Here is a 53,150-nt window from a genome sequence, read left to right as displayed (position 1 = left end):
ACATCCGGTAGTGGATGATAACGTGTGATGAAAAAAACAAAAAAAAAAAAAAAAAACAAAGAGAAAACTCTTCATATTGCGACGGAATTTGGGGCCTTAGCAAAAAGTGTACAAAATAAAAAGCGTTCACAAGTGTCTAATGACGTAAAGCAGTCATTTAGATTTACAAAAACACATTTCCGCGACCTTAATTTCAAATTGCGCGACGCCAAAACGATTGCCAGGGCCTCAGCGTTATAATTGTATCTTTTCTGTGCAATCCTTCAGCTCAGGCGCCGAAATACGATCACCATTGGGCATTTGGACTTTCATTGTGTTTTCTTTCAAGATTTAAATTAATTTATATCGCGCGACGCCAAACGATTTGTTGTAAAATGTGACTTTGAACGAAACAAAATTAAATCCCCCCCCCCCCCCCCCCCCACAAAAAAAAAAAAAAAATACGTGCACGAGGATGTTTAAGTAACATCAGCAGGCTCCTGACGGACTGAGCTTCGCCCGCGGCCTCACGTAATATTTACACCAAATCGGGCGAACTTTATCACAGAGTGTAAAGGTCAAGGTGGGTGAGGAGGAGTTGCAAATCCTGTGCGCCGACATCTGGAGTCCAGAGTGAAAGATCGTGAAAGAGCGTGACAGAACACGAGAGAAAGAAACCAATGTTGCCAGCTGAAGGACGACAGTCGCAATGGTAACCGCGAAGACTGAAAACTCTCAGCACAATAAAGAGTGATATTTTAACGTTGTAAACAAAATTCAGAGCTATTCTAACGCTTATAAAAAGCAGTATACTCATTACGCTGAATTAAATTCTCTTCTGCCGAAATCTCGGAAATCTGGTGGTTACGCGGTTTCGTATTCCCGGGGCGCGCCTATCATAACCCTAGCGCGAAGCCACTCATTTGGTTTAGTTTTGCGTTGACGCGATGCCGTACAGTACACCTGCTTTCTATGCAAAACGAAAGCTTCGAAAGGAAAGAGAATATCTTTCCACCGGTCAGTACGTGAATTTGTCCCTAGGAAGACCGTGAAATCTAGCGAAGACGTAAAGCTAGTTGGTAACCATGCGCGGGACTCCAGAGGCCTGCCTCAATGTTCCGCCGCTTGCAGCAGCCAGAATGCATAAGAAAATGGCGGACCTTTTCCTCTAGACTTGAGCAAGAGTATATGGCTGCTACCGTTCATCACAAGATACATCTGGGGGTGCGAAAAGAAGATCGGAAACAAAACAAAATCTGAAACGTCGGCGGAAGGAGGAGAAGGAAAATGATCACGGAACGGGGTTGACGGGGTCTCCGAGACTGATCGACAAAGGAGCGCAACGATGACAGACACAAAATTAACTCTCTCCGTTTAAAAGTGAAATTGAGTGACAAAAGCAACGTTGTGATTAAATTCCTGAACAATTTGGTAACCCTTGAGAAGAAACTGCAAGAGAAGACGGGTACAGCGCAAACAGCCTTTACCGACGGAGCAAAGCGAAAGCGGACTGTGGTGCTATCAGCGCCAACCAAGCTTATCAACGAAGCCGCCGCCATAGCGGATCCAACGACTGTCGGTGAGCTGGAAACCAAATTTGACCTTCTCGTTCTGAAAGAGGACTCGCTCAATGAACTCGATAGCGATATTGAGCAAGGAATTGAAGACGAGGCCTTAGAAGAGGAGATTACATGCAGCGAAGGCTACAAGGAGAGGATCAGCGCAGCAGACTAAACTGAAGGTCATGCTCAGAGATAAGGCCTGCCTGAGTGACAGAGCCTTGACAAGTTCACCAACCAACACTGACGCCAGAACGAGCATGACAGTCGAACAGACCCACCCAGCAGTAAAGCTCCCCAAATGGGAGATATCGAAATTTGAAGGTGAACACGGGAACCGTGGAGCGGCGGGGGTTTCTGGAGTCAGTTCGACTTAACTATCAACGCGAACCTGACAGTGTCGAGGGTCGATAAATTCAAGTACCCGAGCAGCTACCTCAGAGAAAAGACAGCCGTGGCTGTGGCAGGGCTTGACCTGACAGAGGCAAATTACGAGCAGGCTTTCAAAATTCTTCGGGAAAGGTTTGGCCGAAAACACCGCATTATCGCCGATCATCTGTCGAGGCTGCTCAGCATATACAACCGGTACGAAAATTCCAAGGCGTCCACAAACTCCGTTCCCTCATTGACGAGGCGCTGACGGGTGTGAGGAGCCTTAAAGCTCTCGGGGTCAGTGTTAGCACATACGGAGTATTGCTGCTAACCGTGTTAAAGAAAGCCGTGCCCGTGGAGACTATCGGAGACAAGACGAAAAAATAGCGGAGGACGATTAATTAGAGACTTTTTGGTGCGTCCTAAAGAAAGAGACCGAATCTCGCGAGAAAATGCAATCGGTAGAGGCGCAGAGACACCAGCCGACCGAGGAGCCTGGGCATTACAAAAAGAAAGGCAACAAGACAGGCCCTATTGCTTCAGCAGCAGCCTTGCATACCATGACCGTCTAACCCCTACACTGATGGCAGTAGACACGACCTCCGGATGGACCCTGCAAGGCCAGGCGGGAACAACCAGATCGACGGCGATTTGTACCTCCCCTAGAAGCATAATGAGGGTAATCGTGTCAGAGGAAATTGACAACGAAATATCCACGCAGCTCAAGTCGTTCTGGGAGCTCAAGCACCTTGGAATAAAAAAACTCCAACCCACAACAAGCCACCAAGACGCCGTACTTCAGAATCACCAAGAAACCATCGAATTCCAAGACGATCGCTACCAGCTGTCGCTTTCATGGAAGTCAATAGCCAAAAAGTTTACGAACAACTTGGAAAAAGCTGAGAGCCGTCTCAGATTACAAACCGCCCGTCTCTTAAGGAACGAACAGTTTTTGATAAAGCGTGACCACTGCGTCCGAGACTACGTCACAAAAGGCCACGCCGAACGAGTCGAGAAAAAAGGCAACCTTGCCGAAGGGCCCGGTCTATTACATGCCACACCAGGCGGTTGTGCGTCACGGAAGTCAAACAACTAAGCTGAGAGTGACCTTCGACGTATCGTCGAGTATGGGAGGTAAACTTTCTCTAAATGACGTTTTAGAAAGTGGTCCAAAATTGAACCAACAGCTGATCGACCTGCTAATCAGGCTCCGCACCCACAAAATCGCTGTCATCGCCGACATCGAGAAGGCCTAACTGCAGGTGTCACTCTCGGAAAGAGATCGGAGCGCAGTACGGTTCCTTTGGTACGAAAGAATGCCAAGGGACTGCGAAGAACTTACAGCAGTATTGACTTAATCAAATGACACGTGTGCCTTTCGGCGCGACGTCAAGCCCTTTTCTGCTAGCTGCTACACTAGAGCATCATCTCAGAAGCTTGCAGGGCGACGGCAAATGTTCTGCGGGACCACTTCTATGTGGACGACCTTGTCACGGGAGTGGGCAACCAGCAGGAGGCGAGAATATTTTGTGAGGAGACGGCCGAAATCATGAATCGCGCCGGAATGCGACTCCAGAAGTTAATGTGTAACGATTTAGGACTGATAGGAACGTTGGAAGACGGGGAGACCAAACTTACCTATGCTAACTTTGAACACGCGGGTGCAGCAAAGGTCCTAGGAGGGGGCTAGAGCCTGCGGACAGATAAGTTCGAGTACAGAATCACCTCCCTCATCGATTTTCTCTTGTCGAGATTGAACAGCAAGAGATTAGTACTTCAGGTGACGACGAGTTTAGATCCATTTGGATTTCTAGCTCTCATAATAACAAGCGTCAAGATTATGTTCCCGGAGGCTGTGGGAGCTCGTAGTCGATTGGAATTAATCCCTGCCAGAGGAACTGAGTGTCGAGTGGGATTAGTGGTGCAGGGAGCTGGCCCTGAATTCAACACGTGTCCGTAGCGAGATGTGGGAGCTCGGAGTCGATTGAAATGAGCTCTTGCCTGAGGAACGGAGGGTCGAGTGGGTTCAGTGGTGCAGGGAGCTGCCTTGAATTTAACACGTGTCCGTAGCGAGAATGCTCGTACAAGACTTTCGGAGCGATAGCGATGAGTCGAAGAAAGTGTTACACATCTCTGTGAAGCAAGTTCAAAAGCATACGGCGCAGTGGCGTATATCCCCACAGAGAAAAGATGTGGAAAAGTGAGCTTAAACTTAGTCACGGTCAAACCCAGGGTAGCTCCTCTCAAGCGCCTCTCGCTCCCACGCCTCGAGCTGATGGGAGCTCTGATCGGTGCTCGACTGTTGCACTACATGACCAAGGTGTTACGCTTGGAGAACACTTATACACTCCTTTGAACCGACTCAACCGTGGCCGTCTATTTGACAAGGGGATCGGCTAACCGGTGGAGGCACTTCGTAGCAACCGGGTGACTCAGGTACAGCAGCTGACGGATTCGAAGAATCGGGGACACTGCTCTGGAACTGAAAATCCCGCAGACCTCTTGACACGCACAATCCTGCCATCAGCCTTACTGGAAAGCGCACTCTGGTGGAACGGATTTAGCTGGTTGAATGGACCTGAGTCATGCTGGCCGACTATGAAGAATCAACTACATTAATATCAGAGTGCTACCTGGAGAAGAGGAAAGTGTCGGTAATTCCAGTATTCAACAGCGCCCCCTGCAATCATGAATGTAGAGGAGTACAGCTCTTACACCAGGGTTGTCCGGGGAACCGCGTGGATTTAACGCGTTGCATATAATTGCACAAACAAAGAAGGAAAACGGAATTGACCACTTACTACCGAACAAACTATTAACACCTGAGGCGTATTGGTTCGCCACTGTCCAAAAAACAACTTTTGGAGAGGACATCAAGAGCTTCACCCGGCGAATGCCCCTCGCAAGGGAGTTGTCTATAACGTCGTTCAACCCGTATATCGACGAGGAGGGCCTCGTACGAATTGACGGACGTTTACAATTCATTAGTAACCGGGAAAGTGCCAAACATCCCATTATGCTACCAGGTGACCCTCCGCTCATCTTCTTGCTCGTACGAAAAGAACATGTTCGCCTGCTGCACGCTCGAGTCCGGGACAATCTGGCTCAACTAGGGGAATCATGCTGGATCATCAGAGGATGGCAGATCGTAAACAAATCCTGAAGCAACGCGCCACAAACGAAGCTGTCCCTCCACCTTGGTGCCCGCAGCCGACCGAGTGACCAGAGGCGATCCCTTCAACGTTGTGTGTGTGGACATTGCGGGCCCCTTGAGGTACGGATATCAGGAGGAGGCTCGCAAGTACTACATGGCTCTCTTCACCCGTGCGGTGTCCCGTGGGGTTCACCTCGAGCTCGTCAGTGACCTGTCGGCCACCGCTTTCCTGTTGGCCTTCAGACGCTTCATGGCCCGACGAGGGATCTGCACGACGGCGTACTCGGACAATGCACTCACGTTCAGGCGAGCATCAAGGGATCTCTATATGTTCCTTGCAGTGCAAAACGAGGAAATGCAGTGCTACTTTACTAGGCATTAGATCCGATGAAATATATTGTAGGAAGAGCGGCTTGGTGGGGTGTATTTTGCGAATGCTTGGTCAGAACTGTGACAGGGTCACTCCAAAAAGTGTTGGGGAGAAGCGGTTTAAACTTCGAAGAACTTGCAACAGATCTCTGTGAGGTGAAGGCACGTGGTTATTTGGCGCCCCCTGACGTTTTCCCATCACGACGCTCATTAGCCGGAGACGTTGTCGCCGACTCATTTTCTCGTTGGGTGTAAGCTGACGACTCTTCCACCCCACCGCCTGCCGGTGGAAACGTCTAACAGCGGGACAGAAATGTCGCGCCGCTGGAAGTACCATAGCAAAACCGTGGATACCTTTTCGGCGAAGGTGGCGCCGGGAATACTTATTAGAATTGAGATCGGCCCACCTCGGCACACCGGCATCGTCACGGAGCCTTCATAAGGGTGACTTGGTCATCCTGAAGGAAGATCGTCAGACATTTAATGGAAGAGGCGGCAGGGTGCGGTCCTGCACACATAAGCCACCCAGTGGACGCGACCTCAAGCGACCCATTCAGTCAGTTTTTGTATCCTAGAAGTTTAGTAACTCTGAGATACCGCAATACCTCACCCGGGGGAGGTTGTTGTAAAATATGACTTTGAACAAAACAGAACTAAGTACGCAAAAAAAAAGGACGAGCAAGTGGACGTTCAATTAGCATCAACGGGCTCCTGATGGACTGAGCTTTGTTCGTGGCTTACACCATAAAGATCGGGCGAACTTGAGCAAGAGTAGCTGGCCGCCGCAGCCATCACAAGAGCCATCTGGGGGTGTGAAAGATAGACCGGAAATGAAACGGACTCTAAAACTCCGGCAGTAGGAAGGGAAGGAAAATGATCACGCGACTGAGTCTCCTAGACAGATCGATAAAAGAGCGCAACGATAACAGACGAAAAATTAACCCTCTAGTGGTGTTTATTTAATACAAGTTTCGAAAAAGAGCCTCTAGACTCGTAAAACACAAACTTGGGACAGAAGTTGACGAAGCGCACTGATGGCCTATCAAAATGATGACTTCACGCTTCTTTCACCAACGTTCAATGATCGGCACTCTCTACGAACTTTGAGCTCCAGCTTTGTGTTTGACGAATTTAGGACCCCTGAAGATTATTTTTCAACTTTCCCCTACCACCTTCATCAACCTCCGTACTTTGTTTTCAAATCTTACAAGTGAGTGTAATAATGTGCTTAAACTTACCCAGTGCCCAAGACGACGACGACTCCTCAAATAACCGGGGAAGAGCTCGACCCCACCAGTCCTCAGTGTCCGACGCAAACTAAAACTAAAGGGCTAGGATACACGTATCAAGAGGGCACCGGTATATCCGTGCCAAGGATTTCAAGATAACGGTCCGTCGATTGTTTGTAGTGTCCAGTAATAGCTTGGCTTTGAAGCTGAGTTCCTGGGATGCGTTGTCTTCTTCTTTTGTATCCGCTGACAATGAAACGTACGAGTACCTCATCGTTCGCTGCTCGGTCATTTTGTTTTCTGATATAGCGCTGCGCAGCAGCAGTAGGCGGGCCTGGCTGACGATTCCGGAGTAAGTCCTCTTCACTGACTACTGGATGAAAACCAATTACGAGACAAACCGGACGTGACGTACGCACGTCAACTTCCGGAAGAGAACGAACGGAGCAGCAGACGCAAAGTGGCCAGACGTGAGGAAAGCGGTAGAGGAAAATAGGTGCGGCGGAGGAAAATGTTACGACAGGCAAGTGTGTATTTTTCTCGCCGCTACTTGCACATGCTAAGACGAACGAGTGAATTACACGAATTAATTTATTCTCTGTCAAACCTTAATTACTTAGAATTTAAAGCAGTGTTCGTTGTATCATTGCCATTAATATTTCTAGACCAGACTACCCAACATATATTAATTTCTCTTTAATATGAGCCCCGCTGTATAGACAAACTTTTCGGGAATGAACTGGGTAAATATGTCTTTAGTCAACCATTTCGTCGTTTACTCTGAGACTGGTTTTTTTTTTAGAAGAGCAGAAGTAACAGAAAAAACAGACAGGTCTCAAACTCAGCTACAAGTTTATTTCAACAACCTCCTCTTATATAGTTCGTTCTCGTCGTCATCAACCTTTAGTCTCGTTGTTTTGGACGACTGACATTATGGAAAATGTTTGGGAGGAACGGAGGTGTCCATAGTAACACTAACGAAACACGGCTCTTCTTGATAGTTGAAATAAGTGCGTTGACAGAGCTAACAACTCACGAGCAAAATAAATAATTAGGGTATACCAATAGACCCTTTCCGAAATTCAGTGCCATCTGGTGGCTGAAATGGCGGTTTAACTTTTGCCATATGGCGGCAATTAACCCGTAGCCTGCAGTATTTTATCGGGCACCGTCACTTTTGCATGTCAACGGCAGACTAGAATAAACTTTTCGCTATACAGGTTTTTTTAGATCATCTCATCCAGTCTCGATTCCCACAACGATGCAACCAGTCAGAGCGAAGCGCCAACCCATACAGACGCCTTGATAAAGTTCTATAAGTCAAGGGGCTTCGAAGTCGATTTTGTGCCACTAACAGGTTTACTGGGCTCGAATTAGAGAAATGAACACTTACGCAGCGCTTGCATTCAATTCCTGTTTCGCAACGTGCTAACGTCTAGAATGTATAGGCCTAGAATCCTCAGCTTAGGAGTATCTTCAACATGTTCCTTCATCAGTAAATAGAAAGCCGCCATTGGTATGGCGCATATGCCATTTTTCAGATGATGATGATAGTGATCAAAGTGGCCAGACTGAATTTCGGAAAGGGTCTATAGCGCAAGTGATGAAAATATTGTACTGGACTGTCGCAAAATTGTAGGCGTTTTAGCCCTTCTTCGAGAGCGCAATTGCATTTTTTGCAATCGAGGCGGGGCCAGCGATGTACCACGCGGGCACCGCGGACGGCAGCCATGTTGGATAATACGCTATTGGCTGACCGTAATCATTACCAGAGGATTCATATTGGTTCTTTCTTACGGACGGCGGGGTACAGTGTGAACGCGCAGATCATAAGCGGCTGTAACGAAAGTTGTCGTAAGAGTTCGTAACGTAACTTAACGTAAGAAATGGCACAGTGTGAACGGGCCTTTACTTGTTCCATTGTGCGAAAAAGCGGCGGCGTTGTGCGCCGGAAAGATGGTCCCACCGATACGTCATCAAGCACGCGTCTCACACAAATAAAAAACAAAGAAAAGCGTAGCAACGCAGATGCTTCGTCTCGGAAGCCGCCTGGGGCGCTCAAGGTCAAAGCGGATGCGCCTCAGAAATAAAACGCAAAGAAAAACACAGCAACGCGGATGCTTCGTCACAGAAGCCGTCGTGAAGCCGTCGGGGTTCGCCGCGCATGCGCATTGGGGGAGCGTGATGTCACCGCCGGAGTGCCGTGTGAAAAAGGAAGACGTGGCGCACTGCTTATAGGAATGCGCTGCGTGTAGAAATACTTTTACATTCCTACACGTAAGCAGTCTTAAGTGTCTCTGCCAAATTCGTTTTTTTTTTGTAGGGCTGTGCGAATAATAGTTTGAATCGAATAGTGTAACTTCATCCCTAGCTTCACTTTCTACGATAGTCTATTTAGGGACATAATTTAAAGCACACTAAATAAAAAAATTATGAGAGGCCGAGGTTTTTTTTTTTTTTTTTATTAAGGTCGGTCTCAAAATAATTACCTCGGAGCTATTGCAGACACCAGAAGGCGCAATCGAACAAGAATAACGGCTTCTCCTCGTCCAAAGGCGCATTGTGATGTCTGCGATAGTTCCAATGTAATCGATCTTTGATACCGATTCTAACGGAGAAATCGGCCACGCACGAATGTAATGCTTGGTTCATTAGGGTTCTTACAGCCCCAAAGACTGAGTTATGACTATAAACAGACTATCGCAGAAAGTGGTTCAGTGCCTCCTTTAGTGAACCGGTTCATCGTGACTTTCCCTTGCACAGCGAAGGCTAGGAAAGACGCAGCGCTTTCCTATTCGAACCGCTATTTACATATTCATGCTTCTTTGCATTTTCTGTCAGTAGTGTTAAGGTGGAGCGTGTTGATGTCTAAATTACGAAAACGAAAGAGGGACAGGGAAGACAAGACAGACAGCACAGGCTGTGTCACCTTTTATTGTCGTTCTTATCTCCCGTTTGTTTTCGTTAATGTGGTTGCGCGATTTCTCTTCTTTTTTTTTATAAATGCAATCAAATCATCAACTGACTCATAAATAAGGCATCTTAATGTTTCTTTTGAAGATTGCTGAGAATCGTCGTGAGAATGTATGGACCCGAGCAAGTAGCTTTAGAAAACGTTTTCCTTGCACGAGTGCTCACGGAAACAAAGTATTTCGCTGTGAGGCTTGCCCTGGCGCTCGTGCTTTTAATGTCCCCGAAAAGAGATCGCAAGATGAAATATGACATCGGCGATGCTTCCATTGGGACCGTCACGCGTACGTGATAATCGGGTGTATTGTGTTTCCAGTTGTCTTGTGTGTCTCTGAATAGACTTAAACCTTTTAAACCTCTAGATGCATGCCCGTACAACAAAAAAGCTCATCAAGATAGAACAACAATAACGGTCATACATTTCGGCAAAAACCCCGAGACTGGGACAAAAAGGGACGGAAAAACACAAAGTCTCGAACACAGCTGAATTTTATTTGACAACGAAGGGTGCTTATATAGGCGTCAAATCCTACACAAATCAAAAGAGACGAAGGAAAGAGAGGGAGAAACCTTCACAAAACAAAAGAGATGAAAGAAAAAAGAGGGAGAATTGAGAAAACCCGTGCCACAAGCGGTACTGCTTGTGGCACGGGTTTTCATAAAAATAAAGAGCTGGCGTTCGCGTGAACCGTAGGATACAATATTACTTTCCGAAACGACGTATAATATTTTCCATTCATGTTTAATTTTTCAGCTTGACATGTACGTGAAACGTTAAAACAAAGTGTTCTATGAAATAGGAATATGTGACACTTTATATGTTTTTGCCTGTGACATTTTCTTGCCTGTACTCTTAAACGAGGACGTATCTACGTAAACACAAAATAAAATTCAGAAAAAAAGATTTGTTATGTTTATCCTCAATTTGGCCACGGTCCCGGTGATTGCCATAGTCAAGGTAATTAAAAACCACGTGTTTTGATCCCGGTCATTGACAAAGCATACCGTCAAATTTTTAAATCGTTTCTTCAAATTTTAAACGCAAGTAGTACTGCGTTCCACATTTGGCGCGCCAAACCTAAATCCGGCTTACAATAAAAATTCTCAGTTCTGAAAAAGAAAAGTTGTTAAATAAAACAACTTTTTTAAAGAACTGAAAAATCTTTTTAAGAGCAAGATAGGAAAAGACTGTTGAAGGCATGGGCATGAGCATGGGCATGGGCATGGGCATGGGCGTGGGCGTGGGCATGGGCATGGGCATGGGCATGGGCATTGGCATGGGCATGGGCATGGACGTTGAAGGCATGGGACAGTCGGCACTACGAGCGATTAGCACAAACGAGCGGTCGCCGCGATGACAAAAGGGTGACACGGGGTACTGTGCAACGGGCGCGTGCATCTGAGCGCGAATGCGAACACACAACAAAATAAAGAAGTCGTGGTAAACAATTTATTCACAATAAAAAAAAAATATCAGTCGCATTGAGTTGACTGTGAATGTCTCCTAAGGTCGTCAGTTGCCTGATTTTGACGTCACGTTCGGGATGTCAAAATAGCGGAGGATGCGGGAAACAGCGCTAACGTGCAGGACCAGAATCCCGTGGCGTCACCTGCATTGAACTCCAGAGTGACGACAGCCTGACGTACCCAAGTGCTTTTCGTGAGTTTCGTGTGTATGGAGCGAAACGTTCGCATAGATAAATTTGACCAAGTTATGCTCGCCTCAAGAGTGTTTTGAAAGCTCGTGACGTTCGAAAAAAGGTACTCTTTTCGCTACCTCCCCATTCCGTGGGAAGCGATTTTGTGGAAGATAACGTGTAACGTGATAATCGGTCAAACATTTGAAGGCGTCCATTGCCTTCAAGTAGTGGTATTAGCAGTGAAGGTCGCCGGAGGGTCCACTACTACAGATGAGCCCGGTGTCGCTGAATTCGTAATCGATGCCGACCTGTGAGGTAAGAATAATAGCGAAGTAGGGTTAGTGATAAAGCATTATTTGTGAGAGGTATCAGATATTTAGACTGTCAATTTATATAATTTTTGCGCTGTAGCTTGCTCTTAACACGTAATGTAAAACCCTAAATGTTCGCAGGTACCTAATGTTCCAAAATTTCGCGAGTCGGAAAATTAATGAACTTTAAGGGCGGGCGAATTTTTTTATTTATTTATTTTTTTTTATAAAGAGGCAACGAGAGCCTTTAACATTCGCAAAATTTGATGGTCTAGAATGCCACTCGTCTGTTCAACTCGCAAGAAATTGAGACCGCGAAGGAAATGTTTTTAAGTCTATTACTACCGTATTTTCTCAACTCTCCATTATATTTTGATAATTACTCAATCTTTTTATATAACTATGTGTCGCAATTTAATGTCCTATAATACGCTTTATCTTCGCATTTGTTTTTAGTTGCGTACGGTAATACACGTCTAGCTAAACTCACCTGACACGTTGCATGGCTTAGATCAGCCTCACCGATTGTTATCATCATGTACCACCAACCGAATGAATGCTTTAGAATCAAATACCTCTGTAGCCACCTTGATACAACTCCAAATGGAGCTGGTAGTAATATAAATAAATAAATAAATAAATAAATAAATTAATTAATTATTATTTAAATAAATTAGTTAATTTTAAATTAGCCAAAATTAGCGCTTATCTTCTTTACCCTCGCAGAAATCTAACGGACTGCGGAGCGGCAATCAGATGCTCAGGCATCAGCACGCCCCGCGTTTAATAAAGCTGTGGGCCACTTTTACGGCGAGCAAGGTCGTCCGCTTCTCGAGCACCTCGTGCGTTTGTTTAGGAGCCGAATCCGGCCGCGTGTTTTTGTTAAACCCCCGACCTCGACGAAACGACGACGCGCGCTTGGTTACCTCGTCACCCCGCGCGTTCTCTACTTTGTCCTTCGGCTGGCGTCCCCCCTAACGCCGTTCCGATGCGCCGCAAAACGTATTTTCGTAACACTTGCTCGCCATATAGTAATCAACAGTTAGTCATCATCATCACCAGCGACGTCAGTCTTTTGCTAAAATGGTTCTTCTCACCTCTGACGTCCACAGTGGTTCGTTTTCTCCGAGAACAGGGGGCAGAAACAGAGGCTCTGATTCGGGGCGAGGTTTTCGCCGTCTTCGAGTGTCTGTGGTAGAGGCTGGTTGATGGAGTCCGGCAGCAGGAAGAGAAGGACGGCTGCCACGAGGGAGAGCGCTCCGTTCACGAGGGCCGGGAGGAACTTGTCGTATTCCACCTGGGAAACGTCGAGAATGGCGATCACATTTATCCGAGGTGACTAGATCGAGTTTGACAGAACATTTGATTGAATAGCGGTCTATCGATAGGACTCCATCATGAAGGATCGGCGAGCCGCTCAAAAATTGCCAACATGTAAAACTGCGGAGGCCTTATTCTCGTAAATTCGTAACGAGTGTGTAAAAAAATTAAAGACGCTTACGATTCCTTGTAATGCCGAATTAGCGCGCAGCTCTTGAGGACGAAGAGGGGAGGGTACGGAGAGGAGGGTATTCCCCTCCTCCTCCTTTGTAGCCTCTCCTCCTCCCCCTCCTCCTCCTATCCTCTTCCCCTCTTTCCCCCTCCCTCCCTCCCCCTCGTGACGTCATTCGTTAAGGCCTCGTGAGGGTCGTAACCTTCACTATAAACATCACGACCTTCGTCGTGTCCTTCACGAGTGACTTTCGTGACGTCGCTCGTGACCCTTGTGACGTCACGCGTGACATCACGTGTGACGTCATTGTGAGAAACGTTTCATAATGCAACGCGCGGTTACGCCGACGGCGACGGCGACGCCGCTCATGCCGGAAACGGGCGCCTAAGAGCTGCGCTCTAGAAAATCAGTTATCGCGAGCAAAAAAAAAATAAGATAAAGAAGCAACAGATAGAACGCAGTCGAAAGCATCCGTCCTCGTTGGTGTTTGTTCCGTTGCTTGTTTAGTTTTCTTTTATGGTGGCATTATTGGCGTGTCCAGAATGTTTTTGCGCATTTTAATGGCCGCAAAACCAAAACGGCAATCATGTTTTGTTAATTAATGTTTTAATAGTTTTTGTATCGGTTTATAGGATTTACTACTGGCTATTTATACCGTCTGCAACTGTTATGGACTCTAATATTCTTCCATACCCCGTTGATGATTTAATGAAAAACTACAGATTCCGTTTGGGGCTCTTTTATTTTATCGCATAGGTTCATTGATGTTATTGCAGATAGGTGACGAAGGGCGGATTTACGACGCCCAGTCAATATAACGACGCATTCCTCGCCGTATATCAATCATCGAGATGTCCCCTGTAATTGAGGATTTATAAAGCGATTTTTCTACACCAACGCGCCACTTTGACGTCACGCCACTAAGGGGGCGCTGCTATCTGCGTCGAGCGTTCGGAGATGCGTCAGTCGACGCTAATCTGGTTTCTGTGCATGAGCAATGAGCGGACCTGCCTTGAGCAAGCGCGGACTTGTTCGTCAACAGCGTTTTTGTTTATTCACCAACAGGTTGCCGGTTATCGTATTTGGCGGGCGCTCACCAGGGACGCCACCTGGGCTCCCAGGAGGCCTCCGAAATCGGCCACCAGTCTCTGGAGCAGCACCGCCCTTCCCCGGATGACGGTGGGGAAGATCTCCGACGTCAGTTGGTAGGTGATGTTGTAGCCTCCGGCGAACGACATGGAGCACAGGGCCGACATAATCATGGTTCCCAGCACCGAATCTTGGGGTGGGACGGAGAAACATTGTAGCGCATTAAGGCATTATCTGGAATTGCTCTTGAATGTTTGCAGGTTAAATATTTTTTTTTTATAATGGCCGCTACTATTTTGGTCATTCGTTAGGATATACTACTAGCTAGGCCACACATTTCTGGAGCTAGCAATGGCAATAATCATCGACAGCTTAAGGGAGTCGGGCACTGCGAGTGCCCCAGCAGTTTTAATATCTCTAGGTATCATTAATGATCGCAGGATCAACAAATGATAATTTGGGATGAACGTCGGCATTATTGTTTGTAGCACGTACTTTTATCTTCGTTAGTTCTGCTAGTCATGTTGCTATGCGAGCCGTTATTAGGTGAGCTATGCCTGAAACTCACTGTCATATCCCCAAGCCAAATTTGAGAGCCAAGACCGTATTTACCTTAAATGCAAATCCAGTATTCTAAGGAAGCCATATTTGCCAATGACTGTACGACGACTGTGGAGATATTCATAGCAAAAAACTAACACATTATATGCCACAACTCCACATATGTTTGAAAAAACATCGCTAATAAAAAATGAAAAAAAAAAAAAAAAAAAAAACAGCCCCACAAAATTCGGAGTTTGTTTAGGGCCCTTACACTTTCAGAACTTTGTAACACCTAACCTTTCGTTTTTAGATCGCAGTAACTGGCGCCTCGCATGATGTGCGACGAAGTGCTCGCTCATGTGTGCAGGGGTGTAAAGACAACTTTGCTGTAAATTCACCCTGATTTCTCTTGGTTTGGACAGCGTTTTGTGAAGGCTCAGTATAGGCCAAAGTCACTGACAGCTAAAAAAACGAAGGGTCTGGCTGATTATGCTTATGTTTTTACCCCTTTATTTGTTCTTTGATATTATTTACAGTCTAATGAAGCAATCTCATTGACTACGAAGCGGTAATAAGATGCCCGCGGGCTGTCCACACCCTGTGCATCTTAGGCTGCCAGTGCCTACTTAGACATCCACTTTCTATATAAACAAACAAAAAAAAACAGGAATTGGCCATGCGCGTGCTTTACAATGAAGGACTCACCCTTTTAAAGGAAACTTGGCGAAAAAAATCGCGTCCTATTTCCTTTGGGTTTGACAGCCTCCAGAGAAGACTCAGTATATGTATACATATATGTTGGCTCTACACCCATGCGACAGCGGTTTTCTTGCATTACCGGTCCGCAAAAATCCCACGACGAAGGAGATGATCGCTCCCATGAGCATGAAGAGTGAGTTGGGCCATCGGCGGCCGATGGTGTCCAGGGCCATGATGCAGATGAAGTTCACGGGGAGCTCGAAGGACATGGCCAGGGAGTAGGAAGCGTACAGGTTCACGCTTAACCGCCCTATGTTCAGGGCGTTGGCGTTGTAGCAAAGGCTGATGATGAAGCTGTAAAGGACAGATGGCGGTGTTGCAGAAGTCAGGGTGGTGTGCCAGGGTAGCAAGTCGCGTGCCGATGCTTCGGCTAAGGTGGTAAAGCATTATGTTGAAACTCGTTTTAAGGGTCCAACTGCTTACGGTACCGAAGAAAATCTTAACTCGTAATTTGAAACGGTAGCGCCAATACCAGGAGAAATAATGTTCCAGCGATTTTTGTCAATTTTTGTACGCGAAAGATACAAATGTTTTGGTTTACATATATACAGGGTGTTCAGAGAACGCAGGCAAAATCGCTCCTGCGAAAACTACTCATCGCAACAAAAAAACGCTTGTGGCGTTTTGGTCCTGGGTCAGAGGCCTATTTAGGAAAATTATTACAGTCCAGGATAATTAAGTTGTTAATTATTTTTGCGTAATTAACTTTTTTTAATATTGTGTTTAAGCTATTGGTTTAAAATAGGAAATTGCTCAGCATCATCGAAAAACACTAAATCAACGAATTGCAGAAGGATAGAAGGCACGCGAAGCATTTTTGGGCTTTCTGAAAAACCGCACAAAATCGACAGATTTTTAAGTTTCGGTTTGCTATCGGAGCGCATCTCAGCCCCGGCGGTACCGAGCCCCGTGGAGAGATAGTAGGGAGTTTTCGTAGATCGTTTTCGCCGTCCCGCAAGGCCCTCCGCTACCCGCTACAATAGCGGGAACTCCACAGTCAAGGCTATCGGCGCGCAGGCGCAGTAGCAACTTCTTCGTTGCGGAACGCTTAGCGGAGGAGGCAGCGCGGTCTACGAAAACTCCCTAGTGCAACCAACCTCTGCTGCGCTGTCATCGCGCGACGCAGCAAAGGCTGGTTGCACGCAGCAGAGGCTGGTTACAGAACGCCGTAAAATCCTGCCCCGGCGTTATATCCTTCTAAAAAAAAAAATGAAAGCCGTTTACAAATCCGTGTAACACCGAATTGGAGCGCAGCTCTTGAGGAGGAGTAGGGAAGGGTACTGAGGGGGTCACGTCACCTGCGGGTAGTCACGTGACCTCGGGGGGGGGGGGGGGGGGAAGAGTCACGTGATATTGGGGGGGGGGGGGGTTCACGTGATCTCGAGGGGGTCACCTGACCTCGGGGGCGGTCACGTGATCTCGGGGGGGGGGGGGGGGTCACGTGACCTCGGGGGGGTCACGGGACCCCCCCGAGGTCCCGTGACCAGAGGTTTTCTAAGATGGCTTATTCAAGATATGCGCGATTCAAGAATTGCAAAGAAGATGCTTAACTTAATGTATCCTTTGTACGCCCGTGCCTAAAACACAATAAAATAATGCACACCTTCAAAAAGGGACACTGAACTCACCCCTCCCCCCTAAAAAAAGACAAGTTTTTTTTTTTTTTTAAATGGGTGTGCAGAACTCGTATGTCACGAAATAAACATTCCCCAGAAAGCACAAACAGAAAAATAGCCGGATATTTACGTCGCAAGATTTATTAAGGCATTCAAAAACATGATTTTATTGTGAGGTCGATGTCTCGAGATAGAGGCATCGTAATTGTTCCTAACTAAAAATGAGTGTTATTTCCGACGTAAACATTGCTTTAGAAATGTTTTTCTAAGAAAGTTTATGGGTATCCTATCCGAACTCGTAAAACAATGACTTTTGGGAGTTCTGTGTTCATGCAAGTGTAAGGATTGCGGTAACCATGGGGTTCCCTATATCCCTATCTAAATCTAGCTTCAAGCAGGCGTGGGAGTCGTCGTCAGCAATGGCGGCGGCTAACCGGATACGAGGAACCGAGGCTGTATTCCCCGAAGGGGACGGCTCTCCCTCGCCCACGTAGGGGGAATGTAGCGCCTGCGCACCCTTGAGGAGGGTGACAGTGGACGCCACTATACCAGAGGCCTCCCCGGGCGCGTCCATATCTCTGAGGCTACAAAAGCCGGCCCCGAAGGAGGGCCGTGGGGCTCTCGCCGCCGGAGGCCCTGGCCCCCGACTGCCCGACAATCTGTCTGTTGCCGTAGCGCGGGAAGCCGACCGGGTGATACTGGCAAATCGAGCCAGCGCTTGGACTTTTTATATTCAAGAGCAAAGCGCGTTGGGATTTGAGTCAATAAGCACGTCGGAAACGGACTCAATGGGCTTGTGTTGTCTGTCGTCCACCGGTGCCCCAAAAGGCAGTCAATAGACGGACCCGCCAGTAGCCGCACAAAGAGTGGAGTATGGAGTGGGCATTTATTTCAATGAGGACTTTGGGGTAAAGTTAGCCAACTCACAGGTGAAGGTAATTATAAAGAGACAAACAAAACATCGTCACGTACCAGCTGATGTAGATGAGAAAGACTCTTTTTCGCATGCGAGGAAACTTGAGTACGGCTCGACTGCTTTCCCAGAAAGTTGGGATGACCTTCACAGCAGATGAACCGGCTTCACTAGCAGGACCCTGTCGTGAAAATAAAAAGAAGGGTAGTCAGTTTGCCACTAGATGACAAGCGGCAGTTTTTACGTCGTGAGTGCACTAGAGTAACACATAAGGTAAGCTTTCGATTCGTAACACCTTGATTCGTTAGAGCAGTGAAAGTGCGGGAGGGATAGTGTCTGAAAATTGTAGCTGACCTTTCATTACTCTTATTGCCTGGTCTGAACAGCGACGTCATTTTTTGCAGAATATTTAGAGTGCCTGCACTCGTAAAATACCTGCTGCAATACGAAACTTCGAAAATCTCCTGGAGCGTGACTGAAACGTATCCCGGTAACGTAGACTGACCGGCTCACTTGATTGTGGCCGTTGTACCGTCAAACAAGGTCAGGATTCATCCTCGCTTACTGTAGATTGTAGTTGTTAGGGTTGCTTTGAAATCAGAGTAACATTTCGCTGTATAAAGTGCGTTTCCATCGGTGTACTGAGGAGAATCATCGCTAATAGCTTTAAAATAGCATATGGCATATACGTAAAATCCACAATAAACGCCTACCAACCCAAAGATTGCCCAATCGCTATTTGTCACCATGTATCTCTCCACCATGAGTAGGTGTTCATTCGAGATTTTAAGTGTATGCTCCTCTAGGCAAGACATTGAAACAATAAGGAGGGCTTTCTCGATGCTTTATAAATGTGTTGAGAACGTACGGTTCTGCGCTATCTTAATATTTCGAGAGAAACTATCACTTTGATATCAACGTTTATTATGTACTGTTTTATCGGTTGAAGACATCTGGACCAGTGGAATCAACGTGTATTTCTTGATTGAACCACTTATTGACAATTCAAAGTTGTGCAGCTTCATCTGAGTAGATGGACTATTTTTCAAACCTCTTTTCTGGGGTGCCATTCACTGCGATCAGTTGAAATATATCAGAAAATAAACAAAGAGTATAGTGTTCAGCACGTGTTATAGAACATTTTGCTACTTTTCCGTAGCTCAGTCGAACGGACTTTGAAATAGTTGTTCTTCGATATTCAGAAGAGCCTTGATGGGTTTTCTTAGGAATATTTGACACACACTTATACAGGTTGAAATGGTTCATTACCTCGAGTTGTTTACTGAGGTCGTCCGGTGAAACAACCTTGCCATTGAAGCGAGCAATCTTTTCGAAGTGAGCGAGCGCTTCCTTCTTGCGCCCGACGGATAGCAGCCACCCTGAAGATTCCGGCACCCAACTGTAAAAAAAAAGAAAAAAAAAAGAAAAGAAAAGAGATTGCAATGTTTAGGGGGCAAAAATTCCTAATTTAATTATCAAAATAGTCACTGACACTGTAAGAAACTTGGTAAATGGCTTATTGTTTTCCCACTCCTCGCTTGACGATTCCTTCTGCGGCGTCCTTATCGAGCCCAATATAATTAAAGGGAATGTCCGGTCAAATTTTGTATTCGAGAAAACTATTGAATATCATTGTTAATGCCTCGAGACGCGTCGTAAGTGCAAAATCTGAATTTTTTTGCTCTCTGCGTGAGTAATTGACTTTATACTGCTCCAATCGCATTCCAGCGTAAATGCTGCTTCCGTTGGCAACATTGAAGCTCTGACGTCACAAAACACAAAGCGAGCAATTCTGCCTCATCACTCGCCTGCGAGTGAACGCCTCAGCGTGCTTCGTTTTTGTTGTTGTGCTCGACTTGTTTCGTGGTTGGGTGAGATTTTTGTTGCGCGGTTATGGGTGCCACAACCACCGGGCAGCACATGCGTGCCAAGGCATGACGTTCCACACTTTTCCGCGAGACGTGCAGTGACGAGCAAAAGGGATCGTCGCCGTGCGTAGGGACTGGGTTCCCGTCCCGCTTATGCAGCAATCATTTCACAGAAGAGATCTACGAGCTGAGCTCTAAGCGGACAGAAGGCTCGTAAGCTGAGGTGTGATGCTGTGCCAACGATATTAAACTACGTCCATTCACTCCTCGCCAAAATCGAATCAGTCAATTTGATTATGCAGCGAAACCGAAACCAACAGCTAGATTACTTTGAAACGATACCAAAAGGTTATTTAGCACGCGTGCAGCCAAGTTCTGTTTGACCCGCATGTGAAAATAGAGTGTGGCTACGATTTACCAAGCTCGTCCAAGTCAAGTGACGACATGCATTTGAACGATTCGCCGTTTGCCTTCGAACCGCGGAGATCGCCTCCCAGGGAACGACCCTCAGCCTCATCACCGATTCAGTGGATCCGCCGAAATGTGTACCCAGATGCCGCTTCGTGTACCTATAGTTCGTTTTACCTTATGTGCGAGCGAAGCTGACGCTACAAGCGCGAGCATGCAGCTTGTGACAGCGCCAGTAGTGCACGAGCGCACGTGCGAAGCAGGAACGCTCAGAGCGTTCGGCTCGCGCCTCTAGCTTTGACTTCGCTCGCACATATCGTGAAACAAAGTATAGTTGCCGCTTCAGAGGCGATATCTGCATCCTTTGCTTTGCACGCGCTTGTAGTGCTCCTGGTTCGATCGGTGGCCGTCGCCGTTGTGTTTGCGTGAAACGGCATACGTTTACTCGAAGCTTATGGCTGTTTTCGAATAATATCCTGCTAAAGGGCGTGACTTTTTTTGCACACGCTTGGGAACTGCAATAAAAGAACCGTATTTCAGTAGGGTACAGCCTCGGAGACTATATAATTCGAAACAACATACTAAGACATTCGTCGACCAACGAGTGTTATCCCGACCATCCGACAAACTTTTGTGTTTTGTGACGTCACGCAGCAGCTGCGGATGTCAGCCATTGACACTGGCGAAATTCGGGGTGCAGTTTCGTACATGCGCTCATTAAAGATTTAATTAATAACGGGATATCATATATCAAAATAAAAATGACGTTTGTCTACATAAAGGCTCCCTCCACGTAACGAGCGCAAGAACTTAAGTACTTTCGGTTTCGAACGGACAATCCCTTTAAGTGCGGAGAGATAGCGAGATGCTCGTAACTTGTCACGCCTCGCCTTTCTCAGGTTGTTAGTTTTTATAGTATCGAATAATCTGGTATGATGGCATGGGTTGTCTCTTCTGTAATGCTGGCTGCCCCTTCGCACATAGAAGTACCGAAGCTCCCGAGAAAAGAGCACAGTGTTTCTCGGCCCGGGAACATAAACTATACATTGCAGAAAGATCAAACTCCGTGAAAATGAGACGCTAGCGGCTGGGATAGAAGGCTGAAGTTTAAGAGCATGAAGTTGCCTGGATCATAAGATAACTGACAGAGCCGTGTATAGAGAGGGTGTGGTCAATGGGAGGAGCCGGCAGAGCCAGGGCGTGCACCAGACTCGGAAACAGGGCTTGGCATGCTCTCTAGCCAACCAGAAGCCGAAAGGAATCCCCTAGCGGTCGTAGCGAGAAACAGTTTCAATAGAGCGTAAGGGTTAAATGTAGTAACCCTTCATGGTTGAAAATATGGTGCACGCGTCGTTTCGATTAAGATCGTACAAAAAGATGTAAGAAACGAATGTGCTGCTCGAACTCTCATTTGCTCGGACAGAGTGTGACCACTCGAACGGCAGATTCCCGACACTCGGCGCCTAACCTATGGATTATGTCGATCGTTCCGCTAGTCGCGCTCGTCCACCATGATTTTGGATGACAGCGATTGAAACGTGCACGATATTTTGAGTCACCGAGAGTGACTCCGACGCACTTATTAATTTCATTTCTCGCGACTACCGCCAGGGCATTATTCGAGGCTTTTGGCTGGCCACGTTCGAATCTGTCAAGACGTCCTGGAACACGCCCAGCCCGCTCTCGGCCAATGGCGCCTCCTCATTTGCCTCCTATTCGCGTCTCCAGCTCGTTGCTCGCCCTCCCGCGACGGAAACGGGAAGCGGTCTAGTGAGGGTCCCCCGATTCTCCCGCTCAGCGGGCACGGCGGAACTGCTGGCGATCATGGCTCGCTAAATGTCATTTCCGAATGCGAACAGCAACCTTCACTGTCCCAATGTAATGCTGCAGCCGGTGTGGGATTGTACCTTACTAGAAAGTTTTTGTATGGCGTAATGAAGCAAACCCATGCGCTGTGCATTTGCGTTAGGGTGGCGTGCTGCAAGTTGCGCGTGCGCGTCATTGGCATGCTCCCATCTGAGACCGCAATTTCGGGCTCCGCGCACGCGCAGCGTGGAACAGGCAAAGCTAACGCAAATGCACAGCGCTTGCGTTCGTTGGTATATGCAGTACTAAAACTCACGGCTGTTTCATCGGCTTCCGACGCCAACAAAACGTGCTGCAGTGAGCACACGCGCAAGCAGGTTGCTTCTTCGATTTGGAAAGGCTGAGATTGGCAAAACAACGGTGCGTAAATACGAAAGTGAATAAATGTTAAAAAATTAGTAATTAAGAAAAATAATGTCCGTTTTTGTTTTTCGGGGGGGGGGGGGGGGGGGGGGGGGATTTGGTCTGGAAGGATATTGACGGCGACTTTAGAAGTTTTGCGGATTGCCAAAAGTCGCTACTTTGACAGTATCCTCAATGAATCTCATTTTACATGAATTTCTGACATTAGCTAGAATATTTTAATTTAATTTAGGCCATATTTATTCTATAACTTGGTAATTGAAAATGCTGCAATTGGCACTAGTGATGACAGTTAGCACACTTCAGATTGTAATACTTGTTCGTGCGTTTCAAATGAGATCATAGGCAAATATTATTTTAGAGCTTGAAAAATTGCGGATGAAAATATCTTAATTTTAATATTCATAATAAAATTAATACAAATCGTGGCAATGTATGCCCCCAATTAACGCCACGATCACAAAAATACACCATTTAACCATAATAGTATTTCCAGAAAGGTGTCATTTTGTTTTCTTTTTTAGCACATGAAAACCTCTGACATTGTTGAGGATAGACAAACAGTCAAACACTGGATGCAATATAAACTCCTATTCGTCACGCATTGCTTTAAAAAAAAACACGCACACTTCAGCTGCCTGACTCGGATTCCATCTATACATTTTTCTAGTGAGAACAGCGTTTCTTAATTCATACATTTTGTGAACATATTGTAAAATTGGGTTTATTATGTTATTCTTGTGCTGGGTAAAATGTTAAAGCAATTAATTATTGGAGTACCCAAAAACCCATTGAAATGACCGCACTTCATTATTTCACATAGCAATTATCTGAGCGAGAAAAGGCAGCGAGAACGCGCAAATACCAGCACAGATATTTTCAACAAATAATAATATTCTATGTGACCTCTAAGGTGCATGAAAAACCCTGTCTTTCGAGGGACAAAAGTTTCCGCGAACAACTTCTTTAACTAAATAATTACGGTGTGAGACACATTTCGAGTTATGAAAGAATCTGAAATTAAGACCTATATCGAGAAATAAAATCCACAATAGAGGATAGTTTCGGTTTCGCTTTAGAATTAAAACGTGCCTTCTGGCGTAAATATTGCACTAAATACCTTCGTTGTTTTTAGTATAAGAGGTGACCTGCGCTCCTAACACCCTAGCTTCCTCGTATAAGCAGAAATAATTTGTGTCGCTCAGTGAAGCCAGCAAAGCAGACAGGCTCAGCTGCGGCATGCATCTCCGACCCTCACTAAACCCGCCATTTTGGAAATCGAGTGGTGCCACCTATAGTGTATTGGAGTCGCGAATACTTCCCAGTGAATGGCCTAACTTTCTTTATATACGTCTCTGATAACTGAGAAAGACGAAAATTTTCTATGAGCAGACGTCCACCTAAGCAAGAAATGTCATTGTAAACGCCTGTAGCATCTATTTGAAGAAAAAAAAAAGAATCTTGTCACTAAGAAAGAAAACAATATTATCGTTCTTGCTGACAAGGTTTCTTCACTGGTATAAACCCCACGAGCGCCCAAATATCAGTTCTTTTTCTGACGATATGACGCTTAAAAAAACGTAAGCTCATTGAAAAAAAAAAAAAGCGTTTTTCATAGTTACTTTTTTTTTTTTTCAGGTAACGTCATGTTCTCAAACTTTCGCGTTTTGTCTGAATTGCTAGCGTCCCATTCTCACGGATTTCGAGCTTTCTGCGATGTATATAGTCTATTTACCCGGGCTGAAAAACGGGCTTCTTTTGGTCGCAACAAAACGCACGGGGTTGATCAGACGGTGCCATGCCAAAGCAAGGAACTATAACTAGTGATAGCTTAGGAAAGGCAGGACCTGGGGAGCCCCCAGCACGTTGTTGCTACCCCGCAGCCATTCAGAATCCGGGTTATCCGATAAGGAAGTCCGAAGAACGAATCATAAACCGAGAAGCTCGAATGCCTTAAGCCACCCAGTGTTTCCTAACCTGTCAGCGGTTCTAGGATTTAGATGCAACACGATCATGATATCCCACTCTAAGGAATCTAGAGTCCAATTTCCCGCGAAACGCTCGGGGCTTTGCCCGGAGGCGCGATTGCGCACCTCGCGGCCTTGAAAACGTGTATGAGGACGGTTCCTCGAGCTCCTGTCATGCTGCGCCATCTCGCGGCATTTGGTTAAAATGAGAGCGGTTCATCGACACACTTGTGCCGTGGCAAGGTGGCATCGTTCAGGCACTTCTCTCTTCTTCCACCATGGCGCAGTGATACGGGGTATGACCAAAGCACGTGTAGCGTCGTGCTCCGTGTTACAACGCAGGCTGTTTTATAGGTATAAACATATTTTTAACCACGTCATTCGCCAAGCACGCTTCGTAGACTGCGGCGATTGGTTCTCCCGAGTGCTTTGCGTGAAAGTAGACGCACCGAATTTAAAAAAGTGTAGAATAAAGCGAGAGAAAAAAAAGTGAGAGCCGTTTACTGCTTCCTGTAACGCCGAATTAGAGTGCAGCTCTTGAGGAGGAGGAGGGAAGGGTACTGAGGGGAGGCTTACACCTCCTCCTCCTTCTCCTCCTCCTCCCCTCATTCTTCACTCTCCTCTGGGGGTGTCACGTGAGCCCGGGGGAGGCGGGTCACGTGACCTGGGGGGTCACGTGACCCCCCCCCCCCCCCTCCCTGAGGTCACCGAAGGTACCCGAGGTCGTCCCGAAGGAACCCGAGGTCCCCCTGAGGTCCTCCCGAAGGAACCCGAGATTTTCCCGGGGTCCTCCCGAAGGAGCCCGAGGTCCTCGCGAGATCCTCCCGAAGGAACCCGAGGTCCTCCCGAGGTCCTCCCGAAGGAACCCGAGGTCCTCCCGAGGTCCTCCCGAGGTCCTCCCGAAGGAACCTGAGGTCCTTCCGAGGTCCTACCGAGCGATCCCGAAGTCCTCCCGAGGTCCTCCCGAAGGAACCCGAGTTTCTCCCGAGATCCTCCCGAAGGAACCCGAGGTCCTTCGGGAAGACCTCGGGTTCCTTCGGGAAATTTTACCCATAATGCAAAGCGCGGTTACGCCGACGGCGACGGCGACGGCGACGCCGCTCAAGCCGGAAACGGGCGCCTAAGGGCTCATTCACACTGGAAGCGGATCCGCGTTCGCAAAGCGGTTGCGAACGCGGTTGTATAAGGATTCAGTACAATTGCACGCGCACACGATGACATCAAATGCGCGTGAAATTGCACTGGATCTTTATACAACCACTTTCGCAACCGCTTCGCGAACGCGGATCCGCTTCCAGTGTGAATGGGGGGTAAGAGCTGCGCTCTAAAAGAAGCGTACCACATGACGAGAAGCATCAGGACGTCGATGCCCGTGGTGGTAAACATGATGCCCCTCCAGCTCTGCAGCCAGGCGGTGTACCAGGGCAGCGCCGTGGCCAGCACGCTCCAGTTGATGGCCCAGAGAAAGGAGATGAGCGTTCTCCTCTCGCACACCGTGTACTCCATCACTGACGACAAACAAAAAACCCATAAAGCGGCAAGCTCTCGTGAACCTTCAAAATGTTGGTGAAATTTGACGAAGTTTGAAATTAGAACAGTGTTGCCTAACTTCTTAAAAAAAAAAGACTTTCACACTCTTGAAAAAAATTTATACAGGAGCCATTTTTTTATTTATTGCCTTATCAAGTCAAACATAAAAATATTACTGATTTATTAGATTAATGATGTAATGCGATACATTTGGTAAATTGTGCACCTCTCTTTCAATTGGCTCGCACGCCCATAAAAGTTGAACTTGAGTCGATCTTTTGTTGAACTCTACGTGAAAGGTTTGAAATATTTGAACATGATTCACCACGAACTTCGGCAGGTTTGGAACACCAAAAATAAGCGATTCCTGGAAAGTTTTAACTAACGAAAGAAGGAAAGTTTCTATTTCGGTTGGTTGCTGAAAGATCCGAAAAGTTTGAAACACTGAGCCATCAAAACTAGTGTAGACCCTATTGTTTGTGAAATAGTTATCCTTTTGGCGCACGAGCTAAATAAGAGACAAAAGAACAGGCCTCGCCTCAGTATGACTAATATATCGCTGTGCTCGGAGTGTTGTAGGCGGTTAATACAGTTGAATTAGGTGAATAGAGATTAAACCAATTTCTATATTAGAAGCTACTTTAAGCAAGTTCGTTCAAATCACATAAAAAAGCCAAATATACGCAAGGGCATGAAAGTGGACGATACAGGGCGCCCTGCACCATCCACTTCCTTTTTCTTGTGTATTTTTGGCGCTTTTTTAGGTAGGTATTTTATACGCGAATTTTTCGCAGGCAATCGACAGTTTAATGTAGAAGGTTGGAATCATGTACGAATGTGCTGTGCGATTGACCCAGTATTGCAACGCCCAGCATATGATCAAAAACCGAAAAGGGCAGTGAAGACAGGCGTGGTTGTTTTTGGGCAGATAAAATAGATACTATTATTATTATTATTATTATTATTATTATTATTATTATGAACTACACGCGTAAATAAACATTATTATTATTATTTTTCCCCCATAGCGATGAAAATGCTACAGAAATGCTCCATCGAATTAATGGACTGGTTTGGCAAAAATCTAATCGACATAAACGTCTCAAAAACAAAATTAGTTTGGTTTCACAATCCACTTAAGACTATCGTTTTAGACATTCCTCTTCTGCTTCACACATCACAATGCGCCGCCTGCCACTGTGCTCCCATTCCTTATTCGAACACCGTAAAATACTTGGGTATTCTTTTTGACTCAGACCTCTCGTGGAACTCACATTTCATAAAACTATGCTCAAAATTAAGGAGTGTTTCCTGCTTATTATACAACATCATGCCCTTCCTGCCATTTGGTATCCGAAAACTTATAGCTAACTCGTTAGCATATAGCATACTCCGCTATGGGCATAACAGTTTTTGGCAACTGCTCCGGGATATGGCACAAAAAAGTCAACAGCATCTTAAAAGGAATCCTGCGTCATGTACTTTACAAACCCACGACATCTTGTCCCGATCATTTTCAAGCCCTCTTCATGCCTAATTTTCAGTCTCTCTTGTTTGAAACGATTGTGCTCACCCATTACTGGAATGACGAATCCAACACACCCCGTCCAACATCCCGTCAACTACGACTAGACGCTCGGTTTTATGTTCCCACGTGTTATACACGTTATGGCAAACACATGCGATGTTACTATGTTCCTCAAACTTTTAACTCGTTACCATTTAACTTTGAAGACATGACTTCATAAAAGAAACTAAGGAAAGCTCTACGTCATTATACTTCCGTAAACGAAACCCCTTGAAAAACCTGTTTTCTTTTTTTTTTTGCGTTTTTTTTTTGTGTTTGAAAGACCAAACGTCCCAGCTTTTCTTTTGCAACATTTTTTTTAACATTTCTTTAAATTTTTATTTATGGTGCACATTGTATTTTTTTTACTCTTTACTTTTTTCTAACTTTGTAAAGTTATTGTGATTTAGAAGGACCGAAGACTGATAGATATGCATATACCAGAGCTCATTGATCATACTGATTGCTGCTCTAGAGTACATACTGTTTGTATGTAAAACATTTGACGTACTGTGTTGCAGTACCAACCTCTGAAATTTCACGAATTTTCTCAAGACTGAGAAAGCTGACTTTTTTTTTTTCATTTGTATACTTACTGTTACTGCGACGCTCAAGCTTTTTATGTTCTTTTCTTCACTTAGTACCGATGCCATGCTCCAGCTTTGTTTTTTTTTCTAATACTTTTCTTGATGCTACTGTGATGCTTAACATTTTTGTTCTTAATACTTCACTCCATGTCACTTCAACTTAGGTTCTGTCCCACAAGCCCTCGATGGCTTTGACGAACCTGCATGAATTTCGACTAGCATCAAAGAGGACCAATAAACTTTATTATTATTAAAAAATTGTTATTATTATTATTATTAAAACAACGCGTCGTGAATTAGCTGGGCACTTGTCATATTTCTGTGTGACGTCACATGACGTCACGTGACTTTGACCTCATATGACGCCTTGGCGTCACGTGACGTCAGTTTTCCATAACATCATGATGTCACCCGACGACAAAGTGTCACGCGATATTATGTGACGTCACGACGTCACGTGATATCACAGTCCTTCGTGACGGTTCTTTATTGTGACCGCTCTTCATGAAGGTTTTTTCATAACATTCAGCTAATAAAACACAATTTGTGTTCAAAGGTACTCTTTCTCCTAGGCCTTAATATTTTTTGTTGATTTTACACCTGCACACGCGCCGCCTTATATGTTTCTGACCTCAAGAAGAGAATGGCGCTGACGTTTGAGTCACGCTTGCGTTGGCGGCCCGCTCTTCGAAAAAAAATGGCATCTTGCGTATGCGCAGCGCGTACAGCTGCTGTGGGCAAACTTGCTTGCTCACAAACGACGAGTGGGCATGCGTGGAGGTATTGCGGTATGGACATTCTGAAGTCCAGTAGACGGAAGGACAATTTGCCGAGTAAAGCTCAGAGTGTCCCATAACGAGGTCACCTGGCTCTCATGAAATATGGGTTACTGCGCTGGTGAGCTAGTAAACGATCATAGTAATTAATAATAATAATAAAACCTTGGGACTCGGAACGAAAATCGGGCAATGAAACACCGTCTCAACACTGAGACAATGACATGGTATTGTGTCGTCCAATTTTCGTTCCTAGTTTCAAGGTTTCTGTTTCTTTTTTTCATTTCATCATTATGGTTGCCATATGCCATTATATTAAATATTCCCAAAAATTTCACCCCCACCGCTAGCATCATAAGTAAATGTGCACCAATTTGAGCGTGAGTAGTGGCAGTGGGTCAGCGACAAGTGCACATTCGTCCACTAGCTCTCTCGGCATTAAATATGAAAAGTTGAAGTCTAGAAAGACACAGACTCTTTTCAAATAAAACAACATTAGCGGTTGTCATATCTGAGGTGCACGAAGCGTGTGATTGTATTTGAGTTCTCGCAGAACGCTGACACAGCATTCGTTTTTGATATCAGCTGAGCCGAGTTCACGCCTAGCACCGATGCAGCTCTCGTGCGTAATACCCGTTCAGACACCGTACCGAAACAGTGGTTGACCCGGATAGTTGATGCAGTGGCTACTAGATGGCGCACCCTTTTGCAAAGAGTCTATTATAGCGTTGCCTCATGCTGGCTACACGACTGGTTACCGATGACGTAGGCAGCCGTGCAGACCGCGTCCGATCCCACACCGGACAAGAACCGTAGCGCGGCGAAAGCGTAGAATCCAGAAAAGAAGGTGCCCAGGACGTTGCCGACGATGCCGATGACTATCAGCACGATGATGATCATTCTTCTTCCGATTCTGTGGGAGAAGGGACGCGAAGGGTGGCGGTAGTTCAAATCAAACACATTGCCCGATAATTTATTTAAAAAAAAACAAAAAAAACGGCGTATTAAACTTTTTGTTTATACGCAACTCTTCATGTGGCGACGCCACCCAGCGTTGAAGGCGCGAAGAAAACAAATGAAAAGCTAACACTTTGCAACCAAAACTGGCTCAGCCTGGCGGTGAGGGTGTTAAACAGAGGAACGGGGATGAAATGCACACTGTCGGATTCGCACATGCACATACCTGGGAAGCAACACGTTGTATGCTATTTCTGAACCATTACATTTTCACGTATTTTTCTAGCTTGCAGTCTCGGAGTAGTAATTAGTACAGTTCTTTAAAAAGTAATTCGTGTAGCGTATGTTTCTCACGTGGCATTCTTTAAAAAGACAATCGCAAGCTCAGGGATATGATTATGGAAAGTATTACGCTATTCGAACGAAAGTAAGCTTTCGCGTCAATTTTCAACTATCTCCGCGAAGCGGCGCTCACAAATAGACCAACCAAAGCAACCAAATACCGGAAGAGTTCGGTATTCTTTGGAAGATGCCGACAGGTCGAACAATCACGACGGGGATCTTGCTTCCAAAGAACGGTGTGTTCCCTCCACCATCTTGTTTTTTTTTGTTTTTTTGTTTGTTCTGTTTTTGGCATGGCTGGTTTATATGGAGTGCAAGTTCGTGTGCTCCTTGCACGCCTCGTGCGTTTGTTTACCCCCAACCGCGCCCACGTGCTTTTGTTTCTCTCCGACCTCAGTTAAGGGCGGCGTGCGCTTGGCTGCTTTGTCATCCCGCGTCCCCTGCGCCTTATCTGCGTTACCCTTTGATTAGAGTGCTCCTTCTTGCATTCCGATACGCCAAAGACGCATTTTGGAACACTTGCTCCCCGTATTCTAGCAGGCGAGAAGTTCCGCCCATATCGGCCAAAACCTTTCAGCATAAACTGCTTTATACCAATGTAGGGTGCCTCGGTAGTACTGCTGGCGAACGCTGTGGTATTCGAGGTATACATGGCATAGATTGGCACTTCCGTAATATTTTTTTTTGTCGTCTTCTACTGTACAACGTATCTGTAGAACAAAACTACTAAGAAATTGTGTACATCGATATATATATATTTGTATTTTGCGCTATGAAACATTGCCTCGTAACTTTTGCGGTTTCAACTCTGTGTATCTCAATCGACTTCTTGCTCGTCTTTCTTGGTCTTGTACCGAGACAACAAGAATTGCCACCGTGCTGAGATCATTCAGTGCCCTCTGGCCTGTTTCCTACAACGCAGTGGTGACGCAAGGTAATGCTAGAGACATTAACGCCGCAGTTCGCTTTTTTGACTCGATTTTTTTCTTCTGTCGTCTGCCATAGAATTGCGCGACTAAGAGCAAGGACAAGATAAGCCGGAACCCTAACCTATTTGTTTGAGGGTGCTATTGTGAGCTTTGTAGAGATAACATATAGTGACTGTTTCTGTTCGAACGACGAAACGCAACAATTTCGCAGTGATAACCCTCAATCAAAGTTCGCAATAATAATAATAATAAAAAGCTTATGTTACAGCGAAAAGGTAAGTTTGAACTTTTTTTCCTTTGCTAAAACTAGTCAGTTTTACCCGCAAAACCCTCAAAGAACCAATCTCTGCGATCTATGAAATCAGATCAGCGAATGATGAGGCGTAACACCCGTATAGACCTCAAAATTAAGCCTGTTCTCTGGCATTACGCAATGCAAGCATGACGCTTTGTCTTGCGTAATGCCTCAGCGCAAACTTCATTTTTAAGTCTAAACGGATGCTCTGCCTCATCATTCGCTGAGCTGATATCGTAGATATCAGAGATGGGCTCTTTGCGTGTTTTGTGGGCAAGTAGACGCACAGGCATTTCTTGGAGTGTAACCAGAACCGATATTTGTTTTATGTCCTATAAAATCTAATGAGTACTTGCCTTTTAGCCAAAGTTATTACAGTTCTATTCTTCCCTGCAGCTTTCAGTAGGAGAGCCGTAGCCAGGGGGTGCTTCAGCCCCTCCCGAAATATTCAGCCGACCCCATAATATAGACATGCATTTTGACCCCCCCCCCCCCCCCCCCCTTTTTGCTTCCCGTACCTGAAGTCATAAACATGCCCCGAAAAAAATTCCTGGCTACGCCACTGGCCAGTGGCCATCGGAAGTAGTGTGTTACACATGAGAATTTATTATCATATCGTTTATATTATTCTTAATAGTCGTGGGAAGGTTAGTGTGCGTATGCATTACAGAAGACATCAGCGAATAGCGAAAGAACGAGGCAATAACCATTGACCATGTTGTAAAAAGAACAAAGTGTGACGACCCCACCTATCCGCCAGAAATCCGGAGATAAGATAGCCAGTCATTGAGCCAATCCAGTAAGTGGTGTGAATGGCGTACATCTTCCAGTTTTCTCCGCATACCCATTCGTTCTGAAAGCAAATAACAATAAAAAGTGACAGTCGTTCAAAGGCGCTATAAAGCCGATGACTGTGAACGGTCAGGGTTATTTAATAACCTATCCCGCTAAGAGCGTTTGCATATACAAGACAATAACGGCACACACAAAAACGTTAAAAAGACTATCAACACCGGAGCAAAATATCTAAATCTCATCATCAGTACCACTTAATGGGAAAATAGCCACTAACGTCTAGTAGAGATCATACAAGATAGTAAACAATTAAACAAGATGTTCCTCCCAAAAAATTACGGTGTTCTTTATCGTTGCAAACATAAACTATGGACCGCCGAATGCTCAGTAGCCGCTCAAATGTAGTTCTAGCGATTGGGGCGAGATGTCAAAGTTTCAAAGCTCAATCCCACCTACGGAAATTTGGATATATAAGGTATATTCACGGACGGCCATTGCTGACCGCGTAGCTGCACCGAGCATGCTGTCGGCGAGCTTCCACAGTGCTTATGCAGCGCGCATTGCGCACCATCAAGACTGCCGGCCTTAGCTGCCTATAAGGGTAAGCTTGTTCTGAGCACGCTCAGTTAACACAGCACCACCTAGATAAGCAGAAGGCTTCCGCACTGCCATCACAGTTAGATCGATCGAGGCCTGAGACTGGGCACGTCAGTGTTCGGCCGGGGCTCGTGTTCAGTCAGCGCGTCGAAGGTCGGACTCAGGCCCAATAGCCGAGTTAGAGCGATCCGACTCTGATGACGTTCCATGAAGGAAGAGGAGGCGATGCGGAGGCTTTGATTATTCTAGGTGGTGTTGGTTAGCAGTGCACTCAAGTGCGGCGTCCAGTGAGTACCCCTTATACAAGTGACAAAACGACTACCTCCATGGTGACTGTTGTAAAGAATTCGTTGTTGTCGTATCTCCACCCAGTGGGGCACGTCATGATGTCACCGTTGGAAACGGAGGCATTCGTGTAGTCGCCGTTTTCGAGAGCTGTCATCATCTGGCACTTGCCCCTTTCCAGCGTCGTCATGTCTAAGGAAGTGGGGTCGGTGTCATTCAGGAAGCACCACTGACTCGGTGGGGTCACGTGCACGAGCAGGTGGCCGAAGAAACACATGGTGGCGTGCCAGGTGCTCAGCACCAGGGCCGAGTTCAGGATGAGCTTGTTGAAGAGGCCGTAGCCTCCCACCGTCTTCAGGACGTCCTCGAATTCCATGTTGACTCTGTCGAACTCTTAATATCCTGCAACAGTGAAAGCAAGCCAATAGAATTAGGACAGATATATTCGTATCCAGTGACCTCTATAAGGCGGCTCACTTAGCTTGGGCTCAACGACCCTTGCTGTAATGTTCACTAGGCGAAATTTTACAAGGATGGTATCGATCAGCCTAGATAACTGAGAGTAGAATTTTAATACACACTTTGCGACCGTAATACTTTTTTTTTTTATCAAGCAGGACTCTCGTTTTTGAAGCTGCCGATTTTTATAGATAAGAACGCTATAAGCCCGCTTCTCAACTTTTCCGCGGACCACGCGTAGCCTAACACGTGGGGTTTGTCAGGGCTGCGTGTAATAACCCCTAAAGTTCGGCCTCTGTTCTAGCAGACGGTAGATAAAACGTCACATTCAGTGTTCGGTATCGGTCGTAATTATGAATACATTTATTTTCTTCGCTCTCCAATGTGTATGACTGCATCCGTAGACAGCAGTGATTGCCTGCTCGCGTGCTATAACGAGTAATGCACGTACGGGCGTTGAAAAGCAAACTAACCTGGATAGTACGAATTACAACAGACTGACTCCCGATCGATGGAAATATAGGTGGAAACGGCTGTAGCCTTTTAATCAGATGATGACTTGCGCCACCTAGCCAGCGTACCAGCAGCGCCACATGCCGCCAGTGCCTCGAAGCTTGAGGGCCACTGGAAACGAGACTCGAATGCGTTGTGCATCTTTCTGCCTTGATTTCGTCTGTTGCATTCGTCTCAGCTAAATTAGCAGACGGTAAGCGAGCCGATCGGAGCGCTGGAGCGAGGCAGGTGACAACATTCCGTTTGTGCGCACACCTCCTTTGGAGATCTGCTACGTGCTTAGTTCCGCCACTCCAATTGGCGCGCGGTCTCTAAGACTAGCGAACATTCGTATCTAGGTCTGACTGTGATTGACTACGCTACGTCCTTAAAATAGCGCTGGTACTCTTTAAATCTGGGTATAACTAAAGTCACTAAATCCTGTTAAAGAAGTGCCATTGTCTTCCCTAGCTGCTAGCCGGACACAAACAGATACTAACATAAAGACGACCAAAATATCGCAAGACGATTGGCTAATCTGGTAAAAAAAATTATTTACAAAAGTGGTGCCATGACTAGAACAAAACCAAAAACCGAAAACCCGTTATGTCTACGTTGCCATGAAAATCGCCATCTCGATCCATTCAAATCTTCAAAGCTTTTAGAGGGTCGTTCTAAACCAGTCGCGCCAAGATCCCCACGGAGCATCATCGTAGTGGAAGCGTTCCTCGCCAATATAAGCATCTTCGGCACTGTTTATGCAATCAACTTATCAATCATGCCCATCTCCACGGATCTTTTACAATTATGTTGTTCTTGCGTATTTTTAAACAGTAAATTTATTTTTCAGTTCCTCCAAGCACCGACACAGCATGTGGTGGCGGTACGAAGATGTACGCTTGTTTCGCCGGTGTGTGGTTAGCAAAATCTCGGTATACAAGAAACGTCTTCATAAAGCTACCCGTCACCAGCGAATTCAGATCGGCTCACCGAGAACATAGGGGTTAAGGAGAAATTGCACATTTCACGGATTACAACGGCGAAAGTGGCACCAAAAGCTTGGCGCTACTTTCGCAGGATACAGTGACTTTAGGTTTAACTACACCCATGGGCGTACCAACCGGGGGGGGCAAGGGGGGACTTGCCCCCCCCAGTTCTCAGAGTGGGGGGGCAAGGCACGCGTTCTGCCCCCCCCCCCCCCCCCCCCCCTGAAACGGCCGCCACTGGGCAGAGCAGACACAGGCCGGCGGCGCCCAAGGAATACCAAGGGCACTGCCCCCCGACCCGCGCGGGCGTATTTTTAACGCGCAGGCGATACAAACCCTAGCAACGGTGCTCACGCAAGCCGGATTGGCTGGTTTGTGGAGCCTTGCCCCACGAACAAGGCTACACGGTAACCTAACGGAATCCATCCGCGAGACATGGGCCGGACGGGCCGTCCAGACCAGGACGTAGGCCCTTACACAAAATAAAGTTTTGCTTGCTTGCTTGGAGATAGGCGTTGCCGCCGTCAACATAGGCAGCGGATGCAATGCGAGTTTCCGAAGAGGTAGCGTAACTTAGTGGTGAAATGTCTGCCTCATACGTGTCAGACCCGGGTTCTATTTATGGTGTGGGCCGGCTTACTTCTTTTTATTTTTTTTCTCGAACATTTTGTTTTGTCGAGGCATTTGGCGATATTTACATTTCTTTTTTACCATTAACACTAAAAAAACGAATGTTGTTGACGAAACATCGCTAAACTAAATCGTATCGACTCTATTTACGGAAGTGCATGGGGGGCAGCGGGGCTTGGGTTGCCGACCGGACGCCGCAAAGCGGCGTGTACGGGGGGTGGGGGGGCTAGGTGGGTTAATAGATTTGTAATTAGCAGCCGCACACCGTCACCGCGAAGCGGCGTGAACGCAGGCGCGGGGGTGGGTTAACGCGCTTCGAGTGATACACGAGCAGCCCATCCGGCGTGAGCGTCGTTGTTAGGGGTTCTATCGCCTGCACCGTAAAAGGAGCAGTGTGTGCACCTCCTGTAGTGGGCAAGAATTCCTACATTGGAGAGAAGCGGGGACAAGCCCTTTCTTCAAATGCGTCAAGTCTCATTGAGCTTCGGAATACAAAGAAACGCCACTATTCGGAGCTAATCCCACAGTTACTCGACCTCTCTTGCGTCGTGTCTGTTCGCTCCCCGCGCCTCGTAGCAGTGTTGTTGCAGTGGGGGGGCTCGTTAAAATTTTGGGGTTTTTTGGACTATCTAAATCACTTTCTTCCTTCCCCCCCCCTCCCCCCCTTTTCTACTCCGCATGCTTCCCCCTCTGCAAATATCAGCTGACCTTCCGACATCTTTTCTGTGTTGATAGGCAAAACAACCACTAAAATTAGAAAGTAATTTGTAATTTGAGTGGAAGTCACTCGGAAAAGTAGTTAAAGTAAACTACGAATTACTAGAATATAAATGTAATTAAAAGTTACTAAACTACCCAGAAAAGTAGTTAAACTACAGTAACTTGAGTAAAGTAGTTGAACTACGTACAAGTCTGGCCCGGCAGGCGCTCTGCGTAAGGGTTTTCACCTATCTGCCTAGCCCCGCACACCATCACATGGGCCAAGAAAGGTGTAGTTTTACTGCAGAGGAGAAATCAGCAGGGTCCAAGATGGTGACAATGGAGGATGGGGGACTGTTCCAGTGGCTGATGGCTTGAGAAAGGAATGACCAATTGAAAGCGTTAGTAGAGTCAGAAATGTGCTTGATGGTGCAGACGTTGTTGAGGCGAGAAGATGTTCGGTCGGGGGTAATAACAAAGTGGTTTTGAGGTCGGGAACGTGGTAGTAGATTTTGTGAATAAAGCACAGCTGAGACTTTTCTGCGAAGCTGCAAAGAGGACATGGTTAGTTCAGTTTTTAGCGCTGAGACACTGAAAAAAACAGTCATAAGTGGATGAAATGAAGCGAGCAGCTCTGTTCTGAACTGCCTCTACAGGGTATTGATGAGGTACAGTCGATGGGTATTCCAGATGGTTGAAGCATATTCTATTTTTGGTCTGACGTACGTGTCTAAGGTTAGCTTACGAACAAAGGGTGGAGCCCTTTTTAAGTTACGTCTGCTTAGTCCAAGAGTTCCAGATGAATCGGCAGTAATGACTTCAATGTGGTTATTTTAGGGAAGGTCAGATGTTAGTCTTACATCAAGGTATTTATACACAGTAGCGGTCTCAATCAGATTGGAGTACAAGAAGTAATTAAATGACAGTGTTTGTTTTTTTTCTTGGTGAAGTGGATTAGTTTGCGTTTATACTTGTTTAATGACATAACCCACTCTTTGCACCAATTGTTAATTTTCTCGAGATCTTCCTGAAGGTGGTTATTATTTTGCACACAAGTTACTTTGTTATGGATGACGCAGTCATCGGCAAAAAAGCGGTTTTTTTAAGAAATCCCAATGGGGATGTCATTAATAAATATTAAAAAGAGTAAGGGCCCAAGTACGAACCCCAGGGGAACACCAGGAGGTTCATTTATTAAGGAAGATTCATGATCATCATGGACGTGACCTGTACACGGGAAAAAACAAAGTCACGAATCTATGCAAACGGTTATTTGGTCGAGGCAAAAAGATGATAGCTTAGAAAGAAGGCGTTGATTAAAAACACGGCCGAACGCTTTGGAAAAAAAAAAAAAAAAAAAACTGCGTCAGTTTTTTTATTTCAAGGTTCAAGGTTCAAGGTTAGTGTGCAAGTCATGGATGAAGTCGCAGAGTTGTGTTTCGCAGGAAAGTACAGTCTCCGGCGATATGAAAGACCCACTGGGAGCGCGTGGCCGAGGCGGTGGCTGGTGGGGGCGCTGCGAGCGCTCCGGGCAGTTCCATTCTGCTTCGAGGGGAGGACGCTCATTCGGCACTCGGCACAAACTGATAAGCGCGTTTCGCTTTATCTGAGCCCGAGTGAGCGTCCTCCCCTCGAAGCAGAATGGAATTGCCCGGAGGGCTCGCAGCGCCCCCGCCAGCCACCGCCTCGGCCACGCGCTCCCAGTGGGTCTTTCATATTGCCGGAGAGTGTACCTTTTTGAAAACCGTGCAGCTGTTTAAAGAAAAGAAATGGGATGATAGGTGCCTCATGATATTGGAGTAGAGGATATGCTCAAGTAGTTTGTGTTGTGTTTCTAAGACCATGGAGTACTCGCAGCCGTTGCGAATAAACCTTTAGTACATATAGAACAACTATTTACAATCAGGGTGATTCCGGTATCGGCAGACGGCAGCGTTCGGCTCGCTCGCTGGCTCGCGTCGGTCGCTCGAGCTCGCTTCTTCCTCGTCGTTCCGTGTGTCTACTTCTGGACACAACACTCCCTCAGACTAATCACAGTCCGTACCGAGACACCGGCTTGCGTGCTCTCGAGGGGTATCGGCGTTCCGCACTTTCAGACGTTGTTCGGGCACCCGGAGAAGGGACAGTTGCTTTTAAATCTGGTTTCCCACGTTCCGCTGATGTACTTTCCTCCGGTTCGGGATTGAACAGAGTATCTGACTCGAATTCCCCGGTGCCTGCAACTTGGCTTGGTCGGCGAAGAAGTTGGTTGACGTGTCGTTTCCAAACTCCGTTGGGCACCTTGACCTTGTAGTGCGCTCTCCCAAGACACTTCAGAATCGTGCCTGGAATCCAACTTCTCTTTGCCTTTCGGTAGTCTCGCACCAAAACCCCGTCTCCCTCTTCAAACTTCCTTTTCGGTTCTTTCTGAGCTTGAAACTCCGATAACTTCTCTGGGTGAAGTAGATCCAATCTCGTTCTAAATCTCCGCTTGAACAACAGTTCTGATGGTGCGAAACCAGTGGATGTGTGTGGTGTGCAACGATAAGCCATCAGAACTCGGGAAAGCTTCGTTTGTAATGACCCTTCGGTCTGTTTCCGCAGTCCTTGCTTGAGCACTTGTACTGCTCGTTCGGCTGCACCATTCGTTGCGGGATGAAACGGAGCACAAAACTTGTGTTGGATTCCATTTCCCCTCAAAAATTCTTCGAAAACCTCAGAATGAAAGGGTGGTCCATTGTCCGAGACAATAGTTCGCGGTAGTCCATGCAGTGCGAACAACTTCCGCAAAGCTTCCACGACTTTCTCCGCAATCGTGCTCGACATTATTTCCACTTCTAGCCACTTAGAAAAGGCGTCGGTGACAACTAGAAACCTTTCCCCTAGGAACGGGCCAGCAAAATCAATATGCAGTCTTTCCCAGGGTTGTTCGGGTGTCGGCCAGTGGAAATACTCTTGAACTGGTTGGTTCCGAAACTTCTGACACAGAGAACACTCTTCGACTGTTCTGACAATGTCATTGTCTATGTTGGGCCACCAAGCATGCAGTCTTGCCAGACTCTTCATGCGCACAATGCCGTCATGTACCGCATGAAGCTCGTGCAGTACTCTTTCTCGGCATGCCTCTGGAATAACAACTCTTCGGCCCCACAATAAGCATTCTTCCTCCACCGTAAGTTCCAACTTCCTCTTGAAGTATACTTCCATATCTGGACTTACGTTCTCAGGCCATCCGGTTTGAGTGAATTTCAGTGCCTTGGTGTACAGTTGGTCTTTCTCTCCTGCCTCCTGCAGGGACTTCGTGTCTACTGGACACAGGTCTAGCTGTCCCATGTAAAAACTTGTGGCATAATCGTTCACCTTTTCTTCTTGTCCATCAATTGGCAGGCGAGATAGGGCATCGGCGTTGAGATTGTCTTCTGATTTCTTGCAGACCATTGTATATTGGTATGCTGACAAAAGCATTGCCCAACGTTGCAATCTTGCAGCTGCTATTGTTGGAATGCCTTTCTTGGGTCCAAGGATGGTTGCCAACGGCTTGTTGTCGGTTACCAAGATGAAGTTACGTCCATATATGTAGTCATGGAATCTCTTCACTCCAAAGACGATCGCTAGAGCTTCCTTCTCCAGTTGAGCATAATTTTCCTCTGCTCGAGCAAGTGTCCTTGATGCATAAGCAATAGGACGCTCTGTCTTGTCCGGATACACGTGCGCTAACACGGCTCCAACTCCTACTGGGGAAGCGTCGCAAGACAAAATCAGTGGTAGCTCTGGATCATAGTGAGCCAACACTGGGGCTCTGCTCAAGATTCCCTTGAGTTCCTGGAATCTCCTGTCGCACTCTGGTGACCAGTTCCACGGCATGTCTTCATGCAGCAGAAGCGTGAGCGGCTTTAGAATCGTAGACAACTTGGGCACGAAACGTCCGTAGTAGTTTACAAGTCCCAAGAACGATCGTAGCTCGCTCACATTCTTGGGAACCGGTGCTTCCTGTACAGCCTGGACCTTTTTCCTCATTGTGCTTATTCCAGAACCACTAACTGTATGTCCCAGGTAGTCCACCTTGTCTTTCATGAACAGGCACTTCTTTTTCGCTAGCCGAAGTCCACGATCCTTCATGCGCGTTAGTACTTCGTGCAGTCTCTCTAAGTGCGTTGTATCGTCCTCTGCGGTTACCAAAACGTCGTCCAGGAACACGCAGACACCTGGAATCCCTCCCAATAGTATCTCCATTTGTTTCTGGAAGATAGCAGGGGCGGAGGCGATCCCATAAGGTAGACGCTTGTATCTGTAGAGTCCCTTATGCGTGTGTATGGTGACGTACTGGCGAGACTTCTCATTCAACACCAGTTGCTCGTAGGCGTGTCTTAAATCCAACTTAGTGAACTTCTGCCCACCGTTCAAAGTCGTGAACAAGTCACTGGCTGTTGGCAGAGTGTACTGGTCCACTTCAAGTTGTGGATTTACCGTGAGCTTGTAGTCGCCACAGATCCGGACCTCTTTTTCTCCTTTTGGAATGTTGACTGTAGGCGTTGCCCATTCACTGTAGTTTATTGGCTCGATGACGTCTCTTTTTACCATGTCATCTAACTGTGTTTCGATCAGATGCTGGAGTGCATAGGGAACTTTCCGGCTTTTCATGAACTTTGGTTGGGCGTCTGGCTTCAGCTGCAGATTGACTTCAACTCCTTTGAAGCACCCTAGTTCCTCTTTGAAAAGTTCTTGACACTCGGCCAGGATGCCTTCTAAGCAATGCGCATCTTTCACAGTATTCACCTGGAGTGCTGGCATCCATGTCTCGTCCAGGACTTGTATCCAATTTCTTCCCAACAGTGGTGGCACCTCTGCATTAATCACGACTAGTGGCAGCGTCCAGGTCTTCTGATTGCTTGTGACCTGGACATCCGCAGTACCACAGACGTTCAAGCTTTGTCCTGAGCAAGTGCGAAGCTTGGTCCTGAAAGGCTCCAGCGTGCGAATCTTCAGTTTTCCTTGCAGCCGCTTTGGAATCACTGTCACCGTAGCTCCGGTGTCCACCTCCATCTCCAGAGTCACTTCATTAATAAAGACGCTTTTCTTGAGGGGTGGTACAGTCAGTATTTCCGCGTTTGTTCGCAGGACTAAATATTCGTCCGCTCTCTCTTCCTTTTTCAACTGTTGCACCGCTCCTTTTTCTTTCTTGGCTGGTCCCTTGCGTTTGCCTTTTCCACGCTGATTTGACGTTTTCCCTCTTTGTTGCACGCTGCTGTTTTTGCAGGCTTTCCGCAGGTGACCCTTTTGTCCACATGCGTCACAGTCGTAGCCCTTGTAGCGGCAATCTTGAGGAGTGTGGTTGGTTTTGAGACAACGCCAGCAGGCAGCGCTTGTACTTGCTAGTTGTTTCACCTCGTCTTCAGCGGTGGCGCGCGCATCCTTGAGAATTTTCATTTGATCCTCAGCCGCTTCCAATCCCGCTACTAATTCCACAGCTCGTGTCAGAGTCAGATTTTCAATTGTCAGGCACTGCTTCTGGGCCATCGTGTGATTGAGACCACAAACAAATCGGTCGCGCAGTTGCTCCTCGAGTTTGTCTCCAAATTGACAGGTCTCCGCCAGCCGTCTTAGTTCTGCCAAATACGTGGTTGAAGGTTCACCTGATCTTTGATCCCGCTTTCCAAATTTGAAGCGCTCGGCTATCACTAACCGCTTAGGCGAGTAGAATCGACTTAGGAGTTGTACGAGCTCTTCATAAGTCCTCGTGCTCGGTTGCTCAGGAGACGAAAGATCCCGAAGTCTGGAGTAAGTTTTCTGTCCGATGGCAGTGATCAAAACAGAAACTTTCATCCGATTGGTCTTGATGTTTTCTTTTTGCAACTCGAAATACTCTTGAAGGCGTTCCTCGTACTCGTCCCAGCTTGTTCCTTCCTAATAAGGTCCAATCGAACGCGATAGGTCGTCCATGATGCACAGTACCTGGTTCGGTCGATTCTTGCCCTGGTAGATCAGGTCTAGGTTGATTCCTCGTCGCCACTTTGTTGTGTTTCTAAGACCATGGAGTACTCGCAGCCGTTGCGAATAAACCTTTAGTACATATAGAACAACTATTTACAATCAGGGTGATTCCGGTATCGGCAGACGGCAGCGTTCGGCTCGCTCGCTGGCTCGCGTCGGTCGCTCGAGCTCGCTTCTTCCTCGTCGTTCCGTGTGTCTACTTCTGGACACAACAGTTTGCAAGAAATTGAAGTCAAGGAATTAGGGCGATAATTAGATGCGGAAGAGCGGCTGCCCTGTTTAAAGACTGGGAATTACCCTTCCCACCTTTTGGTCAGATGGAAGGCACCTGTGAGATAAGGACTGAATAAAGATAAGTTTTAAATACTCACTCGAAATAACACTGGTGTTTCTTTTAAATTTTAGAGTTGATGTTATCGGTTCCAGCGGACGAAGTAAGTTTTAGTTTATCAATCAATGTTATAATACCGGCGGAGTTAACGTTAATAGGATGCATGCGCTCGTAAAGCTCTTCAGGGAGAGTGGGGACGGAGTCCAAGCACTCGTTAGTAAACACTGATGAAAAATATTCGTTAAACACAGAACTTTCATGGTCGACGTTGCACATCCCACCATTCCTAACTCTCTCCATTTTCCTAAACGTCCGTGTGTGTCCGAACACCAGAAACCGGAATTTTAAAGGTTAAAAACGGCACGTTGCGAATATGAAACGCGCACTTTCATGCAAAGCTGACGTCAAGTGACTCAAATCGAAAAACATGCATATTTACAATATTGTTATCTCTTCTGGTGAAGGCTCAGCAACCGTTGCATCCGTTTTCGCGCACGAAACGGCGACTACCAGAGAAAGTAAGAACGCAGTGATTGCCTTTATTTTAACAATGTAAACACACTTGCAGGCGTGCGCTGATGAAGCCTCAAAATCAAAGCTCTCGTAGTGTGATTCGTGACTGTGCCGGCTACTACCCAACCTCGTTGTCACGCCACTTTCTGGAAGCTTACACCAAAATTACAAGTAAACACACAAAAGCGACATCGATACAATTATCTTCTAGAATATCACCTTATTTAGTCATAACTCTTTCAATAGGCACTACAAGTTGTATTTATTTTAAGAAGAAGAAGCAAAATTTTTTTCGTGAGAAAAAACAAAATATTAATGTTAAGTCTGGTAACGTTGTAATTTTGCCGAATCATTGCCAAATCTTTAGAAAAGTTGGACAAAAGTTGCGCCGAATTTTCGATTTGGGGGGGGGGGGGGGGGGGCGAGAGGGTCTGGTTTGCCCCCCCCCCCCCTTCAAAAACAAGTTGGTACGCCACTGACTACACCGAATATTTTTGGAGTGTTTGCGAGATCAAATCTGCGCATTATTTATGAGAAATTGTTTCTCAAAATAATGTTAGCGTTATTTCAAGCTTTTTGTGAAAGAATGAGGTGTAATATACACGCAGCTAAGAAGACTTCCAGGTCTACCTTGGAGATGTCGCCAGTGTTATCCCGTCTCATGGTACGTTTACACTTGCGGATCCGCCAGCGGCTCCGCTTAGCTTTTGCCGCTGGGGCGAAACGCTGGGCGGAAAACGCGGCGGCGAGCCGTTTAGGTCCGGGATCTATTTCTGCCGCCGAACGAGGCGTTTCGCTGACCGGAAGTGACATTCTTGCGCAGCGCGACGCTGCCTACGTCACGAGTACGCGTTCTTCCGGGAGCAGCAACGCCCGGGAGAGAGAACCGAGATGGGAACTCTCGCGCCTTCTCGACACATTTGACGGGATGTTACGAGAACAGCTGCCGCAGCCGGCGCCACCGCCGCCGCTCGAAGGAAATAGATGTAAACGCAACCCGGTCGTCGCCGCCGCCGCCGAGAGTCGATCAAAGTCAGACGCAAACGTGTGACCCAGCCTACTGGATTCGCCTAATGTCAAGTTGTGCGGGAACTGAGTAAAGCCTAGCCCACATGGCGCGTTTTTCAGTGCGTCTAGACGCGCGTCTCGGCTTGGCGCGCGCGCTAAGCAGGACGCGTGCGCCCAGTCACACCACACGCAGCGCTACCGGGCAGCGCTTCGCGTCTGCGTTTCCGAAGCGTCTGCCCAACGTAGCCAGACGCGCTTAAGAAACAAAAGCAAATTTTAAATAGAAATCGCGCGGTAAGTGATGGCTACATGCCGTAATATTTAGTTTTAGTAATAGTAAGCACTCATTTTTATTACAGCAATCGCAATGAAGCTCAATTTAACTAATTTTCATCCTTTTTTGTGCGTACGCTTCATCCACGTTTCGATACGCCATTGGCATCACCATCGCCCGCGCCAAAACATTCACAGCTGGCCGCTGGCCGTTACAGAGGTTACGTTGTAGCGGTTGTTGCCGGTAGTATTAATTTTGTACCTTTGTCTCTCGGTGTCCTTGTATTCTTTACATTTGGCCTGCCAGAGTGCAGGACGCTTTCGTACTTCGCTAGGTCCTCTCTGTTCCGCTGAAGCAGCGTCAGCCTCTCCCGCGGAGCAGGGAGGATTCCCTGGACTTGTGTAAGGTATGGTAAACTGATATCCGCGGGCGGAAGGACGTAACTACCCATGTTCGCCCTGCTGCTAGCGTTGGCGGGGCCTAAAAGCCGTTTTTATTTAAGGCCGCGACCGTAAACATTTCGTAAACTCCGCGCGCGCGGGTGTGCGTGTGTGCGTGCGCGTGTGCGCTCTGCCTTGGAATGGCACAGGGCTGTTACCCGTTTTTGTATGCGTATCTTCCTGTTTTGAGTGTTTTCATTTATTTTCCTCTCCCGTATCCCTTTCCATACTTGGCGGCGTGCTAGCAGGCCCACCTGCGGGTCTCAACCTTTCTGCCTAGCTTCGCACGCTGCCGAGTGGGTATCGCAATATGTGCAAATAAAAAGTATTATTATTATTATTATTATTATTATTATCGCCTTTGTCGCGAGGTCCGTGGCGAAAACTACAGTCGTACAGTGGCGAAAACAGTGGAGACAATTCAAACGCTCCTTGCAACTAGTGGACACGGCCGTTCATTGGTTGTTGCCTTCTGGACGCAGCGCGAGACGCGACGCCTGGACGCAAAATATCTGGCTCCTCCAGATACGCCGGAATGCGCCTAAAAACGCTGCGTTTCGTCCCGGCGCCGGAAGTGACGTCAAAGCGCAGGCGCAGACGCGACGCAGACGCGGAGAAAAACGCGCCATGTGGGCTAGAAGGCGGTCCGTCGGCGGCCTCTTTTGCTTGGCAATATTTGCGATGACACCTTTTGCTTACCTTTCGTTTCGTATTAGTTGCGCCAACACAAAAAGGCTGGAAAATTCATTGACACTGGACAAAAAACGCAGTAATTCTGCGATTCGCCGGGCTGGAGCGTTACTTAAGTACGCGTTTCTTTCTTTTTTCGGCGCGGACAGACGTTGCAACGCAAGCAGACATACAGCAAAGTTTGTGTAACCTGTTCGCAACTACACGTACTCATACAAAAAACAAACAACAACCGCATTTCATCGGTTTTCAGTTACCTTACAAACAATTTATGTTTTGCTAGCGTTCGAAATGGCTCTCGACAAGAGTGTTTAAGATTAGGCACTTTTGACCTATACTTCATAAACAATTTGAAATTGTGTTAGAATGAATTTGACTGAGAAGTGTGCTGAGCGGAGTGAAAATGCTTTTAAACGTAATTATCTTTCTTTAGAAGTGTCTCGAAAAACTACACGAGCTAGTTTCAAGCAAATGCTTTCGGGGCAAAAACAGCAAAAAAAAAAAAAAAAAATCGAAGGGATTATTTTATTATAATAACTTTCCCGAATATCACAATCCATAGGCGTGTCAATGGCGCCTCTTCACAATATTGTAAAGTGATTCTAACCAATTTCATGGGCAGTTACTGGAAGCGGAGTTTATTTTAAAGGAATTTCGACTACGCAAGAGAATAGAAGCATAAAGGCAGGCGGCCTTGAAGCTGTCTTCCGGACTGAAGAGAGCTCAGGTATCCAATACTTGTGTCCTTTAGTGGTTTGGCCGGTTTGCTTCATGAAGCAGCATTCAGCATTGAGCCCACCTTAATATCTTAGCACAAAAACAACTCAACCTCCAAAAAAATAAATAAAACACAAGGGGAAACAATGCCAGCTATTTTGTTTTTAGTTATTACATTTTAGAAGCGCGTTCAGAAAGGCCCCCGCTTTGAAAGGCATTATTCACAGCCGTCTGATGGCAAGTAGTATTTCGAGAAAGGAATGCGTGCATGACAAATGAAGTGAACGCGCCGATGCCAACTGGATGTAAGAAAAAAAGAAAAGATGCGGATACTTGAGTCTTCCGGTGTCCGCTGCTTGTTGCACTTTATGTTAGCAAGGGGAACGCACACAGGAACGGTGTGGTATCTATAACAAAAATGCTCAGAGGGTGATCATATTTACTTTCTGAGTTGCTCACACGAACTTGCATCAAATTTGCCTTTCAAAACGTTTAGAAAAAAAAAAAAAAAAGCTTTTTGGGTTGTTTTAAGAATGCAAAAAAAAAAAAAAAAAAAAAAAAACTCAAGTTACGAGACATTTGAACTGATTAGCAAGAACCAAAAATACGAGTGAACGTACTTTTAGATATTGTACCCTCCGTAGACTAACTGATGCATGCGCAAAATTGCGCTTAAATTTTCTTTTATTTTCAATTTGTCGACTTTTTTTGTTTTGTTTCAGCTTGCGATGAAACGCAGTGCACACAGCGCGCCATCGGGGCCAATTCAGTGCTGTGTGAGTGTCGGGTTTTAGAAAAGGTTCAGCGACGCGCGGTGCGCTCGATCACGTGACACGTTCGTGGCGCTGGATTGGCTGGAATGGATTGAAGCAGGGGTGGCCACGCTGACCCGGCCTAAAAGCCACAAACGAAACCACGGAACTTTCAGGAGCCGTGGGGGAAGGGGGGGGGGGGGGGGGGACGAACTTTTGTTTAGAGCAATAAACGAACCTCGAACTATTTTCAATCTATCCGAGTCAAAAGCAGTTCAACTGTACGTAAAGTAGCAGTAGAACCAGACTACCAAGCTACAACCTGTTTTTCAATTTTGAACGCGTTCCATTTCTCTTTTTGGGTAAGTGCTCGTGTGACCGGGGGGAAGGCGGGAAAGTTTGTGTGTGTGTGGGGTTGGGGGGGGGGGGGGGGGTAGAAGAGGGAGGCGCAAGCCACACTTTAACACGCGAAGAGCCGCATGTAGCTCGCGAGCCGCAGCTTGGCCACCTCTGGATTAAAGCGTCCGCATTGGTTCACCGTAAGACTAAACGGAGTATATTCCCCTCGGAGGAAGTGGAGCGTGAACCTTTTCTCGAAAAACCTTTTTCCTTTTTTTTTATGTTTCGTTGTTCGTTTTTAGTATACCGGGCAACTAGGCCCTGCCCTGTATGCGGTGGTCTCATATAAAAAACTTTTGACACCACTTGCTCCAAACATGTGGTTTTTAGTTTACAGTAAACAGCCGACAAATCTAACGAAATACCTGAGCCTGGCAGTGTACTACTGAGATACAAATGCATTTTTTTAAATGTATTTCGATACAGCGATACAGGCCCCTTAAATATCAAGTATGTCAAGACACGATCGGGGTACATTTATTTGCATTGCGATACTGCCCAGCCCTTCGATTGAGCAATGTACGATTGTAGTGGCCTCTCGTCAGGTTCAGTATGGTGACCTTTTTCGCTTCTGGCCCTCAACCGCGACTCAAAAAGTCTGCATAAATTATCGTTAGTATTATTATTACATCATTCAGTATGTACCCTTCTAACGCCTATTTATACTCAATATAAAACGCTTCAACATATCGGTCTATTGCCCACAATGAATTAAGTTTTTCTCTTATTTCGCTATTTGTTTACTATGTAGGCAGACGTGCTCCAGCAAGGTTTGATTTACATGACCTGTGCCTCCCAATCTATTTGACCCCATTTCTTAGTTAATCATCTTTCATTTCAACCTCAACCTTTTTTAGAGGAAAACATTTATATTCAACAGCAGTTCTGACCCTACCATCAGCTACTGTTTTTGTTTATCGACGCACCTCATAAACGAGATGATATTTGGGGATCCATTACTCTATTCTGGGAGACATTTTGCGTACATCTTCATTAATTATCGTCAAAAAATGGACCCGAGGTAAAGGGACGTTAAAAATAGCAAAACGACAAAAACACAGAGTAATATTTTCCCTCAGTCTCGTGGTTTTTACTGGTGAACATGTGACCAGCTCGCTTGTATTTGAGCATTATCTTTGTTGATACCTCGAGTGAACAAAAGATTGGGGACAACTTATGATTACTCTATTTCGTTATTGCCATATAAATCAAGGGTGAAGTACGGTCAAAAAATAATAATACTTACTTTTGCCGGATGAGCGGAATCGAACGTTTAGCTTGTGCCTAGAAATCGTCGACTCAGACTTCGTGAACATCTAATTGTTCGCTAGAATAAAAAAAATACGCCTAGAAAAAACGGTGCGTCCTCGGCCTCGGGGGGGATGTTGAGTGAATGCTCGCTCGCCACCGTTTTTCCTGAGGGGCGATCGGAAGGGGACAACACCTATAAAGATAAAGGATGGAGCGTCTTCGAGATAACACCCGCTTCCAAAAGCAATTGCGTCTCTGTCATGATAAGCGAATCCGCGTAGGGTGTAACGGTTGTAGCGCCATGACCTGCCACAGATTCTAGCTCGTACGAGGTGAGAACGGAGGAGAGGAGGTTCAGTTGTCCCGCCTCCAAGCTCGAGCTTCCTACCCTCGACAACATTTCGGCCGTCTCCTGCTCTTCGAGCGCGCGCTCGCAGCCAAAGCACAACGGAAGGCGTGGGACACGTGTTGGAAAGAAACTCGCTCTGCCGTTATCACACTGACAGTTACAATATCAAAATGTTCAAACTACTGTAACCTCAAATGTTTTTTTGTTTTTTTTTTACATGCAAATTATGTGGGCTTTTAGACTATTGCCAATTTTATTCTTGGTTTAGCAACTTCCATCCTTTCGCAGAAGAGATGCCAATTCAAAATAATATTAATTTGACTAAAAATTATTGTTACGTCAGCATCACGAGGCCCTCGAAAACGCTCAGCGGTATGTCCCTTGTCCCACTTTCCATACATTGGCCAGATAGGAAGCTCCGCGACTGTCCCACGAAGTGCTTCTAAAGGGAGTATTCACTCGTGGCATTAGCTGTCTGCGCGGCTGCTGAGCGCGTGCTGACGGTGAGCTTCCGCGCTATCAAGATTGCCGGTCTTAGCGGGCTATTAATCTGACCCCTTTCTGAGAAAGCGCTCTAAACATCGCCCTCAAATATGGCGTCTAGTGAATACCCCCTATACTTCGTCTTGCCCTAAGCATGGACTAACTGCGAGGCCGTGCAATCGCGAGCGGCTAGCCTTGACTGCTTTATGCGGAGCACTCGCTGCACGAGAGCGCGTGTAGCCGCCGAGGCTTCATTCATAGCAAATAGCTCGCGCTTTTAGCATGCGCGGCTAACAATAGTCCGTGCTAAGGTGAGACGGATAGCCGCCTCGGTGGCTCTGAGGCGAGAGCGCTGGCCTACGGATCCCCCATGTAGCGGGTTCGAATCCCGGCCGAGGTGCCCGTAATCTGACGGAGGCTTATTGAGGAGGAGGCGCCGTGTAACCGAGCTTTCGGTTGCACGTCAAAAGATCCCCAGGTAGTCCAAATGAATCCTCAGTTCTCCGCTGGGGCGTGCCAGATGCTCGTCGTTGGTTTGGCACGTAAAACCCTCAAATTTGACTTTTTGGTGAGACGGAGTATAGGGACGTTACCTGGGCCCAGCGCATTTAGTCACCGGTAGTTTAGGAAAGGTGTTGCTTCAGGATTCGTTCTTTGGCCTCCTTATCAACTCATGCCACCGTCTCATTGGCTAAGAACCTATAATGAGATGAGGAGAGCCAGCCACGTCCCGGGCTTCTTGAATTATCAGTAACTACGGTGGCGGTGACACCTCTCCCTCCGAGCACTCGATATACCATAACTAAATTAAATGGATGCGTCTAAACACTTTTCTTCAGGCGGTGCCTTGCGCCGCGTACCCAATGTTCTATTCTTGTCTGCTAATACATATATTAACAGATGACCCTTTTGTAAAGTTTCCTGTCCGTGCGACGGAAGCGACCTTACGATGCGCGCAACTTCAGTCATAGAGGTCGCCAGGAACGTCTGTTTTCCCTCTCTGCCTTTGAATCTTAGTAGCTTCGCCAAACAAGCATTGCCTTCAACAGATGCAGGTGGAAGCCCTTAATGTACAGCACCACTGAGCCGCTTCTCCACTCCGTACGTGCCACATTTTGAGTATGTGTCCCGATTTCTCGCTCTGTAGTTAGACCCTAGCCGGCTCCACTCACGTTCTGAGCTCGATCAAGAGATGTCGTTGTTAAAACGTTCTTCATGTGGTCTTTGGTATGGGACAGTCTTTTGTGAGTGTATACAGTCTATTTTCCAAGTATTTTGGCAACAGATTTTATTGAGCGCTACATGATGGAGTCTTGGGGCCGCTGTTTTCTTCGGTCACGTGGTCCGACCTTCCCGAGTCAGCTGCTGAAGGGTGCGTTCATAGCAACTGTCCCTGAGCTTATGCTGACGCTGAGTTCCTACCACGTTCGTTCCAATTTCATCGAAGTTGTTTAATAGGTCAAATATGTGCCTTAAAAAGGAGCCTCGTAAGACAGTGCCATATTTGCTCGGCTGGGTGTTTAATGTTTTTGACAAATCAGCTATAGCTAATCCCTGATTTTAGGCCACCTCACTCGACGAGCTCCCAGCGTAGATTATAGAAATTGGCTCCCCCTAGTACTTTCCGGGAAAGTGAGCCTTCCAGATTTTTTTAGAGTGCGTATACTCTCCAATAACCATGATGCTGATGACCACGTATTAACACCTGGTATTGCCACTGCCTCTGGTGGACGTCGGGCTGTTTGGGTTTTGCGACGGGCCTATCAGCATTTCTACCAAGTGCCGGGGTCTGTGTCGAGAATACCGCTGCAATGCGGTTTATGATGGCTGCTGCGCTTGCGTCTGCTGTGGGCGATAGACAAGACGTTACGACTGGTGTGAACCCGGACTCAGCAGTTGAAAAGCCGCTACGGCCTATTTCTCGTTCATTTATATTTGAACTCCGCCATACACAGACAGCCATTTGTTTCTTTATGTGATTCTTTATTGTCGTGGCCTATAAATTAAATTGTTTTTGTAAGCGATAGCTTTATAGGGGAATCCGTCACGGGACCTTGCTTGCTCCCGTTACTCGTACCGCAGAAAGGCCACGGGGGAGCTTCAGCAACGGAAATCAGCTGTCGGTTTGACGCCATAGAGCGCTCAACCAATGGTTTAGCGCCGCGCGGGGTGTGTGCGCCTAGGGGGGGTACGCGGTACGTTTACGCTCACGCTCCCCCCTCCCCCTCCTTTTCCGCGGAGGAACTGTGTAGTAGCGCTATCGCGACTTCATTGCACCTGGCGGAATATCTATGCCAGGAAATTTTTCGGCAAGCAAACCCGGAGTAAGCATGAAGCAAACCGAGAGAAAACCGAGAGCAGATTGCCGGCACGTAATATCCACACCAATTTGCTAAAATCTTTCACCGTAAAAAATATGACAAAAAAGAGATGGCAGTGAGCTTTAATAAGAACATATAATGTATTCCTTTTCAACTTCGTTACGTGTACAAAAAATGCACCAACAATTTTAAAATCAATGCCTCTCAAGTACAAAAATGTATGAGAACGTTAATTTACAACATAAATACGTAGAAAATTACAAACATTTAACCTATAAACGTGTGTATACGCCATAGCTAAAGAATAAATAGTGTTCCACTCTAAATATTTCACGCGTTTAGTTTTCCGCGTGTCACGCTGTGGTTCAATCGCGACGCCCAAGTATACATTTTTTTTTAGGTCTGAGAAGTCATTGATGCAAGAAAAATAAGCATGACGTTTCGCACGCTAAGTCGCTCTCAACATAATGCTGGCCAACTAAAATCAACTAGAATATGTCGGCTAAACAATGTTGGTCACTGTAGTGTTGGATACACGCATGCAGTGATCGGTAACACGTAGTGAATGGCTTTCTTTGTTGTCCTAAGCAGAGACGCCGCCACTTCACTTCGCGCCGTTAGCACAACATGTCGAACGAGTCAATTAATTGGGATGTGGCGTCATGCGTCACCAATAATTGCTCGGCAGTCGCCACCTCTGAAAGACCTCTAAGCTTTCCCAGTACAAAGTTTTTGATTGTTCTAAATCAAGGTACGAATGTACCTGAGGGCTTCAGAAACAGAGTTGCATCTACAACAACAGGGTTTTGAAATGAATTCAATATAAAAGGCAAGAAAAGATGCCAATGAGTTCAGTGATTTTTAAATTTTCAAGCGAACACGTATTGTGTGCAAAGGTAAGGCATGGTCAAAAATTACACTTGATTGTCATATTGACAGGGGCCGTGATATGTATACCATACCATCTGCACAATAGCGTCTTGAGCTGGACCGCGAGTAACCAACCGTACCTATTTTGAGTCCGCCGGTGACGCTGTTAAATACGGCAATATGGACAATTAAATCACCCATTTTCATAACCATGGCCGTTAAAGTCGCACAATTTGGCATAATATCACTACACCCGGTTGTAACATTACGAAAGAAAAGAAACCCTCCATAGTACAGAGCAGAGAACTCTGCCCCGCTTTTGATTTGCACCTTCTTCTAGTCTTACGGTAGATGTAGGCTGCAGCTTCTAACCATCCAGGTATTATTGA

At 46.5% G+C, this 53,150-nt stretch overlaps 1 protein-coding gene across 1 annotated transcript; it reads right to left on the bottom strand.

Moving 5' to 3' along the window:
• Positions 1-11,492: 11,492 nt before the first annotated feature.
• On the bottom strand, positions 11,493-33,503 carry LOC8041045 (organic cation transporter protein). The gene is made up of 10 exons (XM_002414357.5): positions 33,165-33,503; positions 32,200-32,303; positions 29,686-29,840; positions 25,807-25,975; positions 19,265-19,394; positions 18,055-18,176; positions 15,546-15,760; positions 14,173-14,354; positions 12,681-12,880; positions 11,493-11,580 (listed from the first exon to the last, which is right to left on the bottom strand). The coding sequence occupies exons 1-10, from the start codon at positions 33,501-33,503 to the stop codon at positions 11,493-11,495; spliced, it is 1,704 nt and encodes a 567-aa protein (XP_002414402.3).
• Positions 33,504-53,150: the final 19,647 nt, after the last annotated feature.

Source organism: Ixodes scapularis, unplaced genomic scaffold (genome assembly GCF_016920785.2).
Source record: "Ixodes scapularis isolate PalLabHiFi unplaced genomic scaffold, ASM1692078v2 PGA_scaffold5__190_contigs__length_132052651, whole genome shotgun sequence".
NCBI lineage: Eukaryota > Metazoa > Arthropoda > Arachnida > Ixodida > Ixodidae > Ixodes > Ixodes scapularis.
This window is presented reverse-complemented; position numbering and strand designations above follow the sequence as displayed.

What these genes read in the sequence shown, in the direction of transcription:
- LOC8041045 (XM_002414357.5), bottom strand. Translation starts at nt 33,503, where the DNA reads ATGGAATTCGAGGACGTCCTGAAGACGGTGGGAGGCTACGGCCTCTTC. An exon ending in TCCGGATTTCTGGCGGATAG is followed by an intron (nt 29,841 to 32,199) that starts GTGGGGTCGTCA and finishes CTTCTCCCACAG; the next exon opens with AATCGGAAGAAGAATGATCA. An exon ending in TTTCTCATCTACATCAGCTG is followed by an intron (nt 15,761 to 18,054) that starts GTACGTGACGAT and finishes TGTCCTTTACAG; the next exon opens with CTTCATCATCAGCCTTTGCT.